Source organism: Mustela nigripes, chromosome 13, assembly GCF_022355385.1.
Source record: "Mustela nigripes isolate SB6536 chromosome 13, MUSNIG.SB6536, whole genome shotgun sequence".
Classification (NCBI taxonomy): Eukaryota; Metazoa; Chordata; class Mammalia; order Carnivora; family Mustelidae; genus Mustela; species Mustela nigripes.
Genome location: NC_081569.1, coordinates 14,721,016 through 14,793,104, shown reverse-complemented (window position 1 = coordinate 14,793,104; position 72,089 = coordinate 14,721,016). Strand labels below are relative to the sequence as shown.

The following is a 72,089-nucleotide window of genomic DNA, read 5'->3' as shown; positions in this document are numbered from 1 at the left end:
AATAAATATAAAAATAAATATCACAGGGCACCTGCCAGGTCTGGGGTGGGGAGACCAGCTGACAGATGAAAGCACCATTTGGAAGACGTTATTGATGGTAAACATTCCTACCATCATCATCACACCCAGTAATTAAATCACTGGGTGCTAATCCAGGCCCTGTCCGTGAATTAACTCACCGAATCCTCACAAAACCATATGAAGTTATCTCTATTTTGCAGATTTGGAAACTGAGGTTGCATCAACTGCCCAAGGTCACAAAACCAATGATGGTAGGGAGGTACAAGATGAAGTGATTGTACAAAGGAATAAAATGAGAGAGATTCAGAGACAGAGATGGAGAGAGAGCACTCCAATGAAATAGCAACTTAAAGAATGAGGTTTATTTTTCTCTGGGGTGTTTGTCTTGGGAGATGCTGCTTCATGGGGCCAGTGTGGTCCCCCAGTCCCTCCATCTCGTCTCTGCATTCCCCTGGTCGGAGCAGACGGAGGGAAAGGGGCATATGAGAAGTTTCCAGTTCTATCCCAGACATGGCACCATGGTACTGCTCCACACACACCAGTGGCCAGGATCAGATCAGTCCACATCCCGAGTCACAGGGGAGGCTGAGAAGCACAGTTCTTCTCTAAAAAATGGCATGCCCAGCCAAGACTGCATTCTTATGGAGTATGAAGGTGGATAGACTGGAGTGGACGGATAGCCATCTTCACCGCAGTGGGAGAGCCGACAGAGCGACACCCACACCGACCCCCAGGCAGCAAGACTAGTTTGAGCAAATGAGTCTATCCCATTATCCAGTGGAGAGGCAAGGGGTAAAGGCCAGGGCAGAGAAGGTACAGAGAAAGATTGATAGTCTAAAATGGGCCAAGCAGAGACTGAATTAATGTGCTACATGATGATCAGTCAATAATACTATTTCACATATTTCCAAATTGCTAAGAGAGTATATCTTAAATGTCCTAACCACAAAAAAAAAAAGAAATGATAATTATGTGATGTCATAGATGTGCTAACGCTAAGGTGGTAATCACCGCAATATATAAAATTATCAGATCTACGCAGTGCTCACCTTACACTTACACAGTTTTGTATGTCAATTATTATCTCATTTTTTTTAAATGGGTCAAGCAGAATGAGAGCCAAGAAGATGTAGAAGGGTAAGGGTTTTTATACACGGGAGTGATAACAACATGAACAAATGTCAAAAACGTCATGCATTTCATTTGTGTGTTGGACAGTAACTAGTCTAGTGGGGATGGGGAGAGGGGGTTGTAGGGGTCAGGGATGGTGCAGACTAAAACCAGGTAGAGGCAAGCTTGTGCATGACCTTGCATCCCATACTATGGAATTAATGGCAGTGGATAACCATAACATTTTTTAAGCACAAGCCAGGGTTGGGGATGTGATTGTATCTCTTGCTAGATTGTCCGAGTTTGGGGTTATCTCCTGGAAGAAGAAGGTGTAAATCTTCTCTGACCAACCCCTGTGGAGAGAATCTTACCCACCCTGGAAATCCTAAGTCCACCTCAGCTGGGAGCCCCCTGGCCCAGCTTCTCTCTCACTCAGGAGATCTGTATTTTTGTTTTGCTGCAGGAAAAGTTGGAAAGTGTCTCATCCTAGATGGGAATTCTCTGCTCCCAGAGCATGAAAACACATGCCACAAACATTATAAAACAAATTGTGCTACAGGTTGGAAAGCCCCAACCCCTATCTATTTAGACACCAGTTTTCCTCATTGTTCTAGTTCAGGCAGATAGCATTGCTTGTTGACATTGCCTGGGACAAAGGCTATGGGCAGTGGAGGAATTGAACCAGGAGCATGACAGCGAAGCAGGAAAGTATCAGCCCAAGATGGGAATCAACTGAAGTTCAGTCACTAAATCAATAAGGAGCCAGAACGGAAGATGCTACCACATACATACGTAGGAGGAGCACATCATTGGAAGAAACACACACGTTCCCCAAATGCTCCAGGTCATCCGACAAACCATCTGAATCCTGAGATCCACTCAAGAGTGGGTTTTGCAATTGTGGTTCACTTTTCTGAAACAAATTCTTGAGCAATTTTATTAAAATTATATTTTAAAATTGTGTGCATAGGTGCTGTTGTTTCTGAGAAATGCTTATCTAGAATTTTTAAAAATTATTTTTATTTATTATTTATTATTTTTGTCATTATCCCAAATTCACTCTTGAAGGTACAGTTAAGGTCTGCTCTTGGATAAGTCTTTTAAAATAGGGTATCTTCATATTCTGTACATCACAGATGTTTCTGAAAGCAGAAGGACAGCTAGAAGGTACACACATGGTTTTGCTGGACTCCTTGGAAATGGGGTCCATGGTCATTAATAAAGAAAGTCACTCTTGAGAATCAAACCCGTGTCTGACCACAAAGGGAGAACTGGCCTTTACTTGGGGTGTGTTAGAGCCCCAAACAGTGGTCCAGAGCCCTGGGTTCATCGTTCCCAAGAACTTCCAAGATCCCAGAGCTGAAAGAAGAGTGTTCCGGGTCTCAGGGGTTGGCTTTCCTGGGAATAACTATAAAGGTCCCTGACCATCATGGAAAATGATATTTCTTGGAAAAGGTATTTGGCAGGAAGAGAGAAACTTTACTGCATCTCCAATCCCGAGTGGTAACTCAGATCAAACTACTGGCTATTACTTTTCTATTTTTTAAAAAATATATTTTTTAAAGATTTCATTTGTTTGACAGAGAGAGACAGAGAGATCACAAGTAGGCAGAGAGAGAGGGAGAAGCAGGCTCCCCGCCAAGGAAAGAGCCCGATATGGGGTTTGATCCCAAGACACTGGGATCATGACCTGGGCCGAAGGCAGAGGCTTAACCCACTGAGCCACCCAGGTGCCCCTATTTTAAAAAAAATATTATGTAGGGGCACCTGGGTGGCTCAGCCGGTTAAGCCTCTGACTCTTGGTTTTCACTCCGGGCATAATCTTAGGGTCATGAGATCAAGCCCCACACTGGGCTGTGCACTGAGGGTGGAGCCTGGTTAAGATTCTCTCTCTCCCTCTCCCATCGTCCCTCCCCCTACTCACGCATGCCCTTTCTCTCTCTAAGAAAAATAAATAAATAAACCAATGTATTTGTACTGATTTTATATCACTGATGAATATGATACTTACTTTTCAAGTCCCAAGTTCTAATGGTCCCTCCACTGGTTTTGTTATGCAAATCAACACCCCAGTTGGTAGACAGGTAATAATTGTGGCTGTCTGAAGTTGGAACAAGTTCATTGCCATTCGTATCTCCTCAGATATACATTTTTCCAAGATCACTGCTCAAGTCAGAATTCAAAAGTGCTTCTAGCTTCATGGGACGGTGCCTCTGTTTTGAAAACAATAGAATGTCTCCCGGTTTTCTAGTAACTAGATTCTGCTTTGATGGCTTAATCCTTCTGATTTTACAGGCCAGTCTTTTCTGGTTAGGGTCCCAAATCTGATTCCGGAAGTTCCGTAACTTCACATACAAGGAAAGGACTTCCAATCTGATCTGTTTCTGATACATCCAAGGTTCATTTGATAGGGGGAAACCAGAACGTAAGCCCGCGTTGTTCCGAATTACATGTTTATCTCCATGAAAGCAGCAGTGAGGAACTTGTGCCAAACCTGACCCAGCCATCCTGAATTTCATGGTGGGAGCTCCAGTTAGGAAGAATCAAAGATTTCCTGGCTTCTCACCAGTCTCTCTGCTAATAAATACACGGACTGTTTTAATATACATGCAAAACAGACGCTACAGTTTGCACTCACAGTTTTTCTCGGGAAAAGAATTCAGTGAATGTTTTTTGTTTTTGGTTCTTTTCAGTTCTAAAGTTTTCTCTTTTTATTTTTTTCCTTTTATTTGTTTATTATTATCATTATTATATTTGTAATAGGGATAGAGAACTCCTAAAAGTGAACGATATTTTAAATTCATTAGATAGAGAGTTTGCTTCCCGAATGAAAAACACAGCCATGGCGTCATATTTTGCAAACCTCCTATTCATGTATAGATCTCATGTGTACCCCCAGTGTTGTTAGGTCATTTTGCTGTTTTAGCAAACAAGGTACTTTTCCAGCCTCTGGGGCAGAATAGAATGCTTCTCATCTTGGAATGGTTTCTGTTACTTACCACGTGTTTACTAAGCACCCATGCACCAAGCACAGGTGTGCAGTAGACAAGAGGCAGAGAAGGAGCCTCAGGGAACTCACAGCCTACTTGCAAAGACAGATCACAGATGAGTGGTAACAGTAAGGGAGTGCAGTGAGTACCAGACTTGCAAAGGCACTTCTCACAATAGGACATCTCCCCTGCATTGGGCAGAGCTGCCATGGCCTTTCTACAACACAGAGGAAGTTTCTGAGTCAGCTCTTTTTATTGTTTGGATTTTGGATGTTCTAGACCCACCTCTCAGCCATTGGAAAGAGGGGATAATATGGCATTAGACTTCGGGGTTCAGATCCTGGCTCTGCTGTTTTCCAACCATGTGACTGTGGCCAAATTATTGTACTTCTCTGTGATTCGGTTTTCACATCTGTAAAATGGGCCTAATAAAAGTACCTATTTTGCAAGACTGGTCATCAAGGTTAATATATGTAAGGAGTTTAAAGGAATGCCTAGTTCATAATAAGTGTTATAAGTTTTAGATGTTTTTCTACTACGTAAACATTTGTTCAATGAATGGATGGATTTAGAATCTTTCCTTGTGATCCAACTAGGATTCACCTTAATGAATCATATTTTATAAAGAAAGAAAGTGAGGGGCGCCTGGCTGGCTCAGTCTGTTATGTCTGCCTTCTGCTCAGGTCCTGCTAGGTTGGATCTCTGGGTTGGACTCCTGGCTCAGAGGGGAGTCTGCTTCTCCCGCTCCCTTTGCTCCTCCCCCCTGATCCTACTCTCTCCCTCTCTCCTCTCTCTCTCTTCCAAATAAAAAAATAAAACATTTTTTTTAAAAGAACAATAATGAAATACATTATTTCACATCAAAGAACAATCCCATAAGGAAACCGAGTCACCATAAGGCTTGGGAACTCCGCAGGCGGTTACAGAGCTCATGAGTGGTGGAGTTGGGATTCAAACCCAAGTCTGTCTGGTCTGCCCAGAAAATGACCTGGTTGCTTCTGGATGAAAACACCTTGCCCAAGGTCAGAGAGAGAAATTAGAGGCACAGTCAGGATTCAAAAGCTCTGTGGTGACCGTCGAGCTCGTGGCTCTGTGACCCCAGTCAGACTAAGTATTCTGTTTTCCTACCTTAAATTCCCTGCTCCCCTCATAAACAACCCTGTTTGTTGATCAAGCAATAGTATGTGTAGATGACTCAACCAGGAAGATTTGGAATTTTCATGTATTTGATTCATTTCTGGAAATACACAGTCATGAATAAGTCACAATCTCATTAACTCCCTTGCTTGCCTTCCAGGCTTGGCTTTTCAAAATCAGAGAGCATTAGAGCTTAAAATAATGCCTCATGATTGATTCCGAATAGATCATTTTATGCCTGCACTGTAACTTGAAGAAATGATGATTAAAATAATCCACAGTGGAAACACGATAACCAGAGCTACTTTTTCTTCTTCTTGTTTTTTGTTTTAGTGAGAAACTCCTGATACAGGAAAACATAAAATTATAGTTGTTGTAGTTTTTTTTTTTTTTAATCACATTATTTTATAATTTAGAAACCAAAGGGAAAACTTTCAAAATCCAAGGGTGATTTTTTGGCTGTTCTGTAGTTTGTCGTTTGTTTAGGTATGGAAGTGTCTGTCTTTTTATTTGGGAGAGAGATGTTAAGATAATTGTGTCATTGGTTTCAGTTCTGAACTAAAAAAATAAACTCTGATGGTACCTCTATTTCTGGGCTTCCCAGAGCAGGAATAAATTTTAGGAAATTGGGAAAGTTAAGAATTAGCCGATGGGTGCCCTCTCTTTCCAATCTGCACATCAAGAAAATACTGGATTATGTTAGGACTCCTAGAAACATTTGTTCATTGAGTACATGGATGAATGCAGGCTTCAGAACAACTAATAAACCCAGAACTTGCACAGTAACATTTTTAGTATCTGCTGCAGCTTGGTCTTATTTTAGAACATGTTTTAAGATATGTTTTGCTATATCGCAAGTATAAAGGAAACATGCCCGTGAGCCTTCTCTAGGACTCTGTCTCGTGCTTTAGCTGTCGACAGAGCCGATGAGGTAGATTAATTACAGTTTTTCAAGCACAAAAATAAATTTATTAAACATAGCTTTAGAATTGGTAACATTTTGGCACCTTCACATTTTGGATCTCTCTGGTTATTTCTCTGTGTAGGCAAATGAATGAAGAAACCCACATCCATAAGGCCAGCATTTTGTGAAAGAGAACATTTCTAACGGCATGTGAGATTTTGCACCTGTAATTATTTTGGGGTACAAAATTGGCTACACCAATAATTGCTCCTATAAACAGCTAATTGTAGCTGCTGTTAGCCACTTGTGGGTGTAATTAGCTGCTTGCCCTTAATCTTCATGGAATGCCCAATTCTCCCTGTAATTAGTCAATTGTAGATGCTGTTACTTTCACAAGAGAGGAAAGACTGGATTATCTCCCTTAAAAATTGTTAGATCAAACCTTTACATTTAAATCTCAGTTTATGGAAAGTGTGGAGAGAAATGATTCCACTCGTAAAATGAATTAGAGATAGCTTGAGCCTCCCTGCCTGTATCTTAGAGACTGCGTGTCCAACAGATGCTCCAGGGACATCTTCACCACAAAATCTCTTATTTTCATTTATGTATTGTTAGTTGGCATTGTTATTTTTATTTTTTAATAATTTCATTCCTACTGGAAATGTGCATAAAATATGTACTATATCTCTGGTTGCTTACATAACAAAATCCTGCTTTAAAGGACCCCAACTTTCAGGAAGTCCGTTTCCAGCACGGGCTTATGAAACTTAATCAATTTAGAGGTAGAACATCTGGAAGTCTGAATTAAAACTTCAGCTCTCCTTTGCTAACAGCGTGGCTGTGGGTGTGCTCTTTAACTTCGCTAGCCTCAATATCCCCCTCCATAAAGTGGAGACAATGACTCATCTGCCTGTCCAGGTGGTCGTGAGAATTGCACAGTACACAAACTGATGTGTAACCGTCCTGAGCATCTGAAAAATTTTTCTAACTGCAGCAAGTGTAATTCAACTCTTCACACTGATTGCAAAGTATAGCATTATTCTCGCTATAATGTTGAAATGTAGTTTTGCTCCAAAAATGGGTGAGCTACCATAAAAAATAAAAAAAAAAAATCTCCCTAGCCAAAATGACAAATTTTAGTGGAGCCGAATTCATTTTAAGCCAAATCCATTTAAGCATTCTCCTGACATGACGAGTGTGTGTGTGTGTGTGTATGTGTATTTATATATATATATATTCTATACTGTGATACATTGTATATATAAATACAAACTTAGATGAGGAACATCACTCTCTGATGTTACAAAGGTTTCTCAGAATTCTCACCCTTCCAGCAACTTTGTGAGCAAGGCTCCTCCCAAGTAAGGCATAGGGTAAGATGTGGACCACTGTCTAGGACATTAGCCATGGGAGCTGACAAAGCGCCCCAGGCTCCTTCCAAGTGTAGCCTGTTGTAGCTTTTCCTCATTATTTAGTTCTGGGAAGAAAATTTTAAAGTGTTCTACCACTGCTGGGATAATTTGAATCTTAGCTTCAAACTATAACATTTCTGGATTTCTGGTTTGAGCATAAATCATGCCCTGCCCAGAAGATTTTACATGTATATATACATATATATATGTGTGTGTGTGTGTGTGTATGAAATATTTATTTTTATATTTTTATATCTCCTGATTATCATAGGAGTGTTCGCATGTCTGTACATTAAGTGTGTGCGTGTATGTATGTGTGTATCTGTGTGGATGTGTGAGTGAGTAATGTTGTCATAAAATACACTGGAAGCCTTGGGAACTTGAAGCAATATCTTTCTCCACTAAACTGCTTTATTATTGCCATTCCCTCCCTCCTGGGCATTCAGTCAGCTGAGACTAGGCCAAATTGGCAGTCATTTTCAGAGAGCCTGGCAGGCCCATGATCTCTGGGAGTTCTCGGCCCACGTCTCTCTCTCTCTCGCAGCCCTTCCAAGGGGCAGTAGCAGCTCTGGCCCCCTGGGCTGCAGTCTGCAGGGGCGGGGTCAGGAGTCAGGACCGATATCAATTTCTGTCTTCAAGTCACGCGGCGAAGGCCTTCTCTACCTCCCGTGGTATTTTTGTAGTGACAGCTCCTTCTGACTTCCCTCTTGATTTCTCTGGCTTCATCACATCACACACCAGAATCCTTATGAGCGGCTGGAAGGAAGGGTCCCTTCGGTGACCAAGGGGTTAAATTGATAACAGAGTTTTTTTCCAAAAAGAAAATAATAATAATAATTTGGGGAGATGTGTTGACTGTTGATAAGCAGACCTAAAATAATAACAGCACAGGCTGCTTATCACGAACAAGCAATAGTCCGATGACAATGTTCCAGCTGATGAAAAAAATGGGAACGAAAATTCATAGTGACAGTACTGGTAGAAACAAGCCGTAAATTCGATACTAAGTCATAAAATACAGACTAACCCAATAAACACATGCTACTGTTATTATATTAATATTGTTAAAAATATAACATTTTAAAAACAGAATGGAGGTAGAAAAGCACTTTTTTTGTAGAGGTGATTTTCCCTCGGTGTGGTTTAGGGGTGAAGGATCTATTGTTTTTTGGGGGGGAGAGGCTGGGGGCTTTTTTTAAGCTAAAACCACTAAAACTCTAACTTAGCTCAGCGAAGAACCTGACTTGGAAACAGAGTGAGCTCAAGGTGATCACATCTCTATATTCTACAAAGAGGGGATGTGGTATTTATTGAAGGCCCTCGCTCGCGAGCTAAGCATTTTGCATTTGTAATGTCAATGAATCACCCAAAGAACATTTCCAGGAGGCCGTGCTCTGCAGTTTGGAACAAGGAAAACCAGAACAGTGAAGGGAGTTGACAGAAGCCACCCAGTTGGCAGGGGGCAGAGCTGACATCCAAAATCCAAGCAGCCTGACTCCACACGGGGGTTAGTAAATCAGATGCAGTGGGGGCCAGAGCCTAACTATAAAGAAGACACAAAAAAAGGTGGTCTTCTTTGCCTCCCCGCCCCCGAGAATGCAGGGCCCATCTGAGGAGGGCTGGTGTCACTCAGACTCAGCTGATGGTGGTCATGGCCAGACTGGTTGATTTTTTTTTTTTTCCAAAAAAAAAGCAGCCAAAAACCCATACAGACATGTGAATTTTCACAATTAGCACAACGGAATCGAGCTATGGCCCTCAGGTAGCCAGAGGGCCGAAATCTGGGAGTCTGTGCTCAGAATCCTGTCTTCTCTATCCTACTTCGCCCTTACCTTACAAAGAAAATCAATCCTTTATGGACATTGAGGAGTGTATGTGCTATGGTCCGTGTCGTGAATTGTGTAAGACTGATGATTCATAGACCTGTACCCCCGATACATATACATATACATATACACCCCCATACCCCCGATAAATAATACATTGTATGCTAGTAAAAAATTAAATTAAAAATTAAAAATTTTTAAAAAGAAAAATAATCCGAACAAAAAATAATTTTTCGAGAATGTCTGATTAATGCCTGTTTCACTTTGGATATTTACCCTTCCAGAGAGCGTTTCATTCCAGACAATGTGGCATGATACTATAATCATTTTCCTTCAAGTGTTTTTTTTTTGTCCTCAAAAGTCCCGAATTATATTACACATATTAATTGCAGATCAGCGAGGGGTACATTCTCATGTGAAAAAGCAGGACACTAGTCACCGGGAATTTTTTTAATCTGTTTCTTATCATTGGAGCCTTATCACCTTCTTAGAAGCTTGTGCCAATCGCCTGACTTTTAAAGCCCAAAAGACCAATAATGAAACGACACCCTTCTTCCCAGGAATAGAAGACATTAGCATTCCTATTTTAAACGGGAGAAACAGACACAAGGAGACCATTTGACTCAATCAAGTTGGTACAACTTGCCAGACGCATACACAGAACTACCCTACGGTCTTGCTCCGGTTTCTGGAAATGGATTTGACGATGTCTCTGAACACACCTGCAGAGGCTGAGTATACCAAGCGCCTTTGGCATCCAGAATCCCTTCTTTGCCTACCTGTATCCAACCAACACGATGCAAAATGACGTGTTCATGTAAGTTGCAGGAAATCATACAGGATTTCCCAAGAGTCATTTTTCCAATATTTTTAATCTCCACACAGCCAGCCTTGTAAATCGCAGAAACGAGTGCTCTCTACCAGCAACACATTTTATTTCCATTCCTGGTTGTTGCCCACCCCACTCACCCCCGCCTTTATTCCAGCCCTCTGTGTGATAAGCTTTCATTCTCGACAGGACATCAGAACTTGACTTAATAGGGCAGCAGGGGTAAAATCGCCAGCTCTTTACATGTAGGGAATCCTGAGGTACATACAAGCCTCGTTCTAAGATGTGATAACGTAATCTAAAGCCAGGCCTAGCCTGTCAGTTCGGGTCTAAAGGGATTTGATTCAGTGTCGCAACCTTTGCCTCCTGAGGTCACTTTCTGTTCTTGCTTTTCTTATAACAAAAGGCGGGGGCGGGGGATGGGGGGGTACTATGGTGTGTGTGTTTGTGTGTGTGTGTATTCACGTACACACGTGTTTTTTCAAGCCTTGTGAATTCCTGAGCCGCTGCTCGTTGAGCACAAGGCCTTTATTTCGGCCTCCTGAAACATTTTCATTAGACAGAGGCCTCTGAAGTATGCGCGAAACGTGGATTGTGCAACTCAAAATCTTAGGCCTCTCCAGAAGCAGCCTGATTGAAATCAGCACTGTGTCAGGCCCTGTCATATCTCAGAAAAGACATAAAACACACGGAAACATCAATAAGCAACAAGCTTCTGACAGCTCTGAGACATTCCAGCTGACAAGAAGAGAAAGGGGGTGAGGTTAGGGCTCAGGGGGGATATTTAAAATGCCTAACAGCCAGCCAAAGTGTTGGCAGGCTTCAGGGAGGCCGGGAGAAGACAAGATAAAGTCTATCGGGTTATCACCTGGTTCGAGGTGGATTCCTCCTTGCAAGGCCACCCGGATGAGACAATGACAGAACCCCTCGCTCTCTCCCCCACCCCCCCCCCCTTTATTTTTCAATGTTTCCAAGAATCAGGCTGCATTTATAGTGTTGCCCAGACAACGTTTGTGCAAGAAAAGATTTTTTTTTTTAAATGTTAAAAAGGAGAGGGAAAAAAAAAAGGAGGAATCTGTGAGTTAAAGAATTCTGCTTCTAGCTACAATGTACAGAAATCAAAAAGGATTAACAAGGTTTTTTTTTTTTCATTTAATTTCCTGTACACCAGACGCTTTTGTTAAGAGATCAGAGATATTGCTATTTATTGAATTTTTAATATGATCTTTATTAAAAGGCAGCACACATGTTTGGTTTGCTCTCCCTCTCTCTCTCTCTCTCTCTCTCACTTTCTCTTTTTAACATGCATGTTTAAAAAAAAAATCAAAGGCCAGGAATGAACCATGGTTGTTTGATTTCAATGCTTTTTTATAATATGTGTGAGCATTCAGATATAGGGCAGATTTAATATTTTAAAAAGAAAACAGATCAATGGCCCTCTGCTCTTTTTTTTCGTGGTTCTTGGACTTATAAGGCAAGAATTGGTCATTATGTAGTAACCCTTCAAGTATTTCGGCCAGCCAGGAGACTTCTGATAAATGTCTTCTAGGCCAATATGCTCAATTACAACACAGTACATGCAAGCAGAAGCAGTAATTTGGGGTCTCCATGGGCTCTGTAGGGCACACATTTTCCTATGTGAGGACTCCTGGTTGCTTTTCCAAGAGCAATCTCTACAAAAAAAAAAAAAAAAAAAATTAAATGCATCGTGGGGAAAGAGAATTGGTAAACTTGGATTCTAGAGTCATAGGTTACAGATTCAAAAGGAGGGGCTGGGACATCTCCATCAAGTTAGAAGGCCAAGTTCGTCTCCTGCTAGAGCAGAGTCCGGTAGACCTCCACTGTGTGTGCACACTCAGCTTTTTCCACACTCAAATCTTATTCCCTTTGTGTCACTTGCATCATGCTCGTTCCTGGCTTCGTGTCAAACCAGCCAACCTCAAACACGATAAAAGATAGGGATGCAGGAAATGGTATCATGGTGGAAGATCGGATAGTCCAACACCATCATTAGAATCACATGGGCAATATTCTTGTTATTGATCACCTTCAGTTTTTCGTCTACGAAATGAGGGTAAGGATGCCCGGGGCTGTTGTGGGGACAAAAGGAGATACCGTATGTAAACACGCATGTATGCGGTATACACTGTGATTTATTTTTTTTAAGATTTTATTTATTTATTTGAAAGAGAGAGAGAGAATGAGGGAGAGAGAGGGAGCATGAGAGGGGAGGGATCAGAGGGAGAAGTAGGCTCCCTGCTGAGCAAGGACTCGATCCCAGGACTCCAGGATCATGACCTGAGCCGAAGGCAGTTGCTTAACCAACTGAGCCACCCAGGTGCCTACTGCTACTCATCTTTGTCATCATTTTAGTAAAAGTCCAAAGGAAGAGAAAGGAGTCCGATACTGAAGGAGAGGAAATGAATGGTAACACAGGCTACAGTTAGCAACTGCTGTTGGACAAACATGGAAAGAGGAGCCTAGCCTCTGGGTGGTTAGGCTGGGTGAGTCCCTACGTGCCCTTCCAGCCATGAAGCTGGGTCAACAATTGAAGCACGAAGCAGAATACACACTGTTTTGAATGACCCATTATAATAATAGGGCAGAACGGTATCTGATTACCAGTGCCTGCCAGCTCCCTTTACAGGTATTATGTTCTCCGGCTCTTACAATAGTCTTATGAGATAGTACGTATTTTTAGCCCCATTTTACAGATAAAAAATTCAGATGCTGAAAGTTTGAGCTGCTACCCAGTATCTTATAGCTCAAGTGTTTTATTTTATTAGAAGTGCATCTTTGCCCGTACTCTTGCTCTTGTCACACAATGAGTCATGGTATTAGAAACCTAGGAGATAATCCGAGAAAGACAATTATCATATGAGCTCCCTGATATGAGGAAGTTGAGAGGCAATAGTGGGGGGCTTGGGGGTAGGAAAGGAATAAATGAAACAAGATGGGATCGGGAGGGAATCAAACCATAAGAGACTCTTAATCTCACAAAACAAACAGGGCTGCCAGGGAGACGGGTGTAGGGAGAGGGGGGTGCGGTTATGGACATTGGGGAGGGTATGTGCTATGGTGAGTGCTGTGAAGTGTGTAAACCTGGCGATTCACAGACCTGTACCCCTGGGGCTAATAATACATTATATGTTAATTTAAAAATTTAAAAATTTAAAAAAAAAAAAAAACGGAAAAAAGAAACCTACGAGAAAGCCAAACGTAGCCCCAGTATCAGGGAGAAAAAAAAAAAAAAAAAAAGGAAATCAGAACAAAGTCCGAGCCAAGAATTCCCATGGCTGATAGTGGGTGGACCTTTCCAAACCCACTCGGCCCCTCCCCTACAGGGGCCAAGAGTCCCTGCTTTCTTGGTTCCTCCAACCTGGAAGGCACCTCCTTGTTAGCGCACCAAGTCATAGCCAAATTTTAGCTTGCACCGTGAGAAAGGAGAAAGTCACAAGCAGTTGCGTGCATCCTTCTTTCGCTCCCGCTTTGCACACTCTCTTGGTTGCTTCCGTCGAAAACCCAAATGAAAGCCAGCTTGAGGCTGCTGAAGTTGATACGTTGGCCAGTTTGCAAGCTCGATGGCCCCTTTGTGAACGGGCTCAGTGCAATTCTCTGCAGGTTAATAGCTGCTTACACGTTTTTGCCACACAGATCTACACTAGAAATCCCGCTCTCTAATCATTTAATGGGTTACCAGCAGAAAACCCAACTCAAGCTCCATTTATGTCGGAAGGAACACAGCATGACGTTTGCGTTCATTGAGTCAGGCCCTGTGCTCATTCATGTAGGAACGTCCAGCCTCTGAAACAACACCCAGCACAAAATGAAAATTGAGTAATTAAAAGTTTTTGTTTTTGTGGGCCCTCTTGCTTGGTTAATACACTGAAACATCCCCAAATAAGAAACCATTTAAAGTAATAATGGGTGAGTCATAAGCGAGATGATACATACTTCAGGATTTTTTAAATGCCTATCATTTATTTTCTCATTAAAAACAAAAGAATTAATTTGGTGAGCCCCTGCTAGGTGTTGGGGACCATGGGGGATGCTGGAATTTACTGATCGCCTCTCTATAGCCAATGCATGGTGTTTACTGGCACAAAATTTCTAATAAAGTGAATTATATGTCTAGTAAGAAACTGGTTTGAAGCAGATGATTTTCTCACAATAATATGTACTTGATGATCCACAGTGTTCACATTTTATGCTCATGGGCAAATATTCATTCAGTTTCTTCTGCTCCATAAAGAGGTTTCTTCCAATGTCAGAGGAAATGAGGAATCTACATAGAACCAGAAGTTGTAGGGAGCTTAATTTCCAATGTGCAGAAAACATCATTCTGGAGAAAACTATAGTCACCAATACTTTCCAAGGGGAAGTGAACTAGTGAGATAGAGAATCCAGATAAAAGCTGCCTTTCTGTACTATCTGAGCAATAATTTCAGATACTAAACCTATTAAGTGCTTCCCATGACTTTTCATTATACTATGAAATTTAAAGATCATTTTTGATGTCTTAAATGTTGATTATACCAGTTAATACCCTTTTCTCTGGATTTTTGATAGATGTATATTTGCATGTCATCATGCTGGAACAGTAAATGTCTATTTCAATGTATGACAAACATGTTCCATTTAACAGCTGAGTAAGAAAACAAAATCTAGGAGACTTGGTGATAAACAAATATTACAGATCAAATAATTTACTCACAATGGGCACTCCAGAAAGACTGTTACACCGTGAACATTAGGCACTGTTTAGCTGTGTTGATTTTGCCCTGGATATGACAGAGATACATTTTGCCCATGAGGAGTATTTATTATTTCATATTTGGAAGACTGGTGATTTTTGTACCTTCCATGAAAAGAAGCTCAAATCAGAAATTCATCCTTCAAATGGATACAAATAGTTACTGGGTCTTAATAATTGTCTTACCTCTTCCTTACTTGTCTGGAAGCTTCTGCGGGATTCATACCATATTTATGGTCTCCATACCCGATTTTTTTTTTTATTTCCTATACTATATTTCTATAACAATGAGTGATCCTTGGTAGAATCTCTATGATTACTTTCAACAATTCAATAATTTCAGTGTCAAATATTTGATATTAAAAGGAGCTAGACTCAAAAAAGGTGTGGGAGAATTATAACATAGAGGTCAAGGCTTGGAATTCAGAACACATCTGCTTTGAAATTCAGGAAAAAATCCATCCCCCATTGTGATTCCTGAGAGAAGTTCTGACTTTCTCTCTAAGCCTTAGTTTTGCCATCTGCAAACAGGGACTGATTTAAATTCTTGTAAAGATTAAAATAACTTAGTTATAGTGCTTACAATAAAAATCAGTGCCCAATTAACAGCAATCATTATTAAATAAGCTTTTCAATATTGCTTCAGATAACTGAATTTGAATAGATGTTCTTGATTTGGGGTACCTTTTAAAAACATTCTCAAATCCCTGCTTTAGAAGTAACATCGCCCTTTTTTCCAACCTTGCTACACGATCTGGGAGTATAACTAATCAATTATCTGAAAAGTGACACAGTGTGGCCATTAGTATAGCTCAAAAGTTTTCATTCTAGAAATTAAGTAGAGTGTTTATTTTCTGAACTCTGCTTTTTTTCAACATTCGTAGATTTTAGTTACTAATTTCATTAAAACCATAAAATACTTGAAGGGTCATAATAGCGGCTAAAACTATGCAATTAAGACTCATTCTTTTACTCAGGTTATTCATTCCTGGACACCTGATGATTAAATTTGCCATGAGATATTTATGTAGAAACAAATGATTACTTTTTATTCCAAAAGAAAACAGACCATCAAGCTAAGAGTCTTTTCCCAATGTTATTTGCATGCCCTTTTTCAAAACAAATACTTCTGTGTAGGAAATAGTCCATGAATATTAGGGGAAGAATTGTAAAATTAATGCAAATTCCCAATAGAATGAGTACAAGCAGAGTTTGTTTGTTTGTTTGTTTGTTTGTTTGTTTGCTTGTGGGGTTGGCTGGGGCGTTTCCTTTGGACTGATACCTATTATGAAGACTCAAAGAGTCTGCTAATCTAACTGCCTCATCTACAGCATCCTCAGATGTAGGCTAGAGTAATAGCAGAGGCACCAGAGGCTAAATTCATGGTACTTACATGATACTGATTTCCCGGCTCCTCCTATTTGAGGAATAAATGTTAGTGTCTTCAGTAAGTTTTTTCCATGCAGACATATGGCAGACAATTATTGCAGACCACTTCTCCAGGGGACCACTCTAAACCAGACATCTCCACAAAGTGGATTTCTACTTTTGTTTGTTAACAAATGCACATTTGAAGTGCCCCCCCCCCGCCCTATATAAAAAACGCTCTTCAACTTCTCTATTTTGTGTACCCAATGTAAAATTGGTATAATAATGACAACATTGATATCTCAAGGGCTTTTACAAGGTTAAATTAAGATGGTTCTTATAAAGTACTTATTCCAACACCTCACCCATAGTAAGCACTCTGCAGATGTTTTGCTTTTAAATGTTACCATTTGGTTATGATAAACCCAAGTATCTAATTCTAGAGAATAACAACATATTTGTTTGGTAACTACATTCTAGACAATAACACTGATGTAGACTTCTTGTTAGTTTTTAAGAGTACATAAATTGTAAGTCCACTTAAAGGTATCTAATTATAATTGCATAGTATACAGTTAATATTGGCAAAAAGGCTTATGAAATTCTGCCCCAGGGGGGAAAATAATCTCTCGGATATTCATATGACTTATGTAAAAATCAGAGAGACTGAGAAAATGCTTGTTACTGGGATTACTAACACATTTCATCATTATTTTGGAATGATAATCTGAGGTATAAGATAAAAAAGCAACTCCTAACTTTCTACAGGAATGAAGACAGTGAAAATGACCTCAAATTATTATAGCATGTGAGCATATATTCATGCTAATCACTTATTAGAAACACTACTTGGAAACAAACCATGGAGAACTGAATCTTTAATATCGATATTTTATTAAAGGATGTTATGACCTAAAATTTGTGTTTGTCCATACCGTATTGAAAGCAAGAGAACGGAAAGGGAAATGTTGAATTATGTCTGTTTTTTAATCCACCTGTCCAAGTGGACACTGTTTATGATTCTACAAGAAGGCATCCCGAGGGAATGATACAACGGGGTTGTACCCACTACCTCAGCTTTCTGGCCATTTTATTTGCTATTGGAGTTACAATTTAAATTTATACTTTATTCTCTAAAGAACTAATTTCTAGCCAAACAATTAAAAATAGACCATACAAGCAAAAAGAATCTTGCTATAATGGATCAAAAAGAGTAAAACTAGAAACCAGCAGACAAATCCAAAAGCAGGGATGGGGGGACATTCTGCAGACAAACTGGCCTATTTTCTCTTAAAAGTTACAGTCACGAGAAAGAGAATGTGCTGCTAGGAAAAGACTCAGCATAACAGCCAACTTCAATCTGCGGTTCCATAATTCACTGCGAAAAGGATATTTGGGGTCAATTGTGTCACGCAAGCACAAGCTGACTATCAGTCCATAGACATTTACTGGCATGGAAAGGTGTAGATCATTGACTGGAAAAAGCAGATTACAAAACAGTGCTTAGAGTATGAACTTAATTTGCTGCAAAAGATACACGTGCACAGAAAGATCCAGAAGGGTTTGGGTAAACTTCAACAGTAGTAAAGTCCATAACAATAAAAAAGAGTTTTTAAAGAAAACACTGGGCTGATTTTCTATTTATTCTGCTAAGGGTACTGAGACTCACCTTTTTTTGTATAAAAAAGTATACATTAAAGTATACGCATCCAAAGGAACCTGTAATCATTCTCACACATGCTGCTTAAGAACCTTTTGTATTTGCAAGGGTGCCTGGGTGGCTCAGTGGGTTAAGACTCTGCCTTTGGCTCAGGTCATGATCTTGGGGTCCTGGGATCGAGCCCCACATTGGGCTCTCTGCTCAGCAGGGAGCCTTCTTCCCCCTCCCCCTCTGCCTCCCCCTCTGCCTGCCTCTCTGCCTACTAGTGATCTCTCTCACTCTGGTGGGTAAATAAATAAATAAATAAATAAATAAAAGAACCTTTTGTATTTGTCAAAGTCAGGTTCACTGATGACTTTGTTTTATGTTTATCTGACAATTGGGGCTATTTTTATGAGTTAGAGGAAAGCAAACTGATTGCTCCTTTCCCTGAAGTTATTAGAAGATGCACTTAAAGCCCCTGATTTAAAACCATCTGTGTCATGAGATATTGAGTTGGTCCTGAGTGAACTAATGAAAGCCTCTTGGAAGACACTTGATTTTGAGAATTTCCACTAGTGCTGTGCTGGAACGCCACACTTCAGCCCGTAACTTTTCCAGACAGGCAGTGAATTCAAATCCTTAGTGAGCGGGTCTCCCTCCTCTTAACTTGACTTATAAAGACAATTACTGAAAAAGCATCTACATTCACAAACAATACTCAAAGTTTCCTGTGCCCCTTCTGCTATTGATTAAGGACTATTTTTATAAAAGGTCATCAACTTCTAAGTAAAGTGCATTCTCGTGCTGTTTTTATTCTATCACATGTACCCATTTTTAATTAAAATGCCCTGCATTATAATGAGTTTACAATTTATTTGCATTCAATTAATGAGCTTTGGAAAAGAACCATATCCATACACCCTCCTCTACACCTTCCCTTTTAAAGTGTTACAAAGATAATTATTTGGGAAACTGCAACTTCCAAATCAGGAGTTTCACAACCATTTAAGTTTTAGAAAGAAAAAAAAAAAGTCACTAAACCTAAGAAGTTATTTTTGTGATGGGTATGGACCCAGCCACAAGTGATGATCTCTGACAAGATGCCCTGAGACAAATCTGATGACATAACTTCCCTTTAGCAAACGTCCAAGGGTACAATCTAGTTTAGTGGGCACCTAAAACATTCCTCATGAAGAAGAAGAGATGTATAATCCATCAAAAATGAGGGTACCATTGTCTATTTGGAGGTCATTCAGCTAGAAAAGTTGAGATTTTTTGGCAAATGTAAACTTTTGCAATCTTTCCCATAGGATAATTTGGTATTATTTCTACTTCTTGTGTCTGATTTTTTTTTTTTTTTTTTTTAGAGGAAGGAATACCTCATTCAGTATTTCCTAATTTTTGCATTGCATCAGGTCAACTGAAGTTTCTATCATTTTAACTAGAGTACCTAGGATTTTCTTCATGGATCCCAGCTTTAAGCTTTCTCTTTTATGAATTTAGAATATTTCGCATTATATATTTCCTTTCTCTCTCTCTCTCTCAAAAGAGGTAAAATCATCTCAATATTCTCCTCCCCATTTCAATTCTTTGATGTAGCATTATCTTTTCTTCCCCCACGATGAACACCCTCTAAGGCAATAATCCCTTTCCTCTGCAACAAAGGAATCTGGACTTTTTCATTAAAGTCCAGTTCAGCAACATACAGCCATCTGTTTGACTCTGTGTCTTAAATGTCACATTGCTCTGATGAACGAACAGATGCCCAGCTGACGACACTACAGATATAATTGGACGGGTACCGAATGTCTGAGGGGCCACTCTATAGGTAGGTATTTGGACTTTACCCAGTTTTACCCTTACTTGAGGCACACAAAGGGAGTGTTTCAGCCATTTTAATATCTTGATGAAGTTGCGTTTTAGTTTGTTCTTTTTGAAGATTAATTCTGATCTTTGTCTCCCTTCCTTTGCGGCTGTCATTCAATCCCGGTTTGAAAATGTCTCCGCTCTTCCCTCTCCACTCCGTCCTTCTCAAGACCCTCGCCCTCAGGGCGCCCTCGGTTCCCTCCAAACAAAACTTCTTGATGTTTGATTTTCCCACTCCTGATTTTACACTTCCTCCACACTGGTCCTGAGACCCGGAATAATGCCCTCCCTTTCAGGTCTGCCCCTCCCCTTGCTTCGAATCCCACCCCTCTCACAAAGCGCTCTTTATGTGGTTGGTGGTATTGGGGAGTGGTCTGGGGAAGTGGGTAATGAGTGTATTCACATATGTGGCGGAGGCTGAGAAAGAGAATGGGTAATTGGATTTTGCACAAACAGGCTCATTAGCCAACCTCAAGACACCAAAACATGAAATTAAAGTAAATGGTTCGTGTATCACTTCATTCTGTAATATACTGCAAATTCCACAAAAGTAGGGGCCATCTGTGTCCAACCTCCTTCAGCAAGGGCTTAGCAGATAACACAGAATGCAGGAGGGATCCTGGAGAAAAGCGCAAGATGACAATATTTTTTTAGTTGGGTGAAACCTAAGAGAACATCGGAATAGCCTCTGGTGGGTTCACATGTGGATAACTGAACAGGGCCTGGAAACTTTTCTATACCCACTCAGGGTCAAAAGCCACCTGTGTCCTAGACCTGGGATCAGCATTCTATCCCTTTGGCTCCTGATTGCAGTCAGGATCATTGTCTGCACTTCAACAGAAATTAGCAGGTAAGCTTAAATTTATCTTATAATCCAGCATGGCATCCATACCCTCCTGACAATGCTAGGGTTCACCACTGACTTTCTGGGCAACATTTAAGCTTTCATTAAGTTCTACAGGAGTCTAAAATGTGTGTCCTGCAGAAAATACTGTATGCAGGATTTTATGTACTCCAGCATGGTATAAATGAACTAGAAAGATAGTAGACAACCTGTCAATAATCTATAGTATTTACTTCTACCACACTTCTGTGTGATAAGCAATGGGCCATGAGGATAAGAAGGAAATCTGTCCACCCATTTAAACACATTTGTTTTCAAAGTATATTTCAGTAGATATAATACAAATAGGTGGTAGATGCAAGGAGACTTTTATTTTTTTTTTAAGATTTTATTTATTTATTTGACAGAGAGAGCTCACAAGTAGGCAGAGAGGCAGGTGGAGTTGGGGGGAGGGAGAGGGAAGCAGGCTCCCTGCTGAGCAGAGAACCGGATGCAGGGCTCAGTCCCAGGACCCTGAGATCATGACCTGAGCCAAAGGCAGAGGCTTAACCCACTGAGCCACCCAGAAGTGATAAGTAACCAGAGTCTACAACGACATTTAGAAGCCTAGATCTTGCTTTGAGCACTTTGGCAAACCATTAAAGGCTTAAGGACAAGAAGAGATATGGTGAGATCTGCTTATTAAAGAGACCTTGTGGTTGCAGAGGGGGACTGGTTGAAGGGAGACCAGGAGCAGGGAGGCTGTTAGGACCCAGTGGCAGCCTCTGGTGGAGACAGGCAAGGCAGAGCACCTTGAAGGCAGTAGCCAAATTGCTCCTTGCCTTTAAATGGCTATTGCTAAATCTCACTCTGATTTTCCTCTCCCTCTCCTACCTGGAAGTTTCCAAGAGACCCCACTTAACCAGACCAAACACATTTCTTCTAACTTTGCCTCTGTCACGAAGTTGAAAGACAAGGAAGGAGTGTGCCTAAACCAGCTGCCCTGTATTGGATCTCAGATCAGGTGCTCCTTAGAAATTGATACCAAGAGTTAATATTTGTTCAATACTTCCTACATGGCCAGTATAAATCCACACAAAAATCCCATGAGGGAGGGACTGTCATCACCACTTTGCATGCAAACAAATGAGCACAGAAAGAGAAGGTAATGTGCTCAGTGTCTCTCAGCCAAGGGGAGGTCTCCAGATCATCTAACTTTTGTGGCCAGACCCTGACCACTGAGTTCCATTTTCTCCTTCTGTTGACTCACAGCCCATGTGACTGTGTCTGGGGATCGACCACTACCTATTACAAAATTTCTATGGAAAAATCATGTTCTAGTTCCCCAAAACACACATATATTTCAAAAGGGCTTCACTAATGAAAAGTCTGTGAGACTTATTTCAAGGAAACCATAAAAGTCGCTACAAAACTACAAAAGAAGATCCAAATGAATAAAGAGATACCTTGTGGTCCTAGGTGGCAATGCTGAAGATTACAGGTCCAGCAATACTCTACCGAAATGATTTATAAACTTAATAAAACCCAAAATAATACAGCAGCTGGATTTATTTGAAATTTAACAAAGTATAGTATTTATCTCAAAAAATAGTATGTTAGAATAGCCAATAAAGTTTTGAAAAGAAAAGAAAAAGACGAAGAATAACTGTAGAAATGGGGGACTACCATATAAATAGCAAACTGTCTTATAAAACCATAATAATTAAGAGTATCCATTGGTGTTACCTTAAATAAATAAATCACAAGAGAGAATAGAAAACCTCAAACCAAACATATACATATATATATACTAATAGAGACTGTATGTATAGGAACTTAATACATGACAATGGATGGATTTTGAAATAGTGGAGAAATGGCAGAATATCCAGTAAATGTTATTGAGAATGCTTTCTGTTCAACTGAGGAAAAACAAAACAAAACAAAAAGCTACATCACCATGGAAATTATTCAAAATAACTCACAGACAAACTTAAAAACTAAAGAACCAAATTATTAAAAGAAACTCTTGAAAGAATTTACTATATATTTTTTTTAAGATTTTATTTATTTATTTGAGAGAGAGACAGTGAGAGAGAGCATGAGCAAGGAGAAGGTCAGAGGGAGAAGCAGACTCCCCATGGAGCTGGGAGCCCGATGCGGGACTCGATCTCCAGACTCCAGGATCATGACCTGAGCTGAAGGCAGTTGTCCAACCAACTGAGCCACCCAGGCACCCCAAGAATTTACTATATTTAAAAAAAAAAAAAACTTTTATTTAAAACATAAAATACAGATGCCAAAAAAAAAATTCAATAAATTTGGCTTCATCACATGTGAAATGTATGGGAAATATAATAAATGGAATTCAAAGTCAAGTGATAAATTTGAAAAAAATATTTACTATGGTATGCAAAAAAAAACTATTTAGAATATAAAAAAACTCCTATAGGCCAATGGGGTCAAAAAAATCTACCCAATAAAAAATGGTATCGCATTACCGAAAACTGGAAAACAAGAAGTGTAGTGGAGGACTGACACTTCATAGCTTCAAAACTTACCACCACGCTATAAAGATTGAGAGTGTGGAACTTGCATAAGGATAGACGTGTAGAATAGAGTGGAGACTTGGGGAAAAACATGAACAAACCTTACATTTATGGTCACTTGACTTTCAACAAAGAGGCCAAGACTATTTGATGGGGAAACAAGAGTTTTTCAGCAAATGGCTTTGGAAAAACTGATATCCAACTCAAAGAGTGAAATTGGATCTGCACCTCTGTAACATTGAGTTAAAATTACAAACTTTTGGAAGAAAGCAAATGAGCAAATCTTTGTGACCTGGGATTTTGGTGCCACAATGACAGCAAAGCAAAAGAGACAGAAAAAAAAAGAATAGTGAGATTGCCCCTCATCAAGGTTTAAAACTTTTAGGTTTCAAAGGACACCATCAAGAAAACAAAGAGTGGGGCGCCTGGGTGGCTCAGTGGGTTAAAGCCTCTGTCTTCGGCTCAGGTCATGATCTCAGGGTCCTGGGATCATGCCTGGCATCGGGCTCTCTGCTCAGCAGGGAGCCTGCTTCCTCCTCCCTCTCTGCCTGCCTCTCTGCCTAATTGTGATCTCTGTCTGTCAAATAAATAAATAAAATCTTTAAAAAAAAAAAAAAAGATAATCCACAAAGTGGGAGAAAATATTTGTAAATCATATATCTGATTATATACTATAAGGGGTTATAGTCAGGAAAAAAAAAACTCTTACAAGTCAAAAATAAAGACAAATAAGTCTATTTCTAAGTGGGCAAAAGACTTGAATTAATATTCAAGGAAGATATATAAATGGCCAATAAACACATGAAAAGATGCTCAACGTCACTACTTATTAGGCAAATGCAAATCAAAACCACAGTGTGATGACACTTTATACCCATTGGGCAGATTATTATCAAAAAGACAGGGGGCACCTGAGTGGTTCAGTCAGCAAAATGTCTGCCTTCCGCTGGGGTCATGAACTCAGGGTGCTGGGATCAAGTCCTGCTTGGGGGTCCTTTCTCAGTAGGAAGTTTGCTTCTCCCTCCACCTGCTGCTCTCCTGCCTGTGTCTTCTCTCTCTCAAATAAATAAATAAAATCTTAAAAAAAAAAAAAAAAGACAGACAATAAGAAGTTTAAGAAATGATATGGAAATGGGCACCTAACTGGTCCAGTCAGTAGAACATGTGACACTTGATCTCAGGGTCTTTTTTTTTTTTTAATATTTTATTTATTTATTTGACAGACGGAGATCACAAGTAGGCAGAGAGAGAGAGAAGAGGAGGAAGCAGGCTCCCTGCTGAGCAGAGAGCCCAATGTGGGACTCAATCCCACAACCCTGGGATCACGACCTGAGCCAAAGGCAGAGAATTTAACCCACTGAGCCACCCAGGCACCCCTGATCTCAGGGTCTTGAAGTTCAAGACCCATGGTGGGCATAGAGCCTGCTTTGAAAAAAAAAAAAAAAAAAAAAAGATGTACATATTTTGCTGGTGGGAATATGAAATGACACTTTAGAAAACAATGTGGAAGTTCCTCAGAAGGTTAAATATCATTATATGACCCAGCAATCTCACTGCACAGTATATATCTAAGACAATTAAAAGCATGTTCACACAAAACCTTGTTCATGAATATTTATAGCAGTATTACTCATCATAGCCAAAAGTACAAACAACACAAAAGTCCACCAACTGATGATTGCATATGCAAAATGTGGTATATCCATACAATGGACTATTATCCAGTCAGAAGAAAGAAAAAGATATTTTGAGAACGTTACACTAAGTGAAAGAAGCCAGGCATAAAATGCCACATAGTGAATGATTCCATTTCTATAAAATGTTCAGAAGGGGAAATCCATGGAGACATACCATGGAGAGTAACTGCTAATGGATGTCTACGGGATTTCTTTGGGGGATGATCCAGGTACAAATTTGCAAACATACGAAAATCATTGAATTTGTACATTTTAAAGGGGTGAACTTTAAGGTTTGGGAGTTATCTCTCAAATAAGCTGCTTTTTTTTTTTTTTTTTTTTTTTAAGGACAAAAACTGAACAGAAAATCCACAAAATGAAGATAGACTCAGCTTTCTTGGTAATCAGGAAAATGCAGTCAACATTATAGTGAGGTATCATTTCATATCCATCAGATTTGCAAAAGTCAACACATCTGACAAACCCATGAACAGGAGAGGATACAGTAATAAGAAATCAGATAGACGCTGGTAAGACAAACAAGTATAGTTCCTTTGACGGGCATCATGGTGACACTAAGACTGCAAACGCATACACTCATTGCTTCGGCAACCCTACGTCTGGTTTAAACCCTAGAGAAAGCTCTACATGTACAAAAATACTACTCATATATTCTTTATATCATTATCCATAGTAAATGGTAGTAATAATATTTCAAAAGTAAATATTGGAAGCAACTTCCATTTTTATCAAGGCAGGAAGAGTTAAATAAACTATGCTCTATCTAGAAATCGCTATATACGGGTACGTAAAGTTCTTCAAGTCATATTTAGTGTTTAAAAACCCCAAACAGTAGGAACAGTGTGACCCCGCTTGTGATTTAAAACACACCAATTATATTTTTGTACCTGTACATGCATATGAATGTACTCGCACAGAAACAGACCCGCCCCAAAGACACACAACACGCTCTTCGCTTAGAGGAAGGACAGGGTGCCAAGGAGGACTTTGTTTTCTGTGCTTGTCTGTGTGTTTATTTTTAAGGAGAATTGTTTCTCCTGTAAAAGTAAGAAGGAAGTTCAAAAGGGAATTAGGAAGGGTTGAGGAGGGGGGTCGGCACAGTAGACAAGCAAAGATGGCTCAGAGAGTGCGGAGGGAGGCCGCCTGTCACAGGGAATCCCACTGAGTCAATAGTTTTGTAACTATTAAATCATAGTTATGGCTTCTATTGACTAAATTCTGATTTTAATGTCCACCCAGCGAAAACTTCCTAGCGGGGCATCCACCAAAATGACCATTTAAAGACTCTGTTCTTGGGGTGCCGGCTGGCTCAATGAGTTAAGCCTCTGCCTTGGGCTCAGGTCATGATTTCATGGTCCTGGGATCAAGCCCTGCATTGGGCTCTCTGCTCAGCGAGGAGCTGCTTCCCTCTCTCTCTGTCTGCCTCTCTGCCTACTTGTGATCTCACTCTCTCTGTCAAATAAATAAATAAAATCTTAAAAAAAAAAGACTCTGTTCTTGAAAATTATGAATAACATTCCCCCACCATCAGTGGGGCAAACCTGTTGGATTAAAGCCATCAGAGACTGTTTCCTAATACATAGGCTCGGCTCACAGTCCCTCTACTCCCTCCACTACTTTGATTTAAGAGCATTAGGAAACTGTGTAATTTTTTTGGTCCTCTTTTTATTTCCATGGTAATTTATGTCTGTGGGTAAGCATTTTATTTTATCAGAGACATGGGGCTAGAGTTATTTTTCAAGGCGCTTGAATTTTCCTTTGATGCCTACTGAAATTAAAGACAGAGCGGCGGAGAGTACCCATGCTGTTTGTCACAGAGTCAGAGGTTAGAATTACATTTGCTGCCATTTATTGTGACTATCCCGTGCCAGTAGTTAGGGTAGCACTTCTCATGGGCAATGCAGTATTATTAATATTGCAGACATCAAAACATTTGTGAATGGGATATAATTGACTTGTCAGTCACATTAACAATATCCCCTGTGGAATACCATTCCCACAGTGGCCGAGCAGAATATTCTTCAGTTATTTACATCTGACTCTTTAAGTCTTAAACCTTTGAAAAAACTCTGAAGGTCTCTTTTAGTTATAACACAACCTTGAAATACAATTTTTTGGTGCCTATTGTATAAGAAAGTTGAGAGCAAAGTTGACTGTCACAGAGACTAGTAAATAATTCCAAAAACAAAGAACTCTTTGAATCAGTGAGAAACTAACCATCATGTGAAAATATGGTCCAAAAAAAAAAAAAAAAGAAGAATTAGGGTCCACTACTTGTACGGGATTATGATAAAAATCCACAATTGTTATTATGTTGTGATTAGACAAAGTAAATCTTTAAAACTTTGACTCACCTAAGGCTTATAAGATTCTGGAAAGTGAGAAAATAGGAAAAATCTCGTGTTCCATATACACTTGGAAGAAAATAGAGAGCACATTAGCTGAAAACGTAAAATTTGTGACTTAAAATTCTACGTTTCTATCAGTAGATTGAAATTAATTTTATCTTGAAATGAATCCTGAGGCAGCAGTAATTCTCTAGCTAAAAATAAAATTTAAGGCCTCCACTGATTGCAAAGTAAAATTAATAGTGGTTAATAATGTGTATGTAAATACTTAGATATCCAGAACACAGAAAAACTCAGAGGTATTATTAGACAATCATTTTTTAAATGGTATATAACATTTGTTTTACCAGCAAATTGGTTATTTTAAATTAGAATCGCACCGATGTTTGAGGAAAGGAGAACGTTCAATAGAGTCAAGTGTTTTTCAAATTACCGTACCTGTGAATTTTTTCACAGTGAGACATGCTATTTTGTTATTCAAATTTTTTCAGGAATATTTAATAATGAATTAATAACAAGCCATTTTATTTACATAAGAGCCTTCTGCTTTTCATTTCCCCCATATTATCTGCTCAGCTCAGAAAGGATTTTCAGATCGAATGGACTGAGTCCTTTTATACACATAAATAAATATCCAAAGAGTTGCTTGATAGAGACATTTCACTGACATTAACGAACAAACCCCACTCTGTGGCATTTGGAGTTTCTGAAAGCCTCCTTCCTCTTTCATCTAAGGCAGTGTCATAGGTAAAATAAGTTTTTAAAAAAATCTGTTTGAAAATATGTTCCACAAAATTGAGGCACCACATTAGTCTGATTAACTCCCTCCCCTCTTAGGGGTCTTTGATCTTGAGCAACCTACAAGTCTGCTATCTGTACACAAGAAAACATTTGAATGGTTCAATGCACCCTTTCACTCCCACAACAAGCATTTCTTGAGCACATACTATGTCTCAGGTGCTGTAACAGGTGTTGGGGATGCTGAAACAAGCAATTTACAATATTATCAGATGCATGTGTAATCACAAACCATAGGGAGACCATGAAGAAGGAGGCTGTGGGACTGTATGAGGACCTTCTCTCCTCTGGGCATCAGGAAAAGATGTTTGAACCTGGGAAGCCAGATCAGGAAAGATTAACCAATTCTGCTAATTCCCCCATGCAGTCAGGGGAGGGATCTTGTCTTTTGAGTACCTAACTTGCATTACTGTTTATAACTACTCTTACACATGGGTTATACACGCTGGACCGGGGGTAAGGGGGAAGTTCAGCTAAGATTTCTCCCTACTGGCTTCAGGAGCAGCTCTGTGGGTCACCTGTCACTGGGGAGTGCCCCTATCTGAACTGGGGGTAGCCAAGCCCAGCAGGAAGATGACAATTCTCAATGTGTATTTTTTTTTAAAGCTGTCCAAGATAGTAATCTAATAGCAAATAACATACTTGAAAACATTGCCATACATTTCTCTGGCTTCAGATTTTTTTTCCCCTCTGTAGAAAACCTAATTTGCTTGTTTGTCTGTTTTTTTCTTACAAAACCAGATTGCCAGATTGCCAAAACAGAAATGGTAACAGTGTCCTACCAATGTCCTACAGATATCCTTCTGGGATCATCGCTTAAAAATTATGACAAAACAATCTTTCTTCCTTAGTCCAGATGAAGTTCGAGTTCAACTTTGAAGACCATACAGTGAGAAAATCTCAGTGCAAAAAGAAATAACCACCTAGGAAATTTTACATCCCAAATCTGCTAATAGTGAGGCAAGATTCCCTCTGAACTAAATACATATACAAATTATCAGGGAGCTGGTATTAAACAAAGCCTTTAAAATAGACTGTAGTTGTCTGTTGATGATTTTTTCCTGAGCGCCAGACTGATTTTTGTTAAGTCTGAATTAATGTTCCAAATCTTCCAAGATTCTAGCCTATCTGTATAATGACCCTTCATATAATGATCCCTGAAAAAATAATTCCCAGTAAAAGTAAATGGGCGAAAAGCGCTCCAAGGTGGAAAATGTTAATTTTGCGAAAGAACAGTGCTCCAAAGTTTAGCCTGTGATATTTTTAAGTGGGCTGAGATTGATAACTCCAATAATATCTACATCCTAAAGCTAGACCTTTTCATGTTCCTTAATAAGAGAAAGACCTAAAAATTAGAAGGCACATTTTGGGCAGACTTGACCAACAACCTATGTCGTAATGAATAATACCATCGCATCAAGCTAATGCAATTTCATCTAGCCAGACTTGCTTCCACCAAATATTCACCTTTTGTAAGGTTATTATAATGGCTTAATTTAATCTTACCATACACACAGCATGGGTATGGTTACTGACTGATAAGGAAACTAGTTGCATTCATTAAATCCTCCTATAAATCTCTTTTCTGAAATAGCTATAATATAGCCTTCCAGCAACGACAATAATGTAATTCCTCATCTTTCTTTGCGATATTATATAACCGTAGCCTGCAGCTAACTTCCACTGTAGGTGTTGGGATGGGGTGAGGAATTTGCAGCCCTGTGAGAGGTGGTCAGGAGGTTAGAGACCCAGGGGTCTTTCAGTGAAACTTCAGAGATTGGAAAAACTCCAAACGGAGCACATCGCTCCTCCACTGAGGAGAAAGACATAAAACACCCCCAAACTCTTCAAATCCGTGTGTAAAGACTCCATCGAAAGGTGTCCCTGTATATGTTTTTATCAATCTATTATTTTTATTTATATAGTATTATTATTTAATATAAATTAATATAATAAGATAATAATTACTGATATAAATAATAGTATTATTATTTATTTTCTCAGAGCAACTGCCCATGCTTTCCCTTCACGTGGAGTCCATGGGTGACAACAGATATGCACAGCTCTTTGACTCTTAGAACACCTGTTCTAGTGACAGTCCGTTTCGAAGGCATTTGCAATCTCATTTCCAGCTTCATTCTGCTGAAACCTGTGTAATTTTTATAAGCATTATACATCGAAATAGATGTTAGCAAAACTAGCATTCTTCTTCTAAGAAACTTTTCAGTATTCTAATCTCTGTAAGCACATGAAATTTTCAGATAATAAAGTCATTTGTGGGGGGGGCACCTGCCCCACTTATTTTAAAACTTACTATTGCGCCAAACAATCTCTATATTGAGAATTATAAGAAAAATAAATGGAAGGAGGAAAAGAAAAAAAAAACTGTTTCAAAGATTTGAAGGGTGGACAGAAAGTGTGTCTTTTTGTTGTTTTGTTTTTTGTTTTTTGGGTTTTTTTCTGCCTGCACTGGCAGTTTTAAGATTAAATACCTCTGTGGGCTTCTCAGAGTTATCAACCTTGTCCAGTGGCTGAATATTCTCTGCAGAATTTATTCTACAGAAATGCTCTCAGGATAGATCTGCCTCCACTCTGATTTTTAAGGTCGTGAGCATTTTTGAAACCTCCTGGAATGACTGGTATCCTGATTCTTTTCTCCTCTTGGACGAAGACCATGAAAGCAATAAGCTTCGGGAAGCACGACAGGCGCCCGAGATCGCTAAACCAATCACACTGAAGTCGTCTCCTTGAATTGAACCTGGAAAGCAATGAGAGTAAGTCTGTGGACCTCAGGAACTGGACAACTGCCTGTATTTTTATTTTATTCTTTTATTTCGTTTCATTTAAGGGAGACAGCAGAGGAACAAGACGCAACTAGTTTTTTCTATCTAGTGGACTGAAAGGAGACCTCAGCAAGTAGAGTCAAACTGAATCTTCTGGAAAAAAAAAAACAAAAACAAACAAACAAAAAAAAACACCTGGTTTGTGCGACTGAAGACTGACCTGGAGGACTTAGGCTCACTGCTCCTGGCCAGAGAGCAGTCGATGTCAGGGGAAGGGGCGGTGTTTAAATGGGACGTCGTCAATGAAGACTGGGGTGGGGGGAGGCGGAGACGGGGTAAAGGGGGAGGAGTTCTCAGTGGCCCTCACCCTTACTGCATTTTTCAGAAAGAAGTGAAACTGCCCCCCCCCCGCTGTTCCCTGTTAATATCCTTCAAGAGAGACTTGTTTTTGGAAAATCTGATATGCAAACATAGGAAATTACAAAACCATAAATTAGGCTGATGACTTGCCCAGCTCCGTAGGGCACCGCTACCTAGACAAGAGTCACCCTTCTGAAGGACAAGGTTCTGCAGCATCTTGATGGCATCCTCCCACAAGTGCACCAAATATGTAAGGAGGGATGAAGAACATTTGTTTTTCAAAATGAGAAAACTCTTGTATGTTTCCTGAACTATATTCCAAGGTTCTCATTACTAAATCCAGATAATGCTGTCAAGTTTCAACTGTCCTATGGCTTGTGTGGATGTGGTAGAGAAAATAGAAGGGATGAGTGGTTCTTAAGCTCAGCCTGCTTAATGGGTCTTCAGGGGCTTGTAGCAGCTCTGGTTCATGACAAATGTGGACTCTCAGAGTCTGGATTCGGTGATGCCTTGGTCTCAGCCCCAGCTCCAGAGTTGGGTCTTCAACTTTGTCTTGGGAGCACAAAGTCGGCAGCCATGAGGGATGCTGAAGCAGATCACACAATTATAGAGGTTGAGGCCATGAAACATTGAAGGTCTCCAATTTCATCCAGGCCTAAATGTGCTTTTCCACACTCCTGCCTTCCTCTCCTTTTCTGTGAGAAGTGTCCTTTCTCTGCTGAAGCCTTCACCCTTCGCATGTTCTCTGGACCTCCTCCCCTCTCCCCTCTCCAAGAACTAGCTCTGACCTACCAGCCTTTAAATAAGTAGTTCTTTCTTCTAATAGCTCTTTCTTCTAATAATAACAGTAAAATAAAAACCTTCAACTATATCACTATCTCTTTCTTCCCTGCGCAGTGGAACAAACATCTTTGAAAAGTTGCTAAATGCCTCTTTTTTCTTCCTCCCTTCTTCTCACCCTGCAGCTTTCTCCCATCGGGCTTCTCTCCCAACAACGCCACAAAACTGCTCTCACACCACCACTGATATCCTCCTTCAAATACAGGGACAGTTTCCAATCACTACCTCAAAATTTCTTCAAGCATACTTGTGATTTGGGAATAATAGCACACGCACCTTTGGATCTACCACCAAAGTTAGCAGAGGTCTGTCATCCTTTCTTCCCTAAAATAAAAGCATTATCAGTACAGGGAAGCTCCCTTGTGTCTCATTCCAGCCCCTTCTCCCAGCCCTCCTCCTCCCTTTCTTCTTCACTCCCAGACGCAGCCACGACCATGAATTTGCTCTTGTCTTTTCAAGGCGTGTCTCCTTGGCTCTACTCTATGTGTATACCCCATCACCAATAAGATCATCTTCACTGACGTCTTTTAGAATCTTAACCAACTTGTGTCATTCTGACATATAACATTATGTTTGATTTCTTTTTTTCCACTCAACAGTATTTGAATACAGTTGAAATTGGCACACAGATACCTGATTCATTCCTTTTAACTGCTGTGCCCTGTGCCATCAAGTCAGTGTCTCTTATGGAAGGAATCATTCCGTACCAAGATATGTTGATGTTACCTATCATTTCTTATTCTTCAAATGGTACAAACACGAAGACAAATGCTAGTATGAGCCTATTGCCACACATTTTTTATAGGAGTATGATTTCCTTCAAAATATGGACCAAGAAGGGGGCTTTCTGGACAGAGTGCATTACATTTTCACCTTTGCTAGATTTTGCCAAATCGGTTCCCAAAGTGATATCAAAGACTGCTTGGAATAATGCTAGTATTCTCTCTGAACGCTTTTGCTGGCTTTGCCAGATCTTTCAATGTTTGCCAATATCATGGTGCAAAATGGCCTCTCACTTTGATGTGAATTCACATTTCCCTGGTTGCAAGTGGGATTGAGTGTGCTTTCATGTGCTTCTTCACCCCTTGCATTTCCACTCATGTAAATTCCTTAATTCATCTCTCTTTCCCATTTCCCCCCCTTTTGGGTTGTCTTTCTATTATGGGTATGGAGGAGTTAGTAGTGTATCATTTAGTCTCTCCCCCATAGGTCAGTTAATCATCAAATCTTAAATACCCATCAAACCTCTCCACTTTTCACCATCACCAAGACCAGCACCACTCCAGTGGAAATTTGCCTTGTCTTATCTGAATGGCTGCTGAACCATTTCCCCTTTCATTGTTCTTGTGGTCTCTAAGCTATACAGTGAGCAGGGAACATTTCCATCACAACATTCTCCTGTTCAAAAACCTTGAGGTCCTCCAATTAACCTCTTCCCCATGGCTTGGAGGACATTTATAAAACGGCTTCTTCCTTTCTCTTCTGTTCCACACCAGTTACTTTTCTTAATCCCCACACCCGATGCTCAGTAGACTTACTCACTTTGGTTCTTGTAGTGGACCCTGCTCTCCACTGACCTCTCGGCCTTTGCATACACTTTCTCTCTCTGCTTGGAACTCTTGCATTGAAACCATCCTATCCCCCCCACCTCCCTCACCTGAGTCATTCCTCTTTAGCTGAGAAAGTGCCGCTTGTTCTGAATTCCCCATTGCAGGTGAGTTATCTCTTCTAGATGCTCCCATGACACCTTTCATTTACTTCCATTATCGCATGCCTCATAGCAACTGTCTCTTTGTCTGCGTCCACCATGGGAAAGAAGCACATAAAAAGAAGGACCACATTGGTCATGTCTTCAGAGGTAACCCCAGCATTTGCAGGGGATGCTTTGTTTACAGGAGTGGTGGTTCATAATATAGAAAAGATTTGATCCTTGGGATTCCAGAACTAAGAAGATAGATCTTAAAATGCACTCACTGAATTACTTCAAGTTCAATCCACTCAAGGGGAAAAAAAAAAATCAGAAAACTTTTAAGAAAGGCACTTACCGTGCAAAGATAACCCTCCCTCCGCAGCCCCATATTTGAATGGTTAGGATCCTGAGTGTGCAGGATTTTCTGGAGTGTGTGCTTACTAAATCTTAAGGTAACTTAAGATGCATGAATCTGACCTTGCTCAGAAAGGAAACTAAGAGAGTTATATCAGAATATGAATATGAAGCATTTTTCCTTGAATACTTTTCTTGCTTCAGAACTTGACTGAAGCATGTATACTGTTTATCTACACAAGCATATGTTAATAAAACCAAATGTACATAGTCTTAAAAAGTCATATAGTTTTCAAAAGATAACTTATAAAAATAAGATAAGAATTACTCTCTGCTCTCCATTATACCGATCTCTTATTTATTTTTTTAATTTATTTTTTATTTTCAGCATAACAGTATCCATTATTTTTGCACCACACCCAGTGCTTCATGCAATCCGTGCCCTCTACAATACCCACCACCTGGTACCCTGACTTTCCACCCCCCCGCCCCTTCAAAACACTCAGATTGTTTTTCAGAGTCCATAGTCTCTCATGGTTCACCTCCCCTTCCAATTTCCCTCAACTCCCTTCTCCTCTCTAACACCCCTTGTCCTCCATGATATTTGTTATGCTCCACAAATAAGTGAAACCATATGATAATTGACTCTCTCTGCTTGACTTATTTCACTCAGCATAATCTCTTCCAGTCCCGTCCAAGTTGCTACAAAAGTTTGATGAAGATGTTTAGAATAGCTTGATGCTAATCCAGCGGCTGGCACCTGTCAGTTTACACCGTTGTTTGGTGTAAAGAAAACATGATTTGGACATAGATGCTGGTTAGAATCCTTCTTACTTAACCTCTGAGAGTTTAACATAACAATCTGTAAAGTGGGCATTTTAAGAATGGTATGTGTGTCTCAGGGTTATTGGGAGGATTAAATCAGACGTTCAATCAATGTGAAATCCCCTTAAAGAATGGACGAAACCGGCCCTGAATAAATATTATCACCCTTTTCCTTTTATGTAAGCGTCCCTCCAAAAGCATGCCCCTCACTCATCGTCTGCCTGGATCCTCGTTTTAAGCTGGAATCTGCATTTCTAAAATGATAACCACAAACCATTTACTGGGAGCTTGCTAGGGATCTGACACCATATGTGAGCTTTGGGACATTCAAAAAACCCCACCAGGTCACGTGTAGTAGAAGAAGCTCTACTTGCAGAGGTGGAAACAGGGGTAAGATGAGCATAGATGTCATGAAATGGATGATAGATCAAATTTCCAAGTGACTGTTTTGTGATCACTAACAGTACCAAAATCTCACCACTAGGAGAGGTTGGGTCCTTCATCCTTCTGATAGGGCTACGACTTTTGATTAGGGCTTCACGGGGAACACGCAGAATATAGTAAATGTGTAGATATCCACAAAGTCTTTTACAAAATTAAGGATGTAACCAGAAAGAGCAAATACAGTGATTACAAAGCATAGGTCCCAGTACATAGCAGGTTCTTAAGGAAACTGTTTAGGTCCAGAGGTGGTATCCAGTCCTCACACAATACCGTAGCACATCAGTTATGAACAGTGTGTAACCCTCCTTAGTGATCAGTTCCCAAGTCACCAAGTGCTGACTATTCTAAATATGCTGGTTGAATAAAGGAAGAGCTATAAGCATACTTCCTTCTGTGTACAACATTTGATGTAAACTTGAGTGTCTTAAAATTTTTAATTTCTAATTTCAGGAAACAAAAGAGAATCAGATCCATGTCATGTAATTGGAAGTCAGAAGTTTAAATTCCTAACTCCAAGGTAGAGAACTAATTGACATCCAAGATACACCTTCATAAATTTCTCTAGATGAGTTTTCCTTTTTTTTTTTTAAATAAAGATTTTATTTACTTATTTGACAGAGAGATAGACAGGGCCAGAGAGCACAAGTGGAGGGAATGACAAAGGGAGAGGGAGAAGAAGGCTCTCCACTGAGCAGGGAGGCTGACATGGGGTTCCATCCCAGAACCCTGGGGTCATGACCTGAGTCAAAGCCAGATACTTAAACATCTGAGCCACCCAGGTCCTCCCAGATGGTTTTTTTCTTAATCATCCATAAAATGAGAACAATAACACCAACTCTGATCTAGTTTATACTCAATCCCTTAATTCAGGTAAAAAAAACTTGGAGTATCAGTGCTGGATAATGCAATTCATTAGTCTGGAGCAAATGCTTTTCCAGAGTGGAGTTTATGACAAATAAGAGTGTTCTTTAAAAAGCATTTCCAGAGCACTTGGTGGCTCAATCAGTTGAACATAGGACTTCTGATTTCAACTTGGGTCCTGATCTCAGGATTGTGAGATGGAGCCCACTGTGGTCTCCCAGCTCAGCAGAGTCTGCTTGAGATTCCCTCTCCCTCTGTCCCTCCACCCCCTTTCAAAAATAAATAAATAAAACTTTAATTTTTTTTTTTCTTAGAAAGCTGAGTACAGGGATGAAGACAAATGCTCAAGGTGCAAATGTCTTACATACAGATTGAGTCCATTTTTACTTTCTTCCTCTTCGCATGAGGCTGATCACCTTGGGCACACGTGTCTCCCACACACCTCCAACAGAGAGAGTGAAGCCGAGAAAATGAAAGCAGGGCAAACTGTGGCTGTGCAGTGGGACTTCTGGTTCAAGGTTGAGTGGGCAAATGAAACCCAGACATTAGCTACTGTTTGGAAGTGACCTGGTACCTCATCGTCATTTGATTTTTTACAAAGGAAATGAAAAAAAAGGAAAAAGGGCATTATCTTCCTAAGGCTTTTTTCTAACCAAATTTCTACACATTGAACCTTGACTACGTCTTCTAGTACAGATAAGGACAACTACTCAGGCTGCGTGGAAAAAGTGCTGAGTAGTTGATCCCAGTACCTAATGACGTTATCATCTTGTCGGAGTCTGATTGACACTAAAAATAATAAATTAGAACAGAAAATGATTTTATGGGATCTGTGGGCTGACAGGCAGGCTAAGTGTAATATCCTCCATTACACTTGTCATTGAATTCTATATGGTTCAGCTCTGAACAAGGGAGACAGGGTAGGACTATGATCGCATGATTTTTATCTTCAATCATCTATGTCTTAAACATAGAAAATTAATTTGCCTGCTTATAAATTCAGTGGAAAGTGAGGACCAAAACCACTTTCTCTGTGGTAAAACAAGCATTATTGTGGACAGCCTATTACACAGGCAGGAGTGAAATAATAAATTAAAAACTGTCATTCTTGGATTAGCTAGGATATAGCCTTTCAGATGTCTATTTCCTTCATCTGATCTTGTAAATTTATAAATTCAAAATCAACAGCCATACCTGCTGAATCACTGGGATTCATCTGGGAAATTGTTTTAAAAGAGCTATACTTAAAAGAATCCCATGCTACAAAATGGAGCCTTAGGTTTGCTTTCAGCAGTTAGCAAACCAAAGTGAATTCTTATAATTATTTACAAGATGGTTAGATGGTTAAATTTATAGTACGGTTGGGGTATTTTTTTTTTAATTTCAGTAAATCATGATAGATTTATTCTTTTCGTTTGGGGGGAAAGAAGGAAAAAAACCAAAGTTTAGAAAAAGAAATTTAAAATACTCTTACTTTTCATTTTAAGTAATGTCTATGAATCACTAAGGATGATTTTTAATTTTGATTCATTCAATGAGCTCTCCTAATGCAATGATTTTCTCCATGGAAGTCCTTAACCACAGTGGCCATTTGCAGCTGATGATTTTTTTTATAAATAATTTATAAAGCCACTCTACACTTATACTTTTACACTGAAAGAGAGAGAGAGAGAGAGAGAACAGAATTGTATCTTAAACTCTATTTACAAATTTACCTTGGCAGGCCCTCTTACTGCCAATAGGAAACGATGTTGCATATTTAATTTGCTCTTTTGTTACAACGGGGCTTAGGTTAGTTAATTTCAATTTTCGATTTCAAAAGCTATCAAATATGGCTCAGATGAGAAATCAATTTTTCTCAGCTGCCTCTGTTTTTGTGATGGGAGGCTTCTCATTGGCTGAGGGGGAGCCACGTGACGTGGCAAGAGATTAGTTCACCAGACCCCGTGTTGCAGCCACCTCAATTACCGCCTGCCTCTTGTAATTTAGCCTTATAACACCTAATTTCAAGACAGAACTCATATTTAATTCATGAAAGCTTCCACAAGAGTAATTGTGAAATAAATTGCCATAGAAGATATCCATTTGTGACTCATTTTAATTTTGTATGCTAGTAGCATGCTATTTATTCTACTTGTTTAACACTTTAGCACAAACATTTTTTTTTTTTTTAATATTGAACTTTATGCACGGACAGCTGCACACTTTGCACCATTTTCCCACATTACATCATCTCCTTTACTGGGATTTCCTTTCACGGAACTTCCACCCAGTGGTGTTTCTGAAGGTTGTTAAAATCAAGAACTTATAATCTGCTAATTATTGAATGTGTTGTTATGATCTGCGCCGAACTTTAAAAGTAGCAACTCAAATCACAAACGAGAGCTGATAAATGGTAGTTAGATGACAAGGATCATTCCAAGGGCCGAGAAATAAATAGAGTTTAATTTAATATTTTAAACAAAGGCATTCATTACCCATATGGACAATTTACATTTCAGCATTGGCATATATTTTAAAATTCTTGAACCAAAACATATATATTTCCTGTGTATACACACCATTTTGTCCTTTTCCTCCCTGTTGCTATGCCAACAAGGTGGGTGAGGCCTTCTCAACTGCCAAACTCAGCTGTCATCCCTTCACCCTAAAAGCCTTATAATTGCTTTTATTTGCATACGACAATTAGGCAGGATGGCTCACAGCGAGAAAAACCAACCTTTCTCTCCCCAAGTGCACACAACGCCAGCCTGTAATTTATAAAAGATACGCGCCATGTGGCGGAGCACTAAAATAGAGTGATGAGTCCTTTCATCGGATTGTAAGCCATTAACAAAAGAAAACATCCCCTTTCAGGCTATAAAAAATGCCTATCTGGTGTGAACCTGCAAAATCACAAAGTCCCCCCCCCCACCCCACCCTCCCCCGCCTGGACCCTTCACATTCATTATCACATTGAACTCAAAAGGAGTTCTAGAGAAAGAGTTACATTTGGGTGTTTATGAGTAATAGGGTACAAATAAAATCCACACTGTGCTAAAATTGCATCCAGAGTATTTGGTGGTTGGGGCTCATTTTCTTTCTCTTTTCTTTTCTTCTTCTTCTTCTTCTTCTTCTTCTTCTTTTTTTTTTCTCTTTTTTCTTTTTTCTTTCTTTTTTTACCTTGTTTTGCATCGTGTTGCATGTTGAAATGTCATATTAATATAGTCATTATTACCCCTTTCACTTTGGGGAAACCATGACGGGATTTTCCAATCAGCATTCAGGTCTGTGAAAGCTCAAGTCAGGAGGAATGGGGATGGTTTAAATCATTCTCTGTTTCGGTTTTCAAAAGGTCTTCAAAAATTAGTGTCTAGTATAAAAGGTCAAAACATGGTTGGAAATCATTTCAGTGATTTATTGTCATCATTTTTTCTGGCGACTTTAATTCTAATTATTAAGACATTTTAATTTTATTCTTACATGCTGCATAGAATCTAAGATAAAATTTTAAACAGATTCCTTTTTGAGCAATATTTTAAGTAACCAATTATGCTGTAGGGTTTGTTCAGCCTTTTCTTGGAGTTTGGGCCATTAGAGACCTTTACTTTACAGAAATGAGCATCAAATTTGAACTTCATTTCCTCTAAATTGTTCAGCTTTAAAATTGTTATTCAGAACACTAAAATTGTGACCTATTTCTATCTCTGAGAATCTTTTAACAGGCAGTCGGCACTCCATTTTTATTCACAATTCACTGGATAAATATTGATCATATAGGCAATTTGGGTCCAGGATCTTCAAATGGACACAGCTAATCACAAATCCCTCGGCCACGTGTCTGTCTCCATGCTTCAGAGGGGACGTAATTACGGTAACATCTCCAAATAGTTAATCTAGATTACAGCAAAGAATCTGCTAAGGGAACAAAATTTTAAAAGGAAAAGGAAAGGCGCCTCTTCAAAAAGCCGTGATGAAATTAAAACCAAAGCACTGAGTATCTGGTCAAAAAAGTCAAATTCCTTCAGAAAACCAGAGCCTGAATAAAGTCACGAGATACAGAATGAACTCGCACAAAGGGGGTGATAGACACGGACGATCATTCACAGAAAAGGAAATTTAAATGTCGATAAATACATGAAAAATGCTGAGCTTCATCAGCAGGGAAAGAAATGCAAGTTGTAGAAAACATCCAATCGAAGGTTACACATGTTCGAATGTAAACACTGTAACTGGGATAAGCTCATTTTAGCAAGGACACAGAGTCACAGGCTGAGATATAGAGCCCATCAACACATAGACTGGTACCCCCTTTCCCAGAGGATGACTTGATGTCACCATGATGTCTGACCGGAGAAAGTCACTTCCAAAAGCTGAGTCAGGGGAGAATGAACAACCATATCCAAGGGTTTTTACATGCTCTTCTCTGTTTTATGAATGCCTGGATTTTGAAACAAGCTAAATGTACGTTGTTTTAAGGTACCGCTATGGTGAAATATCATGCAACCATTAAAAAGCTGATATAGATCTGCTTTCCACTAATATTTATCTATCCATCTACATATGCATACACATATGCAATATATTTTTCCACTTGTGTAAATACATATGGAATGTGAACATATGTGGGCTATATTATTCCTTGCCTATATATGTTCAAACACACACACAATGAGTGTGGAAGGATGCACCATCACCTCCCACTGTAAAGTAGGTAGAACTTAAAAGGAAATTGTCAATATCTGTGTTTTATTTTAGTTCCTAACAAGCATAATTTTTAGGGGAAAGAATGTAGTTATGAGTAGACTTTCCATAGGAGCGTTCTGTATTTTTAGGACAACAGTATTGAAGTTCTCATAACATCGGATGTTTTATCTTTTCTTTTTCTTTTTTTTTTTTTTCTTCTGGATCCTTCTTTACTTTGTTGTCCTCTTCCTGAACCCTGTCTCTGACCTGCTGCTCCCCTACCTTCTCTGTTATACACTGACACTCCCCAGATTCTCTTTATAATAGGACTTGTCCATTTATTAGGGGTTCATCCAGAAGGGATGAAATGATTCTATAATGATCTAGAATCTAACCTGGCACTTTCCCACAGCATTCTTGATATGAATTGAGGAATAAGGAAAAAAAAAAAAAAAAACACGTGTCCGTTTCCTAGAAGAGGTGTTCTTACGTGGAGAGAAAGCAGACTAGTCCCTGAACAGTGACCTTGCAGGAAGCTGGGGCTCTTGCCCTCTCCCACTGAGTAACAAAACTTCTCTCTTTACCCTTAGGTTTCCAGCTTGGTCCTAGTAAGTGCTGAATAAATAATTCACGGCAAACTCCAAGCAGTAAAGTAAGAAACTTCACAGCATACATTATTCTCTTCACACTGATGTCTAGCAGAGATGCAGTAATCTTTAAGAATTAAACCAGTTGATACCTTTCCCTGCCAAAGTGAAAGGCAAAACTCAATGATTTTCCTGGATAGTTCAGCATACAACTGATCAACTTTTTATGCAGAAATACCGAGGTGTCTGAAGTTAAGTCTATTTAACAAATGATTCGGTTTGGTTTTGCCAAATGTCCGTAAATGACTTTTCTGTCTTTGCTGCTTTACGTGGCTAGTGGCAAGTTCATACTCATCTGAGACCACAACATTTCAGGACCCCAAAATAAAAGAATCTAAAGGAAACTGATAGTTGGGAAATCCCTCTTCTTGGAACCACGGACTAAAAAGTCCGACACTGTGAATGTTTGAAAAAACATATTCTGCCTTTTGTTGGCACACATATTAGAACACAAATAAAATTCCTTGAAATCAAAACCTAATACTCTGGTTGATCAAAAGTGTATGTGGCTTTTAAGATCTCATAGGAGCAATGAAATTCTCTGTCCTCTTCCTTTTATGGGACACACAGAATATGGTAAATTGTTGGAAAGATAAGATTAGATGGAAAGTTTTTTTGAAGACAGCTCTGATATGTGGCCTATACATCTAATGAAGGAAAACATAATACATATGAAATTGGATAAAAGGAAAATAGGTGGGATAAAGTTTTTAAGACTACTCCTATCTGACACATGTATGCCATCCCAGGCTCCAACGTTCCATTATAAAATAATAATATACGTATCTTAAGAATAGCGCTGTGCAGTGTTTTTAGCACAGTGTGCACAGGGACAAGGGAAATAATTTTCTTGGGATATAATGAATGAATTTTGGATGTATCTGGAGGAAACGGGAGTCCTTTACCTGTCTTTCTTATCAATTATTTTTTAAATAAATTACTTTTTTAAAAAAAAAGAGTTTTCAAAATTATGAGTGTTATTCTTAAGAAAGCATGCATGCATTTTGTCATTTTCCCTTCTCCAGGAGAGTACTATTCCAGAGACGAAACATCCAATGGGATAGCACCATGAGAAAAAATGCTGGCTGGGGCAGGTGAATTTTGTCCATTGTCTGCTTCCTCTAAGAGCTGCCTTTTATTCATGGCTGGGGCACCAGAAAGTGGGAGCAGTGGCTGAATACTTACTGCCTTGGAAATAGGAAAATCTGACCACTTTCCACCCACAGTGTTGTGGATGGCCACTTCACATTAGCAGGTGTCCTATTTCCGGAAAAGATGCACAAAATTTATGCCAGGATACCGAATGCACAATTATGAGAAACCATTATGTGTCGTTATTTTTTCATTATTACTGTGGTTCAGATCAGATCAGATCAAAGGAGAAAGAGCTTGCACTTTTTTTTTCTTTTTTCAAGGATAAACTTCAGGGCATTTGTCGATGAGATTTCGCCTGCAGTATTTGTGGAGGGAATCATGAGACTTTTGGAAAAACTGTCCCGGCAGATTGTGGCGATTTTTGGCTGTAGCCTCCTCACAGAGCTTTCTTATCTCTCTCTCTCTCTCTCTCTCTTTTTTAATTTTCTCCCCACAACAGTAATAAAAAGCAACCCATGGGTAGGGACTCCAAGTCTTCAGTGCAACCTTGTGCAGAGTGAATATTCATGGGCCATGAATAATAAATCTGGAGATAGGCAAGCAGAGGCCCATTTCGGCTTCCTTTTTGTGCCTCTCGGCCCCTGGCCCGCGGAACCCCGGAGTTGACTCTGCCACTTGTAGGGAACAAAGTGTCCCCAGCACTACCTCTCCTGCCTCTATTCAAACCTCATCGGAGAACTCCTGAAATGAATCTGTCACTCAGGGCTGCTTGGGGACCTGTCACCACAACATTGAGCCTTTTCATTTTGATGGGTCAGCCTTGCAATCCCCTTGAAAGAGAAGTCCGTGCCACCGTGGTTTCTCTTTCCACAGGAATTCTGAATTCTAATGAAACTCCAAACCGCTCAATAAAGGCAGGGGCACGAGGAAGTAATCCAACGCAGATCTGAGTGAAATTTGTATTTTATCTCCCCCCCCCCCCCCAGCCCATTATTCTAATCGCTTAGGTGGTGCACAAAGGGTTGCCTCGCAGTTCAGGCGCAAGAGGAATGAGGTGTCCTTTGTCCGGATGCTACCCTGAGATTAGGTAGCAGCTCTCTGAAAATGAAAGGCCATGGCTCAAATTTCCTTGGGTAAATATCCATCCGCCTATTGTAGCTTGCACCTACCCGCTGTGGAGAAATTCACAGGAACGTGATTTGGAGGGTATTTTTTTGCACGCCCATGAAACTGTCCTTCCAAAAACCTCCTGTGAACTTCTTGCTGCAAAATGAAGAGAATAGCGCGGCTCCTCCCTACTTTGTGATCAGCAAGTGTCTCGGGTATTTTATCGGAATGACGTCATGCAAATGCTTGTGTACACCACGCTCTTTCAATTGTGTTCACGTTTTGGGGATACTTAGGTGGAGTGCCACACACGGCTCAACCACTGTCTTTTCTTTCTTTGGAAAATAATTGATCAAACTTCCGCAAGGAAGGCATTGAGGTGACTGCCCACCGAACTCTATTTCTTAGTCTATTTTTAGAGTATGCTCTAGAATGATCTGTGTTCCTTCAGGTGCAAAGGCAATTCTCTCGAAAGTTCACCGGTGAATTTTGTACCCCTTCCCACTGTATTATATACAGCATGTGCTGTGTTCCTGGGTCATTTAAAAAGAGACAATAGATAGAGAGAGAGAGGGGCAGAGGGGAGGGAGGGAGAGAAGTGTACCTTACATGTTTACTGGAAATCGATATACTATACTAAATTTGACTGCATTGTCGAACCCCAACTAACCTTTGTTTTATCATGTCGCTGTCACAACGAGCTAAGAGGCACTGTTTAAAATGTTACCAGATCCTTCCCACCCTTACAACTCTACAATCATATTTGTGTTACTCGAAACCTAAGAGTTACCAATCCATATTGCCTGCCTTCACCATATCACATCCCCCTAAATATGTCACCTGCCGGTATGCTAAGTGTCCGAGAACATCTGCTAGAACTCCAGGTGCTTCAGGATCCAGACGTTAGCTGTAATGTTTTCCCCCCGCCGCGGTCGATACAGAGAATGCAACAGACCAATGCATAGTAATCAATTCCTCCCACACCCAACTTTTTTGCTTTGGGCATGTGTTAAGGGGAATATTTGCAGAAAAAAGAAATAGCACCAGTATTAAATCACAATTTCTCTAATAGCTGTTCCATGATGCATTTTATTCTTTATGCATGTACTACTAGGAACCAGTGAAATAGCTTTTAAAAATAATCATCGTTTACCCTATACAGGAGGGAGGTAGGGAAGGAAGAGAATAGTAGAATGAACTCCAAACCCGGGATGATCTCAACCATAAATCTCCATTTGGTATCAGACTGATTTACACCATCAATTTAAGCTTCACTTGTATTTATAGTTAATTATTTTTCCTTTCTGCTTTTCTTTTCTATTAAGTGCTCAATGGTTATATAAATGAGGTGTGTGTGTGTGTGTACATACATATAGTATATATTTTGTATATATGTATGTATATTTTGTATATATATGCATGTATTTATATATACGTTTATATGTATATTTATATATACATTTATATATATATATACACACACACACATATACACATACTCACATACACAAAATGTATCCCCTTTGTCTTGATTCAGGTTAAATGCCGTATCAACTGTCTACACACACAGAGAGAGTCACACGCACACACTAAGGCATGGGGAGAACTTTAAATATTGCACAACTTTCCAAACTACGTGGAATAATAGACAAGTTTCTTTCTAAAACTGCAAAAGCCACTTTATTTTTGTTCTTTTGTGGTATTTTCCAAATACAAACTATAAGCATATGGTGGGGAAGTTTGTGTTAGAAGTTCGTTATTTTATTTGTTGTGGCTCAAGAGGAGAGCTAGAATGTCCACACCTCTGAATGTCCTCTCAAACTCCCTATGAGAGAGAGAAACTAGGAGCTGTGCTTGGTTCATTTAGGGATAAATGACCAAGTTTGAAAGCTAAGTCGTCAAACGTGACTAGAAATGACCAGCTGACTGGAACTCATAGCCCAGTTGTGCTCTTGGATCTTTCCCCTTCTTCAGTCTGGAGGCAAAATAGAGTGTCCGCAGTAATTCTTATTTCTTGAAGCACAAAAGATGGAAAAACTGTACTCTGATACAAGCCAAAGGGGGGGGGGGGATGCAGTTTACTGGAAACATTGACCAATTACATCTGTGTTTATGGGTGCAGAAAAGTGCGTCAGCAATTCAACATTCACTGTTTGTTGAGAAAAGTCTTTGTCCTCCACCTGGGAATTCACTTCTGAAGCTTTAAAAACATTTCAAATGCAGAGAAACATTGCCATTTACTGGTGCAAAGTAATAGCAGTTCACAAAACAAAATTAGCATATATTAACTGTGCAAATGTACAACGATATTTGTGCTCTGCTAGGGGATTTCCTCAAATCAGTATTTTAGTGGACAGTTGCTTAATACAAATGGGCCTGAAGCAGACGTTCAGAGAACCGGCTTGAATCTGACAAACCCACTTGCTTCTGGATGTTTCCATTTGAGCACAAAATGGAAGTGACTTGTTCACTTCTCCTAACCATCATTTTTGTTTCTCCAATCAAGTTGGCCTTCCAGATCAGCTTTGGGGCCAGCAAAACCTGAATCTGTGTTTGAATTTCACTCACAATACTAGTCTAAGTCATTTTCTTCTATAGGGACAAGGTCAGGGTTTTGGAAAATGTCCCCTGCAATGAATGCATTGAGGCACTAATACATCGCTCCCCCACCTTGGGGTATGGAGAAGCCTGTGCTGCCTGTGAAGGGCATGTCATTACCTGATCAGTTTTGTCCTCTCCACTTTGTCTCCATTTGGTAAGTCAGTCAAAATTCCTGTGAGTTTTGACGGTGTTCCAACCAGAGGCCAGAATTCCTGGCAACCACACAACCCCGCGTTATACACACCACACCTTGACCAGAAGTTCTCCTGGGGATGCTCCTCCCCACACACCCTAAGGATCCAGCAACTGTAACTCTGTTTCTTCACTCATGAAAGAAAATAAAACACCGCAATCTCCTGCCCGATGTACCCCCTCGTCAGAAGAAACAAGAAGGTCCTTGGAAAGTGTTGCAAAGCTGGAGGCTGAAGACGCCATGGAAGTAAACAGTAATTTTATTAATTGCCTCGAAATAGAAAATGTTGAGTTTAAACCCGTGCTACTTTCTTCGGAGTAAACACTAAATATAACAGCCAAAGCGATATGGTTAAAATTAACTTGCAGTTGCTTTTCAAGCTGGTGAGATACAATTAAAAATGGGGGATATTGCCAAATCTCATTTACTGCTTTCTTTCTTGTGAATAATATCTGTACATTCAGGTCTTCATTATACTTCTCAATGGCATAAGAATCCCATTGCATCTGTTTATTCTTGATTTTTATCAATGGAAAAAAAAATTATGAAGTTCCCATTGCAACGTTAAGTACCACAATCACGCTTCCCAAGCTTTGCTGCAGCAACCCCAGGAGCTCCATCACGGTCCTCCACCTGCCCTCCCCTGAGGGTATATGCGTATGCGAGCCTGTCTTACTCTGAGCCTATGGTGTGCGAAATGGCTGTTACTGACTGCTCACAGTATGCCAAACAGCACTGAATGGGTTAATTGGCATTTTAAAAAAGGTAATTGTAAAGTGTAACCTGCAGGGTTATCGCCAGAATTGGGAGGTGGACTGTAGGTCTCCCACCCACTGGAGACTCTTACATCTTGAAGAGCAGGATGAAGACAAAAGCAATGTTACTGCTGTTTCTTGATTTCCCCTTTCAGCCCCAACTGCTAACCCCCAACGCTCTCTTTTGAATTTACTGTAGCAAGCCAGTAGTTACAGAAGAGTAGTATGTGCTCTGTCCTGACTATAGAATTACCTTGGGATTTGATTGTAGCATAAATATGCAGTAAATCATTATACGTGTGTAGTCTTCTTTTTTGATAATCATGCATAATGTATATATACATGGGATTTGTTTGGGAAAGAACTACAAAATGACTGGAGTCACAAAGAGACCGGTGTATTTTAAGACATTTCCATGACTTGGAGGGTAGAATCTACAATTTTTAGATGGGGTTTTTAAACAGGTAATTGTGACGCATACCTAAATGCCCATTACCTCCGAGCATGATTACCATGGGATGGAGGGACAGCCACGGCAGGTGGTGGTCCCCAGCGCCCAACCTGGCCACTTGGTTTCACTCTGAAGAGGAAGCGTTTCATTCTGGTAGTCAGAACACCTTCCATTATACTTGAGAAAAAGAAAAGCAAGGAACTCTCGAAAGGGGATTTCCAACCGCTATGGCAATGCAAGGGGCAGATCACAGTCTATGTTCTATTGGGATTAAATGTGCCTTTTCCCAGATGCACACACTCCTGCAAAAATACCCACAGACACACTCCAGTCTGAGCACGAGGTCAGGGACCGCGTCTTACTCATCTCCCTGTCCCTCGCGGCGCTCTGCACAGTGCTGTAAACAGAACAGGTGTCCCACGAACACTGTCAAATTCAGTAGCCGAGGGGGGACGAGGGAAATAGGTGGAGGAAACTAAGAGAACTCTCATGTTGACGAGCACTGAGCCATATCGAGAACTGTCCGACCATCATACTGTACACCGGAAGCCAATGTAACGACGCATGTTAACGACATTAGAGTTAAAATTTTTAAAAAAATAAATATAAGAAAAACCAAAACGGGGTCATTTATTTAAAATATCCTACAGGATTATGAACACTGGCCACACCCGAACAGGCCAGAATTCAGGCAGCCGGACTGTGAAAAACCAAAACCCAAAACACCTCAGTGATCTCAACTCTAGTTGAGAAGTACATAGTAAGAATGTCTTTTCTTTGGATGATAGTTTTCTCGCAGGGGCCTACTCCTCCTTGATGAAGAAGAAGGGGTCGTTATAAAGGTAGAAAACCCTTTCAGACACGTGATGGATCTTTGCTATGAAAGAGGAGACAGTATCCTTCTACCCCCCCCCCCCCCCCACACACACATCCCGTTCAGTTATTCTATCTGCTCTTTGCCCGCCAGCCTGACCCTACGATTCCTGGCTTGAGATCAGCTCATCATCCTAAGCATTGTTTGAGTAGGAAAGTCAGAATCTTGGCATCACAGAAGCACCACCAAGTGGTCTGGCATTCAGAACCCGGAAGTTTGGGCAGTGCACCCACGCACGCAGGCACGCACGCAGGCACGCACGCAGGCACGCACGCAGGCACGCACGCGCACGTCACCCCGCTTAAAGACTCTGACTTGGCTTCCCCATCTCTGCTGCACCCTGCAACAGAGCAGGAATCCATACCAGCTCCAGAGTGCTCCCCTGCGGGCAGCTTCCGGCTTCAGAGAAACAAAGTAGCGGGCATTGCAAAGGATCAGTACCTCTTCTGGGGCAGACAGAAGGGTGAGCAGAACAGGATTTATCCTGGACTATGAAAATTGTTCTTTTTTACCTCACCTCCTTGCTATTGATAAAGGAAATCTCAGTGAATGCTCAGTTGGTATAAACAGCACCCATGCACCGTGACTTTAATAACGTGGGATAATTTCATTTCATATTCGTAGCCAATATTATGAGAATAAACAGTGACTTTTTTTTTTTTTTTTTTTTTTAGGGGGAGTCTGGTGTAGACTCATCTGCCCCCTTCCCTCCATGGAAATTCATTCGTGAGCACTGTCTTACGGGCCCCCTCACAGGTATGCATTTGAATGGTTTCCAGTGGAATTCTACTGTCAGCCTTCAGGAACACGTGGACTGCTGCTCCCCCTTTTGCCTTCTGCGTCTTTACTTACTTGTGCCCAGGCCCTAATGCAGTATAATTGAAACAATTTTATTGTCTGGAGCTACTCATTCTAATGTTTCAATGACAGAAAATACTGGTCAATTTGACAAGTTAATATGACTTCAGTGGTCATTTGAACTCCTTTAAGCCATTGGGTGCTAAAATTGCTTGTCACCTCCTTTCACCTGCAAACAGAATTCAGCCAGTATGTAAGGTTGGGGGTAGTGGGGGGCAGGGCGGAGGTGGAGAAAGTTTTTCGCTGAAAAGCTGCTCTTTCAGGAGCAATTGCAAGTTTTGACCATCGGTAGGACACTGCCCCTTTTTCCAGCGGCAGGATCCCTCACCGAACCAACACTTGACTCCCCCGTTTACTCTCTTGATGTAAAGGCCCTAAACTTCGTGCCTGGTCTCATATGCTAAAGCCTTGACCCAGCCTCCTGTCTGCTCTTTCCAAATAAATGCAACACTGTCCTTAAAACTACTAACTTAGTCACTAGGGGTTCACACAAGGTGAATCATTACTTGGGACAGCATTAAAGATGGTTCTCAAATTTCAACCCCCAGGGTTTCTTTCCCAGGAGCCGCAGACAGTGGTAGTTCTGAACTTCTTATCATCCCAAACCAACTCAAGACAACAAGATTTCCACAGTAACTGCTTTGCAGGTAAGCCGTGAAAAATTAGAATTGCCTCTCCCCCCCCCCCCCCATTTCTGAGCCATTGCCAAGTGACCTTAGAAGGGTTACTTTAAATAGAATGTGTTAAGTTTATATATAACAACAGCAGCAACAACAACAAAACCCTAAATAGCTTTAAACTAAGTAGCTTATGGGTTTATTTTGTCTATATAGGGTTCGGATTGCATCGTGAGACTCCATGTCACTATTTTTCCAAGAAAATCCTTGATTCTAATGACATTCAGGAGGACCTGACCCCCGTATGTCGATTTCTCCTTACAGCAGCAAAGGCATTCTCTATGATTTGGGTTATGATTCCTTCTTGAAAGGAATATCTCGTTCTCTCCTGTGGGAGTTGAGTTGAACTTTCCTTCTATACCTGGCTGGTACCTGGTCATCTAAGTACACACTGTCTCTAGGTCTAGGCTGGATTGGAAGAGGACCTCTCTTGATGGTATCAACACATGGGCTTCTGCCCCCTTAAGACAAAAGTATGCGACTAATTCAAGAAAAACATGGTATTTAAATCAAAAAGTCAAAACAGTGCTTAGCAATCTCTCTCTCTCTCTCTCTCTCTATATATATATGTATACATATATAAAATATCTATTATATCTAATATTATATATTTATGGCCATTATATATATAAAATATATTATATATATGTGTATATATATATATACATATATATGTTTTTTTTTTTTTTCTGGACCTCGAGTGTTGTCCTGAAAAGACAAAACCCAGTTTACATGTGTACAAAAAAGTAAGTGAAATATTTATCACTCCTAACTCACCCCAGGATAGTTGCGATAGAATCTGGTAGGATGGATGTTACAGAAGATGCATTTTAAGATTTCCAATTAAAAGCAATTTCAGGAGACTCATGTTGTTCAGAGAATGATAGTGTCTGGGGCTGGACCTCTTTCACTTTATTTATTTTTTATTTTATTTATTTATTTATTTATTTATTTATTGCTTTTTCTTAGTGCTCAGACCTTCAACATGGGAGCAGAGATGCCAAAGCTTGTTCCTAAGAACAGAAGGTGGCCTAATTATTAAAAGGAATGGCCTTCCTGCCTGTGATGATCTGTCTATTTGTGTATAAAATCCTACAACTGTGAAAGGCCTCGTGCACCGCAAAAGGGAAAGGGGGGGAGAGAAAAGGAAAAAAAAAATCAAAGTGCTCAGTCAAGATACATCAGAGAGATTACACAAGAAGAGAAGCATAGTTTTCGAGCCCCCAGAATTCTTGACCAAAGAAGTAGTTAGTCCCAGGTCTACATCAAAAGAAAGCGGCATTCTGTGTCATTGCTAAGACATTTCTGTGATGTTTTGCCCTTAGTCTCAGAGTAATCAAAAGTCACATTAAAAAAAGGGCGGGGGTGGGGGGAGATAGACTATCCCTTTAAAATTAGATCATCGCTCTGTATTAATATGCAGAATGAGTTGTCAATTGACCGAGCAACAAATGTACTTCCTCATATCCTCATTTTCACTTCTATCTATGAATATTTTAAAACCCTAATGTGTGCCTGGCCATTTGGGTTTTAAGCGAAGACTTATCACAGTGTAAAACCCTTCATTTTTATCCCTTAGCGGAGGGCTTCTTTTTCCTTTTTCCAGGGTGTCATTAAAAATCTGATGCCAAGAGCCGGGACTTGGCAAGGTTTGCAATATAATTTGCAATCTGCAGTGTTTGCTGGCTAGCCCCCACCTGCCCCCCCCTCTTTTTTTTTTCCCCCTTACCAGCCTGCCCGCTAGAGTCAATAGGGGGCATCGCTCATCTGTCTAAAAGAAAAATAGCAGCATACTAATTAGAATTCTATTTGCCAGAAGCCTCGGAGTTGCTGTGCTTATAGATTTCAAGCTTCTTTTGTTTGAATTAAATTGCCAACTTTTTTTTTTCTTCCTTCTTTGCAGTAGCATGAGAGAGCGGGTGCCTTATTTGATTGAAGGGGGGTGGGGGGGTGGGGAGGTTGTGAGCGGGAAGAGTCTGGGCTATGGAAATGCTGGGGAAATGTCAGGGTTGTGTTTAAAAATGCCTGGTATGCTTTTCAGGGGCTGACTCCTGTCTTTCGCAAAGTTGTTTTGGGGGAACTGGTGGGAAGGTGGAGAAGTTCAAAGGGCAGAGGCTAGCTCTCCAGTAGAGGCCCCCGGCCTGCGCCCCTTGCCCGATGCTGAAATTCTGGGAGAGCTGACACACTTTCACCCCATGCAAAGCCAGATGGTTCGTGCTAGGGTAAGAACCTTGGGCTGGGATCACAAAGCTGATTCCTAAAGGAGTACAGTCTCTCTCACCTGTGAGATGTTCCTCCCAAAAGTGGGGGATGGGGGCCACAAGACCAAGAAAGAACCATATTTAATATTGGCCTTTTTTATGACCCTTTAATGAAGTTCTTATGGCCCTTTATTAAAACATCAACATTTTCCATGAAGAATTCGAAAGTAATGTCTGCATTGTATTTCCAAAATAACACAGCAGTAGAAAACTTTGGGTTCCAGAGAAGAATGTTTTGCTGGGGAATCCTCCAGGGATGCAACGTGACCCTGTTGTCAGGAGTGAGCCCCTGGGTCCTGCAAGGACCTGGAACTAACCAAAGGGAAGACCAGTCCTTTGAATCCCACCTCACAGACACTTAATAATCTGCCTCTGAATTAAGCTAATATGAAGGCTTACAGTGGTCATTACATTAGTTGTCCTTTGAAACACAAGAAATAAGAAAATTAGAACCCAGTGAAGACTTACGTACATGGCAATGAAACATACCCTCCAAATGCAATCGTCTACCAAATAATGAATGTGTAAAGACAAAGTGCTATTCAATATAATGAAGATGGACCGGCTGATACAACATAGAGATGGGGGCTTCTGTGCCTGAAGTGACTTTGTAACGAAGGAAACACTTGTGGCCATAAAGCAGAATAGTTCATTTTTTGCATGCTGCACCAGGACACTGGGACCAGTCCTGGAGTGCTTTACCCACCACCACCTAATAAAATCTGTCTCCTTTTGCCTGTTTCCAGGCTGTGATGGCCTATAAATGTGCGAAACACCCAAAAGGGACCTTCTTGGATGAATAAAATGAACCATAACCTCTATTGTTAATGCTAACCTCTTGGCTACTTAGTGGGGTCTTTTTTTTCCTTTTATTATGAGGCAGTCCAATTCAAGAGAAAAGAATGAGACCTTGTTTTTGTGGACCTGTATGTTACATGGGAGCAAGTTCAAAGGGAATTATCTCAAAGAGATTTGCTGAACAGAGTATCTACATGGACCGAATGTGGTTACCCATGTGAGCGTACATTCCTTGAAATTGACACATTTTAACTGAAGTAGGATTGGGATTTGGGCCCCTGCCCCAGCAAGAAATTATTTTTGCATAGGTTGCTAAAGAAGCAAACATTTCAGGTTGTTTAGAAACTAGCAGGGCTTGTGCTTGAAAGAGAAAATTGTAGTCGCACAAGGATTCCATTCTCCTTCTGTCTTTAAATGTCTTACTGGTACTCCAAGCTGGGGAGCAAAACTTTGACACTTGAGGTAGCGTGTAGAGCCCAGAGCCAACTCCACTCCCATTTCTTTGAACTGCTTTTCCAATTCGAAGCCTCTAAGAATCTGGTCCTCCTTTATCTCTCCTTGTTATAAAAAGTGGCAGGACACAGAGTGGCAGAATGACCCACAAGATGGCATCTGTCACCAGGGGATTTCTTCCGCATTCTGCAGGCCAAATTTTATTTGAACTCGCTGTGGCCTCTGTCACAACTTCAATTTCCCTCTACTCTTGCCTCTTTGTCTTTATCCCCTTCGTGCAGGCCCAGGCTGTTTACCCGGCTTCTGAAACCTTTTCCTTCAAGAAGCCCAAGTTAAACGAAAACAACAACAACAACAAACAACTTTAATTTGAAATCCGGCCTCAGAATTATAGCAGCAGGGAGCGTAGAGGATGGTGGATAGGGCTGCAGCAGCCTCCTTGAACTTGGAGTCAGGGATGGAAATGATTGTCCTAAAACTTTGATTTTCCCCCACAGACTCACACAGACCCTAGGCCTGCAGGGAACGGATCTGACGGTGATGCTGATGAAGCTGTAGGGTCTGGGCTGCTTTTGAGGGGAATGCATGACAAATGGCTAAAATGGAAGTGTCCTTAGACGGGTCTGCTGAATTTTAACCCTGGCCAGAGTTAAACCTTATTAAATCCAACTTCTTAGTTTACTGAGGAGTCAAAAGTGTAATCGAGGGGAAGGATGATGTCTCTGAAGGGCCAGCAGGTTTATGAGAAAAAAAGGATTCATCCCTCAAGAGAACAAGAACACGGAGAATTTTATGTGCCGGGTGAGTTAGGGACAGTGAGGTTGGGAAAAATCTGCATATATCCAAGAACTAGTCAGGGAAACGATTAGATTTCCATGTATTAAATCCATCAACGTGTACAAAAAGACACTGCAACTGTGCTGGCCAAAGGTTAGTTTTATTATCAGAACCATGAAACATCTTTAAATGTTAAAGTCATTAACTTATTAATATGAGGATGAGGATGAATATGACTTTATCAATATTCTTTGAAATGAATTCAATTCAAGTAACAGAATTTTTTTTTTTTTTTGGTCTCATATTCATTAACTATATACCATTGAAAATAATTAAAAGCCAGTCTGGAAAAGGGAGCACAGGGCAAGCAGGAGCTGGTGGTGGCGGTGGGGCGAGGAGGGGGAGTGATGGGGAGGAAGCCAAGGATCCTTGCTGGAGTCTGGTCCGCATCTCATTGTGGTGATGACCAGGGAAAGTGACAACTTCCGTGGACAGCAGCTCTGCCCTCCCTCCACCTCTCTCTGCACCCTTGCTTTGCCGAGTCAGAGGAGGTGATGGGGGAATCCTGCCACCCACGAGGCACCGTGACCCATTGTCTGATCAGATGTGGTGACAGCCTCCCTCTTCCCGTCGGGCGGGGTCTGCGGTTGCCCATCCCCACACACGGTTCCACCGGGCGTCCCAGCATCTCAGTAATGGCTCTAGAAAGGTTCTTGAAGCAGTGTACTACGGTTGGTGTCATGAAACAAGTAAAAGAAATACATTGCGTGTCAAGGACATCTACCATTCTTGCTTTTTCATAATTTTTTTTTAATCGTTTCCTGTGTGCACACTCTTATTTCTGGTTGGTTTTTGTTTTTTGTTTTTTTGGTTTTTTTCCCCAACTCCCACCCTGCTCACTTGGGAGTCATTTTTAAGGTCAGCCAGTATACATTAATCCTGCCTGGAGTAAAAATTTACTCCTCATGATAGAAATGACAGGCCTGTCCAATAACACATGGGGAAAGATGTCATTCATTATTTATTTTTAAAAAGCAAAAATAATCGGCGATCTTTTTGTACATTATACAAGTGCTAGATGAAAAGGCACGTGTGTGTGCGTGTGTATTGTTACAGAGGTTCTACCCCTATAATGTCTCCCTGTTTTTCTGATTACTCCAGGCTTTCTGCCCTGGAAGAATAAAAAAATCACATTTTTCACAGCACTCCGATGGAACATGGTTGAGACCTTTCCGTCTTATTTTTGATGCTGTTCATCTCCCAATGGATGAGTCTTTTCTTCCCTGAGAGACTGAGCCAGGCAAGGAAGGGGAGGGGCAGCGGCAGGCAGAGGGGCAGGAAGGAGAAGCGGAGATCTTCACTGTGTGTGCATTTATCTGTCTCTAAGTAGGACTTGAATATAATTCGGTGAGACACTCCTCTCCCTTTAGAGCTGGGCACAAAAACAAGCTCATGAAATCAAACAAGAGGGCAAGAGCTTATCTTCCCCCAACAAATTTATCAAGAGAGAGTTGGTGGTGGGCTTAGGAAACTGTCATGGAGGGGACAAGGTGGAGATCAAATGTACTGTGGAGTAAGGAAACGAAGCACAAACTTTGCCCAGAGCTTGGGGACAATGATGCTCAAAGATTAACCCACCCTCTCAATTAACACCTCACATGAAAATCCCCACAAGGTCATGGGATCCGTGCTTCGGTGCGGTCAATCAGCGCCGCCCGCCTCCATACAAACCGAGACCGAATGCAGAATTAACACCGGTCCCCAAGCCCTCGCTCACAGACTCACGTCAGATTAAGCCCTTGCACAGAGAAGATATGAAAAGCATTTCTAATTAGGGTCTGAGGTTACTGGTTAAAATGCAGTCGAGCAGTCTACCAACCATTCTTCTCCTTTTTTATAATTTTAATTAAACTCAGATACTATTTAATTCCTACCTGCATAGATTTAGTGCTACTTGAATGCAAACCTGATAAAGAATACTCCTGATCCCCACTTAGCTGCCACAAGGACTTATTAAAGAGGGGGTGACTGTCTGCGAGATCTTCCAGGAGTCCCTCTGCAATAATTACTTTTCTATCAAATGAAAAGCATAATATTTTTCCGTAAATAGGTTTTTTCCCTGTGAAACTTTGACTTCCCTACTCTCTTGACAAAATTGTAATTATAACTTCACTGTAGGGGTTACTCTACCACCAGGCTAGCCATTAGAATGCTTTTTCTTGCACGCCAAAGCTCTGCTTTCTCATAGCTTACAGAAACTTGAGACGGACGCTGGAGAATTTTTCGCACAAATGTATCACTAATTAGATGTGGATGTGTTGCTTCTGTATTTCAAAATGCTATCGACTAGACCCTTTTTTGAATTATTAGGAATTCCGCGGTGTGTCTGAGTCCTTCTGTCATTGTCTGATTAGTAGTCTAGTGTCTTGGTACCAATTTTTAATATCTGCGGTGACCCCGGAAGCCTTCAACAACATCTTCAGCATACTAAACCTTCGCTTCTCCAAAGCGCAGATCTGAATAATTCAGGATCTGTAACGGCAGTTTTGCCCTTATGAAATCATTTGGGCAACTTTGGGATTCTAGAATCTATAATGCTAGCTTCCTTTCCATGGCCTCTTGATTACTTTCCCAACGGTGGTTTCAAATAGCCACAATTTCAAAAATGTTGCTCTAATGGCTTGCTGAAATAATAACAGTATCAAAAATTATCCAGATAAGGTCCCCTTTTAAGTACTTGTCACAGAAGTCTTCCTTCAGCCTGCAGCGTCAAGCAGGACCTAAACCTCCCACCTACTGGATAGAGTAAAGTATGATCTCATGTTCCATGTTTGTAAGTGTGGCCACCATTTTTGATGACGACATTAACAAGAAAATGCACCATAGTATCGGTTGACCACCCAGTCAACACCCAATGTTTAAGTCAAACACCCAATGTTTAAGAAAAAACATTTTGAATAAGTGATGCTATAAAAGAAATATGTTTATGATCTTTAACTCCTTTGATGCCCTTCTCAACCCAAGATCTCCAGTCACGGAACTAAAAGGGAGGGATCATGAAATCTAGACTATTAAGTGACCAGACTAGCTTTTCATACCTCTCTTTTCTTTGTCCCCGTAAGCCGTAGGTTTCAAAAGTATCCGAGACGGCCTCGATTCTCAGGTTGGACCTGAGAAGCTTGGACCCTGGGACTTGTGGGACCAATAAGGTGTAAGTTCAGTTCATGAATCCCATTTCCTACCAAATATCTGCACCCTTGTTCCCTACCCACTTTCAAACAGTGCCTCTTGTAAAGCTCCTCAAAGCTACCGTCCCACCCAGCAATATAAGCTCAGAAGCTTGACTACATCCTGATTCTTCCTACCTCAAGGTTTTGAAAGGTAGCACAGCAATACAGTAAAGAAGAGACGAGCTTCGCATTCCCTACTTCCACACGGGGTGACCACAGGCATGTTACTTCATGTCTCTGTGCTTCACTTCCCCCATCCATAAAATGAGGATCCTGTCCATACCTGCTCATGGAGTGGATATAAGAAATAAATGGGTTTGTACCCTCAAAGGGCTTAGAACAATGCTGGCACAGTGGAAGGACTTCATTGGTATTTAGTATTAGGAGGCACTCTTCCTTGTCTGGAAAGTCTCCCCCTCTACAATGTGCCTGTTGAAGACCCAGGGGTCATTTCAGACCCCTGTCTTCCAAGAAATGGCCCTTGGTACTCTGGGTCAGAATCGGGAAGCTCCTTATCTCCCATGTGTTCCTTCTAGCACCTATGATATTTGGGCATTTGTTACAGTGTGAGGGTCGTGGCTCTCTAGCTGAACCTGAACAATTTGCCCCAGATTTTGGTCAGAGGGTAGAATGTTCTCAAGCTACAACCAGAGATGCGTGCCCTTCCCAGAGGTGTGTCAGATGGAAGCAGAGTGCGAGCTCCTGGAGGGCAGCCTGCCTGGTCTGCTCAGTCTCTGTACCCCATAGCTCTAAGCCCAGTGCTGCGAGCAGAGCAGATGCTTGGTAAATGTTTGTTAAATTAAATCTCAGGCAATTTGCTTCGATTTACTTAGAACTCCCTGGGTAAGTAATCAGTTCCTATACCATTCAATGAGCTTTTAATAGCATTTACATTGGACTCTCCATATAGGTTAATCAGAACCAGCTCTCCTAACTCCCTGGCTTTATACTCAGGGATTTCAGACAAACAGACTCAGGTCAGTGCCTTTGCCCATCTTACCCAAGACTGAAACTGAATGGGGGAAACCCTGACTTTATGTGGATTTCTCTTCCTTTTGCAAAACAGACATCATAGAAGGAGACACAGGCAACACACCAGTCGAGTCAAAAGTTAGATTTCCATGGGACTGTGTTTCCAATGAATGATCAGCTGTCTTAATCATCGGGAGGAACTGATTGTAGAGTGCTCCCCACCTGCAGTTAAGACGTCAGTATTTTAGGATGTGTTGGAAATTTTCAAATACCTGAAATTCAAGTGAAAGGACCCAAAATGTAAACCCAAAGATAATCATGAAGACTTTGAACTACTTCTGCTCCATGAACACTATATCCCACCTAAAAAAGGAATGAACTTTACCTTGAATTTCAACCCCTTTTGTTATTCTTTTCTTTGGCATGTTTTTCTGATGTTCCAGCGTGGCCAAATACGAGGAAGAAGAAAACTGGGGCTGTAGGCTCCGAGGTAAGAAGAAAAACACATAGCAATTTGAATGATGGCTCAACAGAGAAAAAATATGTTTTAAGAATCAAATGCTGACAATTGGATCCTGAAATTCTTCAAATGTGTCAATTTTTCCTTAGTTATCTTATTTGGAAAGATAGTTCTGAGCTTCTTTGCTTGAAATTAACTTTTGTTTGATTTTCATATGTGGATTAAAGGTGATTTGGCAAACATAACGAAATATAAGCAAAATCAATTTCTTCAAATCTAACACCTCGGAATTAAAACTAATGTTTGAGAAACACCTTGTGCCAGCATTGTGCTTGTCTTACCTCATTTTGCCCTCACATTGACTTCCAAAATTAACCCGTTGTGTCACAAACAGTGAGATGATCAAATGGGTTGACTTTCCATATGAGATTATTCGCTACAAAGAGATTTTGAAAACTCTCTTGCAACGATGTAGGATGGTTAAGACTCCCATTTTATAGGTAGGAAAACTGAGGTTTAAAGAGATATTATGTGCCTATAGCTGCATATTTAGAACACCAGACAGGATTAAAAGCTGAACATCTCCCATCTCAAGTCCTCCTCTTTTCCTCCACCCACATGATTCTTTTCTCAAGGATTATTTTGTTTCTTCACATTTTCCTTCACTCCAAAGACATTTACTGGTAGCCCTCTATAACGGTAGGCATTATTTTAGGTTCTGAGACTATGGTAGCCAACAAGGTGAAGTCCCACCCTCGCCAAGTTTATATTCTAGTGAGAGATGTAAATGGCCTGTTAACTCTCAGGAGGTAACAGCAGCTATGAAGAAAAAATGAGCAGGACTCAGAGCCGAAGTGGATGAAGGTAGAGGGCTCGCTCTTTCTTTCTTTCTTTTTCTTTCTTTCTTTCTTTCTTTCTTTCTTTCTTTCTTTCTTTCTTTCTTTCTTTCTTTTTTGAGATTTGATTTATTTATTTGTCAGAGAGAGAGAGAGAGAATACAAGCAGGGGGCACAGCAGGCAGAGGGAGAAGCAGGCTCCCTGCTGAGCAAGGAGCCCAATGCAGGACTCGATCGCAGGACCCTGAGATCATGACCTGAGCCAAAGGCAGATGGTTAACCCACTGAGCCACCCACACATCCCTAGAGGGCTATTTCTGAAGGGTGGTCAGACACTCTGTGTTTAAGCAGAAACCTGAAGGGAATAAATTACAAGTGCCAATTCCCTGCCAATGGGCACCTAAGAAATTGAAACAACCCCCCACTTCACACAAGCGAACCTTGAGGAGTCAGGAAATAGCAGGTCGAGGACAAGATCTTGCTCCCACCTAGACAGGAAATATCTGGGATGGTGGCTTGGCTTCTCCTTCCCTTTCTCACTCTGCTTTGTTCACATCTGATCTCAAAGTCATTAACAACAAGCCAACTTTGCTTTTTACCAGATTAGAAGTGGCAGGCTAAGCCTTGGGGTGCCATCGCTATTGAATGAGCCCATATTTCCCATAATATTGTCTACCATCAGTTTCATTTTGGTCACAACAGCTTCAGAACAGAGGACTTTGTAGTGGTAGAAGCAAGCGAGACCTTAGATCTGAGTATCAGGGACCCATGAGACCTCAGTGTGCAGTCCTCTCAGCTTTCACGTAAATGCTTGCCCATGACGAACTTCACCACATGCATGCCTAAAACTATGTTCCACATTTTTTTTTTTCCATCCAGGCATCCATTTGACTCACGGACACGTGCTAGGTGCTTAGCATTTCGGATAAATGCATATAGGCCCACAGCAAAGCTAGGTTAACGTATGTCCTGGCTGCTCCCTCTGACAGGTTCCATCTGATACATCATTCATTCATGTCCCAGGGAGTTCAAGTTGCCTAAGAGAGAAAATATGAAAATCACAAAAGATTTTATTTCTCATAAAGGCTTTATAAAGCAAAATCTGCATAAAGCAATATTCAGCAACATAACAACAATAATGACAATATAATAGCGATAGGCAATGCTCCATCCAATGTGTAATTAATATTTTAATTATTTTCCTCGGTAATATCTGCATCCCACTGTGCAAAGTAACTGGGTCTCGAATTTTCCAAAGATGACAAGATTAGCGTTATTAATGTTCTAGGATGTGTGTCTTTATTTTTTAATGTTATTAATGCTACTAATGGTGAGGAATAAGAGTCATTACGAGGTAAAGAGGTGGTTCATTCTCATGATCCCACTTGGGTCCCCGGAATTTAACTTTCCACATTGGTTAATAATTTATCTGTGGCTGAAGCTGACTTTTTGTGTATCCCAGTTGTATATCCACATGTATATTTATGTCTACTAAATTATTTTAAAGAGCTCTAAAAATAATTGGCCTATTATCTCATACAGATAGTTTTGATTGAGATTGATAATATTTTAGAACTACAAACATCAGACAACTTGTTTTTAGAATTTTTTTTTTAAGAGAATGTTGTTTTTACTGGCAGAGGAAATTACAAGTCTTCACCTTCTCAGCCTTAGATCTCAGGGAGATTATCTATTAAATTTATGGAACGTTTTCAAACAGTTTAATTTCCAAAAATTCTAGGCCGCCCATAAATAGTATTGTGTTTCTCATGGTGTAAAGCTGGGCTGTTAGATAAAAGTAGCCCCTAGCCAAACACAGCTAACTGGGCACTTGGAAATGTGGCTCAATTGAATTCACATGTGCCATAAATGTAAAACACTCTCTGGGTTTTGAAGGCTTGGTTCAAAAAAAGAAGAAGAAAAAAGCAAACAAACAAACAAACAAAATCCAAAAGACAAAAGAAACACCAGATCTCATTAGTAACATCTTAATATTGTTTGCATGATAATATCTTGGACAGCTTTGAGCTGAAAAAAAAAAAAAATTTACATGTCACTTTTTTTTTCTTTACTTTTTCAATGCAGGTACAAGAAAATTACACATGCGGCCCCCAGCACATTTCTACCAGGTACCACTGCTCTAGAGCACAGTCTGTGTAACTAGTAATCAACCCATTTTACAGATGAAAAAATGAGTTCATGGAGATAGTTTTGGGCATCCAAATTCAAACAGTTTGGCTCTAGAAGCCATATTCTTATAAGCCCTGTGCCATGTTCCCTTAGAAACAAGAGTCTGGGTCCCCACTGGTTTCAATCCTTCTTTGTGGAAACCCTGAGCTCAGTGGAGGATTGAGGAAGGCTAGAACCATCCACGATCTAGCACCTGAAGAAATGTCCCAGACAGGGCCACGGTCATCTTTGTCATCTAAAAATGTCCTCAGCTGTAGCGCAGCATTGTCCCTCCATGAGGAGAACAGCCAACTTTCACTGAGATCCTTCCACAGGGAAGGCAGGAGCTACAGCCCCATATTTGCATCAGTGACTGGCACTGTATTAGGATTGGTATCAAGGGGGTGGGATCCTGGTTTCCCTGGATTTGGGCCTTTCACGCCTTCTGATTGATAGCTCCTACTTGTAAAGCGGTCACCCGCGCAGCTGTCTGCTGCTCCTGTCCGCCTCTCCGCTGCGGTTGATGCAATTCTGGTTTCATTCATCAGTCGCCTTGAATAGCAACATCCTCCAGTTGGAGGCAGACCTGCTGTCGTGGCGTAAGGGCCCCATTTGCATGCACGCGCTGTCCTGCCAAGCGCTCCGTGGCACTGCGTCTGCCAACTGACAGGCAGCCCGTGGATCCCATGCCTGATAAGTTTTCTAGTTCCTCAAATTATCTGTGTTTTACTTCGCTTTCATGCTCAAAGCATAACAAATTTCTTTGATATGTTTCTGTGTGCTGCGGAATGCCAATGGCATCAATTGAACTGTATCGCACCATGGAAAAAGCTGTTTTTTGCAGAGCTTATAAATATCTGCTGCTTCATGATGTCTTTGATTGCTACATAAACTCTGATCATTCAACATTGATCAAAGATGGCATGGAATCAAATGGCTTTATGCGGTGACGATATGAGTGCAACAGGCAAAGGTCAGGAGTAGGTGTTGTGCATAGACCCACCCCCTCATCATGGAGAAGCTTCCAGTGGACTGGGATAGGTCAGCTTTTGTCCACTGGTCTGAACTGAACAGCGGGCTTCGTGCTAGAATTTTTCTGGCTTACAATATATTTCTTTAGAAATGTAACATTGTTAGGTGACTGCTTCTGCCTTTTAGGAATATTGTAAACATAGAAAAATTAAAAATTTGAAAAATAAATAGAAAGCTAAGCAGACAAAGATAGATGGACAGATAGAGATAGATAACCTTCCGTGTTTTTGTTTTTGTTTTTGTTTTTGTTTTTGTTTTTGTTTTTAGAAGGAGCGAGAAAGCCGGGAGAGGGAAAGGCAGATGGAGAATCTTAAGGAAGCTCCACGTCCAGCTCAGAGAGCAACTTAGGGCTCGATCCCACCACCCTGAGGTCATGACCCGAATCAAAATCAAGAGTCAGATGCTCAACCAACTGAGCCACCCAGACAACCCCCTTCTGTGATTTAAATAATTTTTATGTCCTTTTTATGTTGACAAACATGGATTATCGATTGATTGTAGGACATCTGAAAAATATAGGAGAAAATTACCTCAGGAACCTAGGAAAATTGCTTAGAAGATAGAAATAATCTATTAACATTTCTCATTCTTTGCTATGCACAAAGATTGTTTTCAAAACGTTGGACTATACTGTGTTTTGTTCATGTCTTATGGCCCTCGGCACCTTTTATGTTCACTTAGTTATCCTGAGCATCTCTGTCTGCGTTAAATATTTTTCTGTATGTGTTTATTCCCTTGATTATGGTGATGGTTTCACAGGTATATGCATATATCCATATGTCAAATTGTATACATTAAATAAGCACAGTTTTCTATGTATCAGTTATGCTTCAGTAAAGCTGTTAAAAATATTCTCTTATAACTTCTGTTCCAATCGCTATATGGTAAATCCTAAGGATGTATCATAATTAATTTAACTAATTCCTTATGGTGAGACAGAAGTGTCTTTTTTTCTTCATGTCTGTAAACTGTCTAATACATTAGAGATCACTGAATGGAAGACAGGTTGAAATGGACTGATATAAATTAAATAAGTAATGTAAAGATCAACTTACTTTTAGACAATGTTATATTCACACCCAACATTGTCAACATTGTCATTGATTATCTGAGGGAAGTAAAACCTATTAGAGTTTTTAAAGTGCATATTTTTCCTGTTCAGTTGGGCAAAGTTTTATCTCCAGGGAGAATGAGCCCCCGCACCTACAGCAAGATCTCTTCAACACATGCCGACTTCCGTTCTCCCCAGAAACCTCCCATAAGCGTCGAGTTGGTCCTGATTATTGGCCACTAGAATTGGAGTTTTCATTTGTAGTAATTCCAATTTAGATGCGAGACCATCAGCTGCATACCAAAGTCATGATCAGAGTGTGAACGTGCTCCTTTTTTTCTTTTTTAATATTTTATTTATTTATTTGAGAGAGAGATGATGAGAGAGAACGTGAGAGGGGAGAAGATCAGAAGGAGAAACAGACTCCTCATGGAGCTGGGAGCCTGATGCGGGACTCCATCCCCTAACTCCGGGATCATGACCTGAGCTGAAGGGAGTTGCTTAACTAACTGAGCCACCCAGGCGCCCTGGGATGTGCTCCTTGATTGGGGCATGACGAATTGCTTACTGTCCAACTACTTTGATGTCAGAACAACTGAATCAATGCAAAATGGCTGCTTAGTAGTGTCCTTAAAACAGGGCAAATGACATGTCATCTAGTGGAGATAGTGCCCAGTAATGGGTTAGTTCTCTCATCTGAAAAGAAGAAAGTTTACTAGATGACTTCTAAGTTCTTTTCTTTCTCTGAAATGCTGATATCTGTGGCTACTTGAATTCTTCACCCTCAGGTCACATCCTGTATCAAATACTGCGTGCAGTGAACAGGCTCGTCTTACAAAATAAAGACCACATTTGAGCATGTGTTTGGAGAGATAGACAAGTAGAAAGATGAGAGGCAGGCACAGCTGTCTGTATATATATTTGCTTCAACAGCTCCCCAGGGGACCCCAGCTCACAATATACACACCTTCCTTTAAGGCCTGGCTGGCCCTGTTATCTACCTTAACCATTACAATATTGCAGAAAGTGAAGCTACCTGAAGTGATGTTTTATACTGAAGATTTGGTAAGTCCTAGAAACTTCTGTGTTTGTGCTCTTAGAAGCCAACTGCCGTGTAAGAAGTTGCCTATCCTTAGACGACTATACCACGAGGAAGCCCAAGCAGTTATTTATATGCTTGAAGAAGAAAGGAGGTCCTGGTCGACAGCATGCTGGTGAAATCCCAGCCAGCACTAATCCCTAACCATGTGGCCTTTCCCACCATCTTACCACCCAGTGATACCATATACAGAAGCAGAAACTCCTAGTCAGTTAGCAAAATCATGAGACATCCCAATAGACCTTATTTTAAGCCCCCAAGTTTGGGGACAGGTTGCTATGCAGCAACAAGGAATGATATGTATTTACTACTGTGGAAACAAGAGAATAAAATAAGGTGCATTTTTTCATATTTGCATCATGACTGGCACATGTATGTCCATACATATATATATGTGTATATACTACATTCCCAACAAAATCTTAATTAAAATGACACGATTCAGCTTAAAAACAAAATCACATAGGTGATTTTGACTGGAAACAAATTTTTTGCTCTCTTTACCGTGACGATGGTGATGGAAGTCATTATATTCTTAAATTAACGTGGAGGAATATTTGGTTTATGCTGTTCTTGTGATAGATTAAAATCCACAGATTCACAAATACACTTTTTCCTCTAGGTCAGGAGAAATTGTATTCCAGAGTAACACAGTTAAATTGAGTGGAATTCGTGCTCACCAAGTTCCAGGATACATAATATGTGTGATAACCATGTCTGATGTGACAGGACCTGATGGGCTGCTGGCTGGAAATAAAGCTTCTGCCATAGAGAAGGACAATAGGCATTTATATTCCTCCAACCAGCCTTCAGCCTGTCTTATAAGCAGATGTATCTCACTTTGAATATGGGCAGGGACTTCCTCTGAGAGATGGTAGGAGGGTAATCATGAAAAACCTTTCTGTCTTTGACCCGCCCTCTCTCTCTCTTTTTTCTCTCCCTCCCCCACCACATGTAACCAAATGAGCTGCATAAACAAAATAATAACACATCACACAATTTTTACCAGCAGCAACAAAACAAGAAGAGCTACTATCTTATCCCATATGCTTTCTAACGTGCCAGCCGAAGAGACTTCTTGGCTTAGCGTGATGTAGGGCTAACCTTGTCCTCAGTCTCTATCTTAAAAACAAAACCAGTTGTATGGAATTAGAAACACCCCCTCTCCCGCTCAATGCAAAGATAAATCTCACCGACTGGGGACTGGGTCTTCTTTCTCCATATGACCTACAGTATACTAGAAATTTCCATCCTTAAAACCTCACCTACCGACAGGTTATAATTCTCAAGGTCATAACTCACCTACCCAACTACTTTGGGCAGCTTTTTACAGACTCCGTAGAAGAAGCATCCGTATTCTAATAAGTAAGCTACTTCAAAAAGCACAATGTAGGCTGGGTTAAAGCCTATACATATGAATAGAAATTTCTGGCACCAGACACAGACTTGACCACGTGCTCAGAGCTGGGAGCAGGAAATGGGGACGCCGCACTTTTGAGGCTTGTTCTCCTTTTCTACCTACTTGCACATAGGAGTTTCACTCAGGGCATCTTGCTCTGTCACCTTTGACTCACGGGCATATTTTCTAAAGTTTGTGGTCTTCTGAATCTCTCTTCTTCATTTCTCTGCATAAATGGACTTGACCCCAAAGATGCCAAAACAGGTTTGGGTTGCTTGCTCTTTTCAGCCCCTTTGCACCTGACTCCCAAACCCCACACGTCTGACCAGGCCAGAACGACCCTCACAGTCAGCTCACATGCTGTGGGAGCCCCTTATCCTCCAAGCTCAGGTGAATGTCCAGTGTTTCTATATGGTACCAAACCAAGACACTTAGCCATGAAGAGCACAGAACTGAAACCTTGCTCCCCAGTTGGGCATCTTGTTGTTGGTCCTAACTTCAGTTTTCTGTTTCAGATTACTACTTCAGGCGAGAGAGACTCTGCGACAAGAGGACAGTGAAGCAAAGAGAAATGATCAGCCTTGACTGATGAAAAAAGACAAGTGTGGAGTGTTCAGTGATTAGGTTGGGAAAGTGCACACACCAAGCTGTCTTGAAACTCTGCTTTTTTTTTTTTTTTTTTTGTACACCGAAGCTGATCTACTTCCAGCTGATTACTTTTTGTTGTGGTTGTTATTTGTTGAGCCCTACAGGTGACTTACAAAAAAACAATAAAGACCTACAGATCTAGGACTGAGATAAAGTTGGTTCATATCTGAAGGTCCACCGAATAGAATAATAGAGCATTTAGCAGTGCCCTGTTAAATATTTGTTGGTTGATTGCTGGTTTATGTATTTTAAGTGTATTTTCCTTAAAGTAAGTTTAAAATTAATATGCACAAACCTCTAAGAAGTAAATGAATTCTCATCCCACTCACGCTGTAAAGAGTGCCACAATGTCTGTCTGCAGCTTCTGATTTGCTACTGTTTACACCAGCTTGGTAGGAAAAGCTTCCATTTCCCTGCAGAATTTTGTGTGAACACACTACATATCTATAAAATTGTGTGTGGGTGTGTGTGCCTGTAAGGTGTTAAGCGGTTATTTATAGAAGGAAGATTTTGCACCCTCCTTCTAGGGGACAGTCTGTTATCTGTGTATGTTCCCAGGAGTCATCAAAAACTTTTACCAATTAACTTTTATAAGTCAAATGAAACACAGCATAAGCTGCCTATCAAAGAGATGAGACCCTGAATGCTTTCGCAATGGTTGTAACCCACTCTCTTCCTAAGACAGAATTTTTTTATTATCAGGAATTCTTAAAGGTTTAAAACATTGACATAACTAGGTTGAAAAACAATTCTTTTTTATTATAAATGAGTGTTATTTATACATCCTGCCATGCAAGGCCACTTTCAAATCCTGAAACAGTTTTTTTGGAAGATAGGCATTCTATAAATTATATTATTATATTTCTCGACTTGGCTAGGCCTGAGGAAGCTGAAGAATGAATTCACATATATTTTTATGGACTTTAATAATTATTTTTTAAAAATGAGCCAAGATGCCCTTCAACAGATGAATGGATAAAGAAGATGTGGTCCATACATACAATGGACTATTCCTTAGCCATCAGAAAGGGTGAATACCCAGCTTTTGTATCAACATGGATGGAACTGGAGGGGGTTGTGCCAAGTGAAATAAGTCAAGCAGACAAAGACAATTATCACAAGGTTTCACTCATATGTGGAACGTAAGGACTAGCACAGGACCACAGAGGAAGGGAGGGAAAACTGAATGGGAAAAAATCAGAGAGGGAGACAGACCATGAGAGACTCTGGACTCTGGGAAACAAACTGAGGGTTTCAGAGGGGAGAGGGTTGGGGGGAGAGGGTAACCAGGAGATGTGTATTAAGGAGGGCACACATTATAATGAACAATGGCTGTTATACGAAACTAAGGAATCATTGAATACTACATCAAAAACTAAAGATGTACTATATATATGGTAGCTAACTGAACATAATAAAAAATGATTTTCAAGCCAGATCTGAGTTGTTTAATAAAAAGCAAGATTTTACTTACAAGTAATCAATAGAGAGGAAGACTGACAAAATCTGAAGATGTCCTCAAAACTCACATATCTCTTTTGATACATCAGAGGTGTTAAAACAATTGGTCAAAACAATTCCAATCTTGAAGGTAACAAAAGTTTTGGGCCTACCACTTTGAGATCCACCATAAGGGACCCACCTGTCCTGCCATGCTTTCCTGAAGCCCCCACCATAAGACTTGTTATTCAGGGTGAAGACAGTATCTTGAAGACCAATGTTAGGATTCACCACTTTTCCCAGAAGGGGCAGACATTCATTAGTGGAAGATTATGAAAGCTGACTTGGAAGGTTAGGGCTGACTAACCCTAAGAGAATGGCTCATGGAACACATGACCATGCCGGAGTGGTTGGCATGACTATTTCCAGAGCAGAAAAATGGTGTTTGGCATGTTAACAGAAGTTTAATCATTTTGAAATTAATAACTTAGCAAAAGCCTATAGATCTAAGTAAAAGCGCTGCAATGAGCATTGAACAATTTTTTAAAAATCTGAGTACAGAGGGAGGGGTGGTGGATGAGTCATGGCTAAGCTGTGAAAATGAGGAGATGTTGTAACACTGTGGCATAATGTGCAAGTTGATTCTCTTCTCACGTAATTCTGGAGGTTGGAAGGTTAGACGGTGGACCTCCTCAGAATTTACTCATGGCCTTAAGTCCCTTCCAATTTATACCACTGTTCCTTCTGGTGTCATCTTCACCTAGGTGGAGGCAGCTAGGTCACTACTATGAACATTGTCCATGTCTTACCCTGAGAAAAGAGAATAGCCCATTCCCGCATCTCAAGGTCACAACCCAGAAGTGGCCCACTTCATACGCACTTACATCCTATTGACCACATCTAACCATCAGAAAGGCTGAGAATTCTTATCTCAAGTGGGAGGTCATGTGTCAGCAGAAACTGTTTCTGGGAGAGAGGAGAAGAGTGGTTGGGGGTGGATTTCTAGTAGTCCACCAAGGCCAAGAATGGTCTATTGAAGATCATGCAGTGTTTGCTGGAAAGTCAAGACTAACTCTTCTCTGTCACTTTTCCCAGCACAACTACCAGGTACCAGCTTAGCTGCCACCTCGGCCATGGGTTATGTAGTCCATGGACTGAAAATCTCTGCTGTTCCTGAGAAAATCTCCTGCATGACAGCATCCATTTCATTGAAGTTGCCTACTCTCAAGAAAGAAAGACATTGTTTAAAACTTCGGCACCATTTCTACTTTTTTTTTTTTTTTTTTAAGCCCTTGAGGAAACAATCTTGACATTAGAATTCTGAAAATGAAGTAAATGCTCTGGTCAGTTCCTTTCCATTTACTTACATTTGAGAGAGTTGGCTGCCAAGCTAAAAGGCACTAATGTATTCTCCTCACTCCAAATACATCAAAGAAAGAATGAAAAGATATTGCAAGTAAAGTTTTCAAAGCTTTTTCTTTCCTTCTCTTTCTTTTTTTTTTTAAGTTACCTATTAAATGGAAATGGCTACTATGCAGTCCACAGATTATTCTTATTAAAAAAAAAAAAAATAAGGGGAATCCATTTGATGCTTTGTAAAGAGTAACTTTGCAACTTCTAAGTACTTTTAATCCAGGTGCTTCATAAAGGTGATACTCTAGGTTACTGCTTTTAAGGCACGAAGTCCATACTTGAATGTGGGAGCTGCCTTAATGCCCAGTAATGTAACTGCTGCTGAGGCTCCCTTGGGAAAAAAAAAAAAAAAATGTCTTAACCTTCTTAGCAGCCAACATTGGTCACTATTACTATTCATACTTTCATCTTCTTAATGTGTCCCACCTTTAAACTCATCTATCTAAATTTTGGAGGGAACTTCTCATCACATTGGGAATGCTGTCTACACAGAGAGATTTCTATCCATGAGGATACTTTCCTACCACTCTTTTCAAAGGACTGGCATTCGCTATCTACCTGAGTGACACCTTTGCACTTTGGCCAACAGCTAACAAATGTCTGATGTCTTCGTGATACAATACTGAAAGCTGGATGTGGCCCAGCTGATGGTGAGGGGGAAATGAGGAGGTTCCTGCTGGCTTAGGGTCCACCTCAGGCTCACTGCTTTCTTCCTACCCAAAGTGTCTGAGAAACCATTTCAGCTGGGTTCAAACAGAGGAAGGAGTGCTCAGAACGTTTTCCTGTCTCCAAAGGCCTTGTGAGCTTTTAAAACCCTATCAGAAAGAGGGTCCAAAAGACCCTGGTATTAGTCTTCCATTGCAGCCATAACAAAATGCCACAAATTTCATGGCTGAAAACACCATTTGTTATCTCACAGTTCACACGAAACTGGTTTGTTTCTCTGCTCTGGATCTTTTGGCCAACATCAAGGTATCCACTGTCAATATCCTTATCAACAGGCTCTGAAAATTCTCCTCTAGCCCCATCCAGGGTGTTGGAAAACCCCAGCTTCTTACAGCTGTAAGACTGAGGACTCCATCTCTCAGCTGGCTATGGGCTGGGACCTGAAATCTCTTTCTGGTCCCTGCCCCTGAGCCCCTTCTTCTTAGAATCAGCAATGACCTCCCTGGGAATCTCTCTGACTTCTCATTCTTCAGCACCTCTCTGTCTCCAGTTGGAGAATATTCTCTGTTTGAAAGGGCTCATTTGATTGGGGGCAGGGAGGGGAGGGCTATCCTGATCATCCCAGGCCATCTTGTTTTAAACTCAAAATCTTCATTGCATCGGCAGAGTCTATTTTGTTATAAATACGGTAGTATATTCAGAGGCTTTGTGATTAAACCATTCTGCCCACCACAAGACCTGACCATAGATGACAGAACACAGAAAGTGTTCTCCTCTAAGCTGAGAAGTCATACCTAGTCATGCCCAGACTTGGGAAAGAGATGTGTCAATGCAGTCAGACTATCTACCTGAATCCCAGAGCACAAGGAGACAAGAATAACATATCATTTACAGCTGGTCAATTATTGTTGGAAACAGACAAGACCCTAGGTGGGTATTGTCAGAACTGCTTCATGATAGGCCATAACTTAAATTATTATGTGTGTTTTGTTTTGCTCCTTTATTTATTTAATTAGTTAGTTGGCTAGTTTGTCTTCTGATAAGTCACTAGTTGACTATTGCCCTGCTCAATTATTATCCCATATTTTTACAAAGGATTGTGGTAGCCTACGGTAAATATACAGAATAAAATAGGCGTGATAATAGCAACAATAAATCAAAAGGCAGCTTCCTTAGGGATATGCAACTATCAATGAAACATTATATATCATATGGCTCGTAAATTCACTTTC

The 72,089-nt window shown here is 40.5% G+C and overlaps 1 long non-coding RNA gene across 1 annotated transcript; it reads left to right on the top strand.

Moving 5' to 3' along the window:
* The first annotated feature begins 48,996 nt into the window (after positions 1-48,996).
* Positions 48,997-57,644, top strand: LOC131998841 (uncharacterized). Its single transcript, XR_009398889.1, has 4 exons — positions 48,997-49,081; positions 49,293-49,374; positions 50,025-50,123; positions 57,565-57,644. It is a non-coding gene; the product is annotated as an uncharacterized LOC131998841 (long non-coding RNA).
* Positions 57,645-72,089: the final 14,445 nt, after the last annotated feature.